The sequence below is a fragment of the Hakea prostrata genome, chromosome 10 (assembly GCF_041222555.1).
Source record: "Hakea prostrata isolate BN-2017 chromosome 10, UWA_Hpros_2, whole genome shotgun sequence".
NCBI classification, from domain to species: domain Eukaryota; kingdom Viridiplantae; phylum Streptophyta; class Magnoliopsida; order Proteales; family Proteaceae; genus Hakea; species Hakea prostrata.
In genome coordinates, this window is record NC_142609.1 from 33,509,882 (window position 1) to 33,580,353 (window position 70,472).

Here is a 70,472-nt window from a genome sequence, read left to right on the forward strand (position 1 = left end):
GAGACAGACGTCCGTTGAATCCTCAAGCACACTGTGGAGGGGACGAATCTGTTTTAAGGAAAGCGTCTGACGCGCCTCGACGGTTTTCCTTTATTCTTCTTTTTCGGTTCAAGTTCTGTCTTTCCGGATCTTCTCTTAATTCTTTGTTCCCCTTATTATATTATCAATTTTGGCTAACAATCTTAAAACAGATTATTTAAGGTATAAGACATGGGTTCTTGTTCCAAGCGTCAAAGAATAGAAGAAGTCCAATCTCTGGATGGGAAGATGGAAACCTTTGATGGGCTAGTTCTTGATAATCTTTTGAGTTTCTGGAAAGATAAATTACTTACTGCAGATGGTGGTGTAAATGAGTGGACAGTAGCTGTGGTTGAAATACTTAGTGATTGATGCAAGCATGGTGAAAGTCATCTTGATTTTATTGTTGAGAGGTTATCCTCTTCAATTGATTTATTAGACATCATGGTAAGGACAAAGAGTTTCTTAGACTCTTTAGCTGTTAAGAAACTCCATGAACTACTATCTAAATTGCTTGATGCTCCTTTCCTAAAGACCTAATGAAAGGGGATCATATGATATTTCCACCAAATTTATGATGTTTGAAACATCAGTTCAAGACTCGTTATATGTTTGCTTGTTTATGTAATTCTAATGAAAATCCTCATTGAGATATTACATAGTGGTTGTTGCTTTGGTATGAAAACCTTCCTTAAATTCTGAGAATGAATTTACAAGGATGACAACTATGGGTTTTCATCTATTTATTTGGTTGTTTAAAATGTTAATCTATCATTATAGGTTATAATGTTATTTACTTTACTTTCTCAATATATTTAATGTAAGGAGAAATAAAGTTGAAAGGAAGAGAAGATGATGATGTGTACGGATATATGATTTTTCATCTCCCTGTGCTAAATATGGGTAAGTAAAAGGTTTTTCCAAAGTATTGCTTACTCAAGCTAAGGGCACCATTACATTGGTTCTTATTAGTTTCAAATACTAGGTGTTTTGAAATTATTATTTCAATTAGTTCATCTAGTACGTATTGAATTGTGGCGGCTAAAAAATCCCTTAAGAAGTATGGGAAGAAAATAAGATTTTAAGTTCATCTTGTGAATATTATTCTTCCAGTGAGATACTTTGTTCAAGGTATTTACCCAACTTTATCATGTTTTATTTAATATGATTTGCTTTTGTTGAAACTCTAAATGATCAAACTTGTTAGCCTTGAGTTATTGTTTCATAACAAAGTTAAAGGCATGATTCTTTTGAAACTACAACAATTCATTGGGTTTACAATTTTCATGAGAAAATGTGTTTACTTGGTTCATGTGATTGTTATATCAATCTATCTTGGTATTTCCAAAGAGAATATTTTGGAGTTTCTGGATCCACAATTGCATTATGGGATGGATGAATTGCACAAATATATGGGCTAGATAATATTCTAGTGTGATCAATATGTGTAACTCCAATACTTTGGTATGGGATTATTGAATCATATGCATATTGCAATTTCCTATACTCATAGAGTATCTTGGCTTAAAATAGCAAAAAGAGTATGGTCTTGAAATTGGATATTGACCAAAATTAGAATTGCTATCTATTGGAATCTAATTTATGTATTCTTTCATGTAATTGAAAATAGATGGAAAAGTTTGAAGGGTTGAACCTTAAACTTGGATAGAAAAGATGTTGTTTTGTTTAACAAAACTATATCTAGTATGATTCTTAAAAGCTAATCTTCCTAGCTGTTCAAATTTTGTTCAGGTTGAAATATGGGAGATAACACGAGTGTGAAGGCTCCTGCGGCCACGACTCAATCGGTCTTGATTCCAAGAATCACCATGAGAAGCCCGAAAAGTTTGGAGGACTAAACTTCAAAACTTGGCAACAAAAGATGTTGTTTTATTTAACAACTTTGAATGTTGCGAGATTCTTAAAAGAGGATCCTCCTATTGATGGGAAGGATGGTTCAAATGCTCAAACGATTGAATCATGGAAACAATTTGATTTCCTATGCCGGAACTATGTTCTGAACGGCTTGACTGATGCACTGTATAGTGTGTATAGTCCTAAGGGTTCTGCTAAGGAACTTTGGGAATCCTTAGACCATAAGTATAGATATGAGGATGCTGGTGTTAAAAAGTTTCTTGTGAGCCAGTTCTTGAATTTCAAGATGATAGACTCAAAGACTGTGATGAGTCAAGTTCAAGAACTCCAAACGATCATTCTTGAAATTCATGCTGAGGGAATGACCATGAGTGAGTCTTTCCAAGTAGTTGCAATAATTAAAAAGCTGCAATCTTTGTAGAAAGACTTCAAGAAATATTGGAAGCACAAAAATAAAGAGATGATTTTATTCTCTATTGATATATGTGCAAATATATTTACTTGTATGTTGCACTATGTATATATGGCAACCCAGGGTTGTGTTGGAAATTTTTCTTATTGATTACATTTTGTTGTAATCATATGAGGTTGCATGTTGCAAATTCATCAAGTGGATTTAGAGTATGTGGATTATGAAAATCCATAGTTTGCCATGAAAATGGTCGTAAGAGATGAAGGATGTAGCATAATTCATGCAATCCAATTCATTAGTGTTGTGTGCATGGTGCTTATGACTTACATATGGAGCACATACCAAATATATAAGGTTATAAAACTTTATATATATTAAACCCGAATTGTGGGGGTTATGTGAATTTTCATGGAAAATGAAAAGATTTGAGATCACGGTAGTCATGTGATAGATGACTTCTTTATCAGTTTATGACTGAAAGTAGTGGATCTCATAGAAATCCTTCAAACCAGAAGGTGGTAACCAAATTCATGATAGAATTTGAGTTTGTAGCCTTGGATAAATATATGGCAAAGAAGCCAAACAGGAATGGAACTTCTAAGAAGATATTCCTGAGTTGGGTATATATGAGGTTATCTTTAAGGCATTCTAGTGGTTAATATTTGGTCCATTGAATTGTCATGGACTTATTTTATGGATGATCATCCGGTTTAAACCACTACGATTCTCAACTTGACCACACCCATCCGTATGTATTAGTTGCTTAATAATACATTATTGACTATGATGGATTTGAGAGGTGCAAGTTAAAGTTGTTTATACTATAAGAGATGTGAGGCATAGTCTCTTAATGGTTAGTGCACTTAAAATCTGTGGAGTCCATCCATGGACAGAATATGTTGATGCTCCATTAGTAGTAACTTGACAATTATGAAAGTGTATGCGCATACCTACAGACTGCCTCTATTTATAAGTTTTATCGGCAATGTGGTTTTGCAAAATTTCTTTATCTATAGTAAAACTTATCTATTTTCATCTCGGATTTTTGCAAAACCAGTCTTGTTTTGTTATGGCAGTTCTGTATTTTGAGTTTCCTAATTAGTTTGGAACTTTTGGTAATTGTCAAGGCAAGCTAGACAGAAAGCTACAAGGCTTGCTAGAAGGCAAGTTAGAAAGCAAGCTAGATGGCGAGCATCTCGTGTAGGAATGGACTGTATAGCTGATCAGCTTCATACTAGAGATTTATATATCTCGAAAGTTACACGAGCAAATGAAATTTGTTTTGGTTTCTAGCATCTCTTATGCCTGCTATATGTATAGTTAAGCATCTATTGAGAGAATGCAGAATGTGATATATAACAGTGAGTCAAGACTCATATGTCGTTGACATAATATTGTTGGCTAATTGATCTCGAATAAAGTCATGACATATGACTGTGTAAGGTCAAAAGAAAAGGATTGCAGATCCACTGACCAAAGGTTGAATTGAGATCAAGTTAATCAAACATCAAGAGGAATGGGACTCGAGCCTATGATGAATAGGTTGATTACAGTGGACACCTAACCTAGTTGACTGGAGATCCCAAGATCTAGGTTCAATAGGACAACTAAACTGTAATAACCGAGTGAGATCACTGTGAGGGTTCATCCTCTACCCATTCCTAAGATGAAAACAGTGATACCCGTAAGGAATAGGTTAAGCTTATGCTTTTAATGATTCTTACGCATTGGACAAACGTTGGATCCGAGCAGAGTAATGGGGATTACTCTTAAGTAAGAAATCACCTATGTGAGAGAGAAGAGGGGCCGCTTCAAAGGAGAATTGTGAAGGCTCAATTCTCTAGAAACTCTCGCAGAACCAGGACGATGTCCACGGCCAAAATGGACATAACCATGAGAACTGTAATTGTGTCAGGGGAATGTTTGTGTGGAGTATATCATCATTTATACAAATGGCAGAACAGTTCAAGGACATCGCGTCTACTGATCAACTAGTAAAGTAAGTATACTTTCACAAGGGAAGGTTCAAAGGCAAAACCTACCTATCCTATGCAGTCTTTCACCGTAGAATTCTATCACCTTGTCGGTCGTTGTTTATTTTGTTTTCCGTCGTCATTTTCATTCATGTGGGGGATTGTTGGAATATGCTCTTTGAGCATGTGTGAATGTGAATGAAAAACCATTCATATGGAGAGTTTGTGGAAATACATGCATTTGTGGAAATAAATGTATGGAATAAATATGGACTTTTGGGTGTTTCATCTCCCAAGGTGAGTTCATGAATGGAGGTTATGGGACCTTCTATTTCCTAACAACAAACTTCTCATTTCCCTAAGATAATTATGGAGGGTTTTGGGGACTCTTGATTTCCAAGAAACTTCTCATTTCTAGCTTGATTATTAATAAAGCTTTTCATTTCCATAACTTAATTCATTAAGTTTGGGGAATAATGACTATGGCTTTTCGTCTTTTAAGCTAGTTAAAGAGACATAGAATTCCTCTATAAATAGGGATCCCCCCCTTGGTGAAGATGGTGGTTGTGGTGTGTTTTCAAAGAAGAATGTTAAGTGTGATTTAAGAGTCTTCTTAAAACGTTTGTGAGTTTTGTTTTGAGTTTGGTTTTCGAGTTTGGTTTCGTGTTTGAATAGTGTGGTGATAGAAGGAAGGCACATGTCAAGTTCGTCGTTGCGATATATTTTGTGCTAAGTACATCGTTGTTCGTCGTTGTATCCTGGGAGACAGATGTCCGTTGAATCCTCAAGCACACTGTGGAGGGGACGAATCTGTTTTAAGGAAAGCGTCTGACGCGCCTCGACGATTTTCCTTTGTTCTTCTTTTTCGGTTCAAGTTCTGTCTTTCGGGATCTTCTCTTAATTCTTTGTTCCCCTTATTATATTATCAATTTTGGCTAACATTTTCAACACTTGGTTTAAGGTTAAAGTTTGGTTCATTTTGGGTTGGGTGATTTTTTGGTGAAACATCAGTTCCTGGGTTGGTTGCTTTGAAGAATCTATAGTATTTGAAATGTTGGCTATGGACAGATGAGAGGATTAAGGCTGGTGTCTTTCTAATGGGGAATTAACTAAGCTAACTTTTGCCAAGTAACGAATTAGGTTTTGAATAGTTTGTGACAGTTAAGGTTGTTGGAGTAATTGTGAAGCCAACGTTTGCACCCTAGAACAGTGACCTCCAGCAGCAACATCTTCTTGCATGCGAGAGACTTCTATGCCAGCCTTTATTCTCAGCTCTATTATGAAAGAAAGCGGCAGCTATAGCAAATCTAAAGCAATGCCTTTTGCTTCTTATTCTTAGCCAACCAACCACTTGGTACCATGGTTAGCTGTTGCACTTACAAAGTAGAAGAGTGGTCTCTTAGAACTGGTAGTGTAAGAAGCACGCTATCCTCTGTCTTGAAAGAAAGTAAGGAAGCACATACATTAGCTAATAAGCTAGCGTGGGCTATTTGTGGATGAAGATTGGAGAAGGTGGGTTAGTTGGGCGAAGTCTAAATTTGGGTCATTATTGGGTTGCATGGTAAAGTGGCAAGTTACACTGAACTGGTGTAAGGAAGCGTAATGGGAATGATAGTTAGTGGGTTGGGAATAGTATTAGTTGAGTTGGCATACTGGAAGAAATGGGTGTACCGGATAATAATGGTCTTTCACAACTGCAGGGCAAAACAAGAAAATCACAGGCAACCCTAGCCGAATGTAGGGTTTCCCTAACCACCACTACTCCATACGTGCAAGGCTTCAAGAACTCCACTCAAACTAAACTACCTCCACGCGTGCAAGACTTCAAGAACCAGACTTAAACTCAACTACTCAAGAGACTCCAGCAGATTACATCTTATCCACAAGTGGATCAGACTCAGAGTTGCACTCAAACACACAAGAGACACAATTCATACCAAACACAAATGGATAACTTAAGTAATTCAAACTATAGATTTAGAGTCCAAGATTAATGTTGAGCAGGACTCTAGTCAATCTCAAGGAAGCAAATCACATTCCCATGGACATAGGTTGCAAAGATCAACCGAACCACGTAAAACAAAGTCTCTTTCTCTCCATCACTCAAAAACGTGTCTCTCTAACCCTAACTCATGGCTTTTAAAATGGCATTAGAGCTCTAGGTTCCCACCCATTCGTTTCCCTCCCTCAATGGCTTCCTCTCAACAAACCTTAAGGAGACAAATTATTTGTTATGGAGATCTTAGATAGTTCCTTTCTGAAGACATATAAACTATTTGAGATTGTTGATGGCTCTTCTCTTTGCCCACCCGCTGCCATTCTCGATAAATATGATGTTGTGATATTTTAACCAAATCCTAACTATCAAAAGTGGAATCATCAAGATCAATTATTGATGTGCTGGATCATTGCTTCCCTTACTGAACCAGTTCATGTGCAAGTTATTGGTTGCTCACCTCTAGAGAAGTCTGATCCAAGCTTGAACAGATCTACTCAACTTGCTCTTCCGCTCACATAATGCGACTTCACCTTCAGATCCAAACGAAGAAGTAACAATAGCATTCGTTACCTTCTTCACATCAAAAATATTTTTGATCAATTGGCCACTGTGTGACAGCCTATGAATGATGAAGAAATTTGTCTTCATATCTTGAATGGTTAGGGAGTTGAATACTCTCCTTTTGTGACTGCCATTATCACTTGCAATTCTCCCATCACTTATGATGAATTACAAGGTATGTTATTGACTAAAGAAATTCGGTTAAGAGATGAACTAACGACTGTTGACACTTCTTCCCCTATGGCAAACATGGCCACTAGCCAACCCACCCCTATTAGGCCTCCATAACAGCCTTACAAAGGGAGTTTTTCTCCAAGAGGCAAATTAGGTCGCGGTCGTTTTTCTCCTCATCATGGCTCTCATACACATCAGCCAACTCATTAAACTGGCAATTGTCTTATCTGCCAAATTTTTTATCGTCCTAGACATAGAGCAAAGGACTATTACCAGTATTTCAATCATGTCATTCAAGGTACCTTAATGCAACTCAATCTGTGAATATTTATGAACTTTCTAGTGCATCTCTTTCAAATGAAAATTGAAACCTTGACTCTGGCGCTACACATCACATCACCAATGCTCTTAAGAATTTCCATATTGTGCAACCCTAACATGGTTCAGATCGGGTTCAAGTTGGTAATGGTGTTGATCTTCCTATCAATAATATTGGTAACATGAATATTGGTACATCTTCTTATTCTTCTTCAATCTATTTGAAAGTTGTTCTTCAGGTGCCCTCTATTTGCAAGAATTTATTATCGATTTCCCAATTCACTAAGGATCATAATGCTTTATATGAATTTCATCCTGATATCTGTTATGTGAAGGATCGTATGACGGGGAGATGTCTTCTTCAGGGGAGCATTAAGGATGGATTGTACCAAATTTGATTGGGCTCCAATCACTCTTCCAAAGCATTTGTTGGAGAAAAGATTTATTTTTGGAATTGGCATTCACGTTTGGGGCATTCCACCTCCAAAGTTGTTAAAATTTTAATTTCTAATTTTGAGTTGACAGTTAGTTCAGATGATTTTCTTTATGTTTGTGATGCTTGTCAGAAAAGGAAAAGTCACAAACTCCCTTTTTGCCCATCAAAATCAGATTCTGACGGACCTTTGGACTTTATATTTTCTGATGTTTGGGGCACCTCTCCTGTAGAGTCTCTTGAGGGGTTCCGATTTAATATAATTTTTGTAGATGATTTTATCAAATTTATTTGGTTTTATCCTATGACTGCTATATTTGAGGTACTTGGTACTTTAAGATATTTAAGTTGCTTGTTGAAAATCTCTTTTCTCAAAGAATCAAGCATTTTCATAGTGATTAAGGAGGCGAAAATAGAATTTTCTCCACTTTCCTTCAAGACCATGGTATTGAACACAAGCTCTCTTGTTCTCGTACTTATGAGCAAAATGGTGTTGTTAAGCGCTATCATCAGCACATCATGGAAATTGGATTGACTTTATTAGCTCATGCTTCTTATCCTAAAAAGTTTTGGATGCATGCCTTTGAAATTGCAACTTTTCTAGTTAATTGTTTGCCTACTCCAGTGCTAAAAAATTCCCCTCTACATTTCAAATTGTTTCAAATTCACCCTGATTATGACTCTTTGAGGATTTTTGGTTGTGTATATTATCCATGTTTGAGACCGTATAGCAAACATACGCTGGAATTTCAATCTAAACTACATGTCTTCTTGGGATACAATTCTCGCCATAGAGGATACAATTGTTCTAATCCTATTATTGGAAAACACCTTATTTCTTGACATGTTATATTTGATGAAAGAATATTTCATTTCCTTGCCTACCCCCACCACTTCTTTTCATTTTAGGGCTTCCACCTTTAGTGGAAAACCCTAACCCCATCCCCTCAATTTTAGGAGTCCCACCTCATCTGAACTCTCCTAGAGAATTCTTCACCCCAACTTCTCCCATTGGGTCCCACACCTCCTCGACTATGGCCTTTTTCTCTTAGTCCCCACGTTTCTAGGGTTTCCCGCACCCCCTTAGCTTAATCCTCTCCTTCCTCACCTCCCTTGGCCGAGTCTCTCTCTCTCTCTCTCTCTCTCTCTCTCTCTCTCTCTCTCTCTCTCTCTCTCTCTCTCTCTCTCTCTCTCTCTCTCTCTCTCTCTCTCTCTCTCTCTCTCTCTCTCTCTCTCCCCGTTCATCTAGTTGTTGACCACCCTTTGACCCCAGGCTACTCTACCACCCATCACTTCCCATATGAAAATAATATGAGAATGTATAAGATTAATAATGTTGAATGTAATAATCTTTCTTCTCCTATTTTACTAATTAAGATTGGGGGTTCTCCCATTACTAGGGGTGTCAAAACCTAACCCGAACAGTTAAAACCGAACCGGCCCGAACCTAAGCTTAATGGGTTGTGTTTGGGCTAAACAACCTTAGCCCACAATGGTTCGGGCTGGGCCGAGCCAGCCCGTGTGTGGCCCGCTAGCCCAAACCTGAACTAGCCCATTAAATTCATTATAAAGAAATAAAATAACTTAAATTTAAATGTAAAAGATAAGAAAACCCCCAAATATCCATTTGTTTTCTTTAATTATTTTTCTTTGGAATATGCAAACAACAAGCTTGTCAAAGCCTTTGCCATTTGGAAGATGGGCTTAGTAAATATTTAGCAAGTGTATTATCATTTGAAAATTTTTTAATGCTTTATTTTGATTCATTTTTACAAGTGTCAAGAAGGGGGAGGAAAATAAGCAGAGACAACCCCTTAAAATTCATCAGGATGCCAGCTTTCTTTTGTATATTAGTTCTATAAATTTTATTTCTTTGGAAAAAAAAGGTTTTTGGTTTTGAACACCCAACACAAAAGACTTGGAGATAACTTAATATTTATATGTGTTCACATACTCTTGATAAATTTCACATATCAACAAGGTACTAAAAACACACCGTTAGTAAACCGAATTCTAAACCGTTAGCTCGAACCCAAACCATTGACACCCTAGTGACCTTATGCAATTACATTTAGATCAAACCACATGAATAATATATGTCTAAAAGTGTTAGGCTAGAAATCCTTATGAGTAATACAACCCTTCCAATAGGGATAATCATGATGGAAAAATGTGAACATTTTTAGTACCTTGGCAATATGAAAAAATAAAATAAAATAAAATTTATACTAGAATTGGTGAGGTGTGCCAGGCCCATGCAGAAGTGCAAAGCATGGGCGACGCTCGAAGACCCCGGCAGCAAGCTACCGTTGTGGGCCTTCCCTCAAGAAAAATAAATTTAATATCATGTGGGTCGATGACCCACGTATCAGATATTAAACTGATAAGAACAGATACTACACTTGATCTTAGCCAAAAGGCCGAGAAAGGTATGCTTTGGAATGTGTTTCTCTTTTTATTTTATAAGCTTTCCCTCACATCCCTCTTCCCTCCATGGCCAATGTGGGATTTTGCAACTATTCACTTCCCCTGCTTTAGGCATTACCTCAAGCCCAAGCCCACGCCCAAAACCCCATTGTTGACTAAAACTAGAAAAAGAACAATACATGATTTCAATAGAAGGGTAGATGCAAACCAAACAGTAATTAGGGTAGATGCAAGCCAAACAGTGGTTAGTTACCTTATAAATTATAGATATTTCATTCACAATATTAAGTCACATTAAAATAGTAATAATAAATTATTTTTTTTATAAAATCAAACAAAAAAGAGAATTTTTGAAAAAGAGAAAGAATACCTTAGACGACTTAGGAGTAAATTCTAATGTTTAGTTTTTCTAGAATTTCCTAAGGTGTGTGAAGTATGTGGAAAGAAGAGAGAATTTCCTAATGTATGTGGGATTTAACCCTTTCTTCCTTAAAAATAAAGTTTTAATTGTACTTGTTAAAAATAGGGTTTTAATTGTACTAACTTTAAAAATTCATTTTTTTATTTTTTTGAAAAGGGGATAAGATATTTTATTTGTGAAAAGAGAAAAAAATGGAAAAACAGAGAAAATAACCAGATTTTTCAAAAAAATAGGAGGCAGTGCGTGGGCCGCGTGGCCCCTGGTGGCATCAATACATGGCTGAGATGCATGAAGATACAAAATGCAAACAACATCCCTAGCCATTTATGGAGGAATTGGAATTTTGTTAAATTGGTTTAACAATCAAGAAATAGTTAATGTTTTGAAGATGGTAGGGGCCGCGCGAACGCGTACCCCCTCTGCCACAAATTATGACGTACACTCTCCCACTTGGGGAGATGTTAGGCAGGCACCCCTCCCAAGTGCAATGGAGGTTACCAACCTAGGCCATGGCCCTTCTTGATCAGCCATTGACCCCGTCCAGGTAAGTATGTTTCTCTGAGTTATTTCGCTTTCTTTTATAACTTCTCTCCCTCGTCTCTTGCTATAGCTGACCGATGTGGGATTTTAACAGTCACCTCACTCGGTGAGTCAGTGGTCTCTCTTCTTTGATTCTTTTTGTTAACCGGAATAACTGGAGTTCATCATATGATTTCTTTTTTAAAAGAAAATGTGACCCACCAAATTGTGAAAGAAACATGGAGAATGAATTACTGAAGCCAGAATAATAATTTATAGTTTTTGTTTCGATTTATGATTATTTGTTTCTCTACTTATTGTGAACGAATCACGATCGATGTCTGAAAGCTTTCAAGCGAAGGCGAAGGTGAAGGCATAGACAGACAAAAGCAAAGATAAGGCGAGGATTGAGAATGAAGAAGAAGAGAAAGAGAAAGACAAAGAAGAGCTCCTGGTCTGGCATGAGTTGAAGGGTGATGTTAATAGTAGCTTGGAAAAATGCTCTCGAAGTTTTGGGTTGCCATAGTCTATGGATAGTGGTGGGTTATGATATTGCATGAATTTTGAAATAAATTGGTATACAAATACAATGTCATGAAATTCCTCATGTGTAAGATGTCAGATGATGCAGTTTAATTTGATCGTATCATGTGCCTCCAGTTTGGTTCATACTATACAAGGTAGGAATTAAAACCACAGCGGATAAGAATTCAAATCAGATGCCTAATATGTGAGGTGTGATTTTAGTGGTTATGTTAGGTTTTTGTTAAGCTTGTTAATAAAGGTTTTATATACTCTTGAGTCTTTTAATTTTATTACTCATTTCCTGTAATGGGATTTTTTTTTTTAAGTCGATTGAGGTGATACGATCATGTTCAGAAAATGTCTTTAGATGTCTTTTTGTGAAGAAGCAATTCAATTTAGATTGAAAGAATTCATAGAACTAATTAAAATAATTTCAGAGAAATGGTGATAACAAACAATATGCATAGCTTACCCTTGTATCTAGTATGGCTTCAACTTGAGCTAATTAGAAGCAATTCAATCCATATTGAAAGAATTCATAAAACTTAGTATAGAACTAGGATAATCTTCAAAGAAGTGGTGATAATTAAAAAATACTGTGCATAGCTTACCCCATATATCCTCTATGTCCTCAACTAGAGCTGATTAAAGGCAATAATCACATGTAACCAGTGACATCTCATGAGCTTAGTATAGAACTAGGATAATCTTCAAAGAAGTGGTGATAATTAAAAAATACTGTGCATAGCTTACCCCATATATCCTCTATGTCCTCAACTAGAGCTGATTAAAGGCAATAATCACATGTAACCAAATTTTTCAAAAAAAATAGAGGGGGTGGGGCATGGGCCACGTGGCCCTTGGTCACATTAATACATGCCTGAGATGCATGAAGATACAAAATGCAAACAACATCCCTAGCCAACTATGGAGGAAAAAGGAATTTTGTTAAATTGGTTTGACAATCAAAAAATAGTTAATGTTTTGAAGATGGTAGGGGCCGCGCGAACGCGTACCCCCTCTGCCACAAATTATGACGTACACTCTCCCACTTGGGGAGATGTTAGGCGGGCACCCCTCCCAAGTGCAATGGAAGTCACCAACCTAGGCCATGGCCCTTCTTGATCAGTCATTGACCCCGTCCAGGTAAGTATGTTTTTTAGAATTACTTTCTTTTCTTTTATAAGTTCTCTGCCTCATCTCTAACTACAGCTGATCGATGTGGGATTTTAAAATGGCACACTAACATGTCACCTCGCTCATTGGTCTATCTTCATTCTGGTAACTAAAGATCAAAGAAGAAGAAGATCCCAAATTGCATGGAAACAAATTTACGTTAGTGGGTTTGTGGGGCTAGTATATATCCCCATGCTCCAACCTGCGCTCCCTATTCGTTCATGAGATATCCTTGCACAGAGAAACATCGGATGATTAGTATTTTAGTTTTTGCTTTCCTGTCATACTGTTTTCTTGAAGTTTTTTTTTTTTTTGTGCCCTTGGGGTTGTCTTTGGCTACCATTAATACACTATTTGAGTGTTTTATTTTTATTTTTCCCCATTTTTTTGCTAAAGATCAAATCTACATTGATTAAACTGAAATATATAAAGAATGATTAGTGAAAATTAAATTCACCTTCTTCAACTAGAAATAGGTAAACAATCGTGAATGATAAAATTAGATTAATCTGATTCTGATAGATTTCATAATCAAACAAAGAATAATTATAAGAAATAAGAATAATTATAGGAAATCTGGTGAAAAGATATCGATGACACTGGTTGTGGTTAGGAATCATAATTAAATACTAATATAAGCAAGATAATTAGATAAACTTTTGAAAAAGACAAGAATAACTTTAAACGAAAAATCTTATGCTTGCTTCTTTATCTTTCATTAACATATGTAAATCCTCACAAAACTTGAGAAAGGTTCATAAATAATGTATTTAAAACTTAGAATGTAGAGATAATATTTGATAAAAAAAATAATTATAAACTAACTAGGAAAACTTAGCAATAATATTTCATTATTGCTGTTTTTTTTATTAAATTAATTATTTTTATTTGTGGTTGATTTGAATTTATTAAGTTTATTATGTATTAAATAATATTATGCCATTATTGTAAAAAAAAAAAAAAAAATTACAGTTTTAGGCATAAATTAATTATATACACTTCTTAGTGATATTGGTTAATTTTGGAATACAATGAAATTTTTAGAAAAACTTGAGAGACCAATAGCTATAGGAGAGGAAAGTAAAAAAATTCAAAGAGATTTGAATTTTTCTTTTTCTTTTTTTAATATTAGATCAATGAATTTTCTTTATGTTTATTTATTTCGTGGTTGATTATTATTTAACTTTTTAAATTTAACAATTAATCAAATCAAATGGATATAGGAGAACGAGCTACTTCTACGGCTTCCTTGGGAGTGAATCGAGTGGTGCAGTCGTCAAAAGTAGAAGGATTTGTTTAACCATGGGAAAGAAGTCTACCATTGATTCTTTCTTCAAAAGAAAAGGCGTTGAGAATGACATGGTTGATTCATCATTTGCCTACCTCTATTCCTGAGACCTCAACTCGTGAAAAACGTCATAAAGAGTCTCCAATACCTGAAATCGAGCAAAATAATGATTTTGAGCGTGATCCAGGGTTGAGAAAACAAATTTCGGATTATCCAGTTGATCAACATGATGAAATTAGGCGTCGTTACCTTAAAGCTGGACCATATCAGCCTATTCTTCAAGAGTATCCAAAATCTGGGCCATCAAGTCATCCTCGACGTTTTCAATCTTCATGGTTTAAGGTTCATCCTTTTTTGTTAGAGTATTCTCCTTTTAAAGATGCAGTATTTTGTTTGCCATGTTTTCTTTTCAATAAGCCTGGAGCGAACTCTGGACAAGGGTCATCCACCATTGATGGATTTAAAAATTGGAAGAAAGTGGGTGGAAAAGAGTGTGGTTTAATAAATCATGTGAGAAGGCAAATCAACTCATGCCACGAAATTGCTCAAAAGGATTGTGTAAACTTAATGAAACAAGATCAACATATTGATTTGATGATTGGAAATTATACATCTCAAGAGATTGAAAACAATCGACTGCGTTTGAAAGCCTCAATTGATGTGATCAGATTGCTTGTGTCACAAGGTTGTGCTCTTAGAGGTCATGATGAGAGCAAATATTCGTCCAATAGGGGAAATTTTATTGAATTCTTAAAGTTGATAGCTTCCTACAATGATAAAGTTGCAGCAGTTGTGTTGGATAATGCTCCTCAAAATGCATCGTACACATCACCTAGGATACAAAAGGAGATTTTACATATTATAGCAAATAGAGTGAAGAAGGAAATTTGTAAAGAGATTGGTGATGCAAAGTTTTGCTTAATAGTGGATGAATCTCGCGATGAATCTAAAAGAGAGCAAATGGCTATCGTTTTAAGGTTTGTTGACAAAGCAGGATTTGTACAAGAGCGTTTTTTTTATCTTGTTCATGTTTTAGATACAAAGGCCTTGACTTTAAAGACCGCTATCTTTTCTACCATTTCTCATCATGGGCTTAACATTCACAATATTCGAGGCCAAGGATATGATGGAGCAAGTAACATGCAAGGTGAGTGGAATGGGTTACAAGCCTTAGTAGTTACCGACTGTCCACATGCCTATTATATCCACTGTTTTGCTCATCGGTTGCAATTGGCATTAGTTACAACTTCTAGAAGTGTTGATCCAATTGAGAAATTTTTCTCCAAATTGGTGTCTATTATCAATCTTGCTAGTGCCTCCAGTAAGCGAAATGATGAGTTAAAAGTTGCTCATGCTTCTAAAATTGCATACTTGATCTCCATTGATGAACTTGAAACTGGAAGTGGGCTGAATCAGATTGGAACTTTACAACGTCCTGGGGATACTCATTGGGGTTCTCATTTGAGATCTATTTCAAGTTTGATAAGTATGTATGGTGCTACATGTGAGGTCTTTATCGCCATCAATGTTAATGGGACTACTTCATCGCAGAGAGTTGAAGCAGATTCGGCATACGATACATTGGCCTCCTTTGATTTTGTTATGATTTTGCATCTAATGCAAAAAATTATGAACATCACCGATTTACTTTGTCAAGCTTTGCAACGGAAGTCTGAAGACATTTTAAATGCTATTCAACTTGTGTCCACTACAAAAAAACTTATTCAAGAAATGAGAGATGTTGGATGGGAAGAGCTTTTGACTAATGTGATATCTTTTTGTGAAAATCGTAATATTGATGTCCCTAACATGAGTGTTCAGTTTGTTGGAAGGAAGGGTCGAGCTCGCCAGCAACATGATGATTTTACAGTTGAACAACATTATCGAGCAAATATTTTTTGTGCTACAATTGATAGCCAATTGAATGAGCTAAATAGTAGATTCAATGAGCACGTTATAGAGTTGCTTACTCTTAGTTCTTCTTTGAATCCTAGAAGCGGATGCGAGAATTTTAGAATTGATGATATTTACAAACTTGTGGCTAAATATTATCCTCAAGATTTTACTGAGCATGAGAGAGATCACTTGAAAGTACAACTACGACACTATGAGATTGATGTAGTCAAAGGTCCAGATTATCCGAACATGTCAACCATTAGCAGTTTCACATCGGGTGGTTGGTGAGGTCAACAAAATCTGACATCTACCCACTTATTCATCGGTTAATCAAACTATTGATTACTCTTCCCATTTCTACTGCAACTTCAGAACGAGCATTTTCTGTCATGAAGATTATTAAGACTGATTTGCGGAACAGGATGGAGGATGATTTTCTCACAGATTCTATGATGTTATATATTGAAAGGAGAAATTGCAGAGAGAATTAGTACAGAATCAATTATTGAGGATTTTCGCGATCTCAAAGATCGTCGAGTTCCATTATGAGATACTTGTTTTGTGGCTTTTCACTTATTATTGTATTTTTAAGAATTTAATATAGATTTTGAAGGATTATCAGTACGCTTTCGTTTCTGAATACTAGTACTAAAAATTTCGTAATTATTGTTCGCCCCCCCCCCCCGATATTGAATCCTGGGTCCGCCCCTGGGCTCCATAGAAAGACTTTAAACTTGGGATGAATTGAAACTTTCCATAGGTATTTCCACCACTTCAAGAACTCATTCCTCATCCTCAAAGATTTTTGCCTCTCTAAGGCGCAAGCTGCTAATTTTGTAGTGAAGCTGCCCTTTGAAGAAAGTAGAGAGGACCAAGTGTCAGATTGATTAGAGATTGAGATGGGAATAGAAATGAGAGCAATAGAGCTTTCAGATGTATTGGATAACTCCTTGTTAAGCTATTGAAGATCCTCTACCACGCGAGCCACCGTCGTATTTCTTGGCCAAATGGAGAAGTCTTGTTGTTGAGATATACTTCTTTGCAAAGAAATGTTCCATGAGTCAAACTAGAATGAGGTCATTTGTCCATCTCCTATTTTTTGAACCACCATATTCCTTAAAGTGGGTAAAATCCTGGCAATGTTGTTTCAAATCAATAAATCTCTTTTACACATGACTTTCGGATGAAAAGGAGATGTCCCATTAAAGTAATGGGCCCGCAGTACCTTTACCCACAGAGCTTCTGGGTTCGTTAGCATTCTCCACCCTTGCTTAGTAGTAATGCAATGTTGTGATCTTCCATCTTCTTAAACCCTAGCCCTCCCAATTCCTTTGGTGAACAACATTTGTCCCATGATATCAGGGTGATTGATTTGATCTTTTCTATACCACCATTCCAAAGTCTACAACATAGTGAATCCATCTTCCTACATATGCCCTTGGGAAATTTAAAGCATTGCATCTGATAAAGGGCCATAGATTGAAGTACTAATTGCATCAATATCTCCCCCCCCTTCTTACATATGATAGATTCGATGCTATTCATGTAGCCAACTTCCCTGTCATTCCCTCCAGAATGAATTTGAAATTTTGTGATTTATTTTGCCCGTAGAACAAATTGGAACCCAAGTAAGTGGCATCTTTCTTTTATTTTGGGGACACCAAACATGTCCTTGATTTGATGTGTCTTTTATTGCTGGACATTTCGGCTAAAGAAGATCCCCTTTTTATTGAAATTGATTTCCTATCTTGTTAGGTTCGAGAACAGTTCCAATACTACCTTCACTGCCAGTATGTCCTCTATTTCAGCTCTACAGAAAACAAAGGTATTATCTGCAAAGATGAGGTGAGAAATTTTCAAGGATTCTTTGCCAAAGTTTGATTCCCTGAAGGAGGTTAAGAGCCATGTACTCATTTAAGAGTCTTAGTAAAACTTCCATTACTAATAGAGAGGGATAAGGGCTCAATGGACACCCCTATCGTAATCCCCTAGATCCAGAGAATCACAAAAAAGGGGCACCGTTGATTTTGATAGAGAACGAAGCCGCATAAATGAGGGATTGGATAAGATGGCACCAATGATTATCAAATCCTAAAAACTAAATGAGTTTTACAATAATTCCCACTTCTTTCACCTTTATATTACGATTTTTCTACATTTTATTGCGTCATTCTTTGTCTTTGATCTTATCTCTTTGATAAATTTTCTTTCTACTTGATTTTTTTCTTAATTTATAGTAATTAGTTACCCTACAATATTAAATCAAATAAACATAATAAACATAATAAACATAATAAACATAATAATAATAATAATAATAATAATAATAATAATAATAATAATAAATCTCTCTCATATGAAAAGATCACAAAAAAAAAATCTGGAAAGAGAAAGATAATACATGATTGTGGAGAACATTTAGGAATAAATTATAACATTTAGTTTTTCAAAACTTTCCTAAGGTACGTGTGACATTTTTGGAACAAGAGAGAACAAAAAGGAAATAGGCACCGAAAGAAAAGAAAATAGGACTGGATAGAGGAAATGCCTGTCCTGCATCAATACATGGCTTGCCTACCCCACATCAATGAAGCAAAGTGGTGCAAACAATAGTGGAATGAGGTAGATCATATGCTTAGGCAAAAAGTTAATATTTCGATGATGGTAGGGGCCGCGCGAACGCGTACCCCCTCTGCCACAAATTATGACGTACACTCTCCCACTTGGGGAGATGTTAGGCGAGCACCCCTCCCAAGTGCAATGGAGGTCACCAACCTAGGCCATGGCCCTTCTTGATCAGCCATTGACCCCGTCCAGGTAAGTATGTTTCTTTGAGTTATTTCGCTTTCTTTTATAACTTCTCTCCCTCCTCTCTTGTTATAGGTAACCGATGTGGGATTTTGTAATAGCACAATAACATGATACTTCACTTTATTACTCGTCTCTCTTTTAGCTTTCTGTTATCCAGAATAACTGAATATCATATTTTTATGGATCAAACCACCGGATTTCAGATTTGAGAGGCCAGTTATGATGTTTTTGGGATCTCATTCTAATCTGATTTGGATCTAAGGATGTCAACCCAAATGGTTGTAGATATATCATGGCAGCAATATCTGGTTTTCGTTCCAGTGGGTCAATCCTAGAAGAATCTAACGCATTAAATGCATTGAAAGGTAGGTTCCATTCCTGTTTATTAATCAAGCGCAGGATGGTCTGATTTTCGATCATTAATGGTTGAAATCAAATACATTCAAAATTCCTTGTATTTTCAACATAAGTTTGAAATGTTTTTTGAGTAGAACGGTTAAATACTATCCAGTAAACCCAATCTAGGTTCGGTATGTGCTATTTTGGTTTGGGCTTCATAGCACCAAATCAAAACATGGATCATTAGCAAAATTTCAGTTGCAATTCAGTTTTGGGTTAGTGCGGTTTGAGTTAATTTGGGTTAGATTTGATTTGAATTACGGTTTGAATTCGAGTTGAATCGATTTTGAAACCATTACCAGCTGTGTTCAAAATGAATACAAGATTTTAACGTGGTTCGATCTTCAATGTGAAGTCTACGTCCACGGTGAAATCCCCAATCAACTGTGTTCTGGGGAGAGCTTTCATTATCTTTAAATAGAGATGGTAGTGTACATGATGTGGTATTTTACAATGAATAGAGTTCTACAAGTAAAGGAACTTTACAATGAGTGGGACTATTAGTCTTTATGTTACACTGAAAGACTAATATCCGATAACACTCCCCTTCAAGTTGGATCGAAGATAACATCTGAGGTCAACTTGGACAATAGTTTTTGGAATGTTCCCTTGGATAAAGCTTTTGTGAAAATATCTACAAGTTGCTCTTCACTTCTTATGAATGGAGTTTCAATAATTCCATCTTGGACTTTCTCACGAATAAAATGACAATCAATCTCAATGTGTTTGGTTCTTTCATGAAATACTGGGTTGGAAGCAATGTGAGTAGCTGCTTGATTATCACAGAAGAGCTTCATAGGTTGACTAAAACTGTCAAATCCTAATTCTTGAAGAAGAGATCTGATCCATACCAATTCACTAGTTGCAGATGCCATTGCTCTATACTCAGCTTCAGCACTAGAACGTGCAACCACACTTTGTTTTTTACTTTTCCAAGTGACTAGATTTCCTCCAACAAATACGCAAAAGCCAGTAGTTGATTTTCGATCAATAGAATTACCCGCCCAATCAGCATCAGAGAATCCTTCAATAATAGTGTTCCCATTTTTCTTCATCCATATACCTCGTCCTGGAAATGACTTCAAGTAACATAGAATACGGTCTACCAACTCCATATGTCCTTTGGTAGGAGCATGCATGAATTGGATCACATAACTCACTGAATATGCAATATCAGGTCTAGTAATAGTAAGATAAATTAGCCGTCCTACTAATCGTTGGAAACAACCAATATCTTAAAGAGGAGTAGAATCATTGACCACTTTGCTATTATAGTCCATGGGAGAATTAGCTGGTTTCACACCCATTTTTCTAGTTTCTTTTAGAAGATCAAGAGTATACTTTCTTTGGCAAATGAACAATCCCTTACTAGAGCTTACAACTTCAATACCAACAAAATATCGAAGTTTTCCCAGATCCTTGATGTCAAAAGTTTTATCCAAATATTGCTTGAGAGTAGTAATTTCCTGATGATTATCTCCAGTGATAACTATGTCATCAACGTAAACTAAGACGACAACTGTATCGCTAGTAGTTTTCTTGATAAACATTGAAGAGTCTGATCCACTTCTTTTGAATCCAAAAACTATAAAGGTTGTACTTAACTTCTCATACCACGCTCGTGGTGATTGCTTAAGACCGTATATTGCCTTTTTCAATCTACATGCAATACCATCTTGATTTTTTAATGGATGACCTGGAGGAACTTCCATGTATACTTTTTCTAGCAAATCTCCTTGTAAGAATGCATTCTTAACATCCATTTGAAAGAGAGGCCATTCACAATTGACGGCTATTGACATTAACACTCTTACAGTGTTCATCTTCACTACTGGTGCAAAAGTTTCTTTATAGTCAACCCCATATGTTTGGGTATATCCTTTGGCAACAAGTCTAGCCTTGTATCTTTCAATTGTACCATCACTGTTGTATTTGGTTTTATAGACCCATCGACAACCAACTGGGTGTACACCATTTGGAAGTGGAACAATATCCCAAATATGATTCTTATCAAGAGCCTTTAGTTCGTCTTCCATAGCCTTCATCCATACTGATGAATTCTTGGCTTCAAGGTAATTAATTGGTTCCTTATGATCATCAATAACAGTTAAAAATGTAAGTAATTGAGGAGAAATACGATCATAACAAATATGAGATTGAATGGGGTATTTTATTGCATGATATGTTGAAAAGTCATGCAATCTGATGGAAGGTTTAGAGACTCGAGTTGACCTTTGAACTTGTATAGATGATGTCTGCTCGTTCTCAGGTGGAACCAATATTTATGGTTCTTCTTGAGTATCAAGATTTTGTTGCTCAATGTCGATTGATGAGCTATCTGGCATACTTGGTAATGGGGTAGGAGCAAATTCCTGCACAACAAGTTCATTATAATTATCCATATTCTCCCCCTGAATTTGACTCCTGCCAGGATAAAACATGTGAGTTTCATTAAAGGAAACATCACGAGAAATAAAAACTTTCTTGGTGGAAGGATTATAACATTTATAGCCCTTTTGTGATGTTGAATACCCCAAAAATACACACTTATGAGAGCGAGGATCAAGTTTGCTACCATGTTGCGAGTGAACATAAGCAACACAACCAAAGACTCTAAGATGAGTCATTGTAATTAGACGATCATAGAGAACTTCCAGTGGAATCTTGAATTGTAACACACTACTTGGAAGACGATTAATCAAATAACAACTTGTAAGAACAGCATCAGACCAATAAATTTTAGGAAGATGTCCATGAAAAAGTAAAGAACGGGTCACCTCCGAGAAATGCCTATTCTTACGTTCAGAACTCCATTTTGTTGAGGTGTGCCAACACAGAATGTTTGATGCAAGATTCCCATATTTCTAAGATAGGACTGGAAAGGAGTATTTGTATACTTTGTGCCATTATCTGTCCGCAAGATTTCAATACTCGTCTGAAATTGAGTGTGAACCATTTTGCAAAAATCTTGAAATATCTCTGAAACTTCATTCTTGGATCGCAATAAATATAACCACGTGGCTCGTGATTTATCATCAATAAAACTAATGAATAATTTAAAACCATCTCTAGAATCCACAGGAAAGTGCCAAACATCAGAATGCACAATCTCAAAAAACGTACCGGAAACATGAGTACTATTCGGAAAAGGCAACCTATGTTGTTTAGCAAAATGACAAGCATCACAACAATTGGAATCAAAAGAGAAAGATGAATTCAAAACATTTAAAATCCTATCAAAAGGATGGCCCATACGCCAATGCCAAAGTTGGGATTTCTCAGGTTTTCTCAAAGAAACCAAAGCATTGTTTGGAAAGTCCAACACATAGAGACCATCTTGCAGGCGACCTTCACCAATCGTCATTCCAGTTCTGCTGTCCTGAAATATTACTTTGTCCTTGGAAAATATCACATGACAATTCAAACTTTCAGTGATCTTGCTAACTGATAGTAAATTCATAGACAAAGATGGCACAAACAATGCATCTGCTTCAGTTGAAAATAAATTCAATTTCCCATGTCCTTGAATAGGAGCAGTGGTGCCATTAGCAACCGTAATAGGAGAGAAGGAATCCACTTTCTCAGTACTCAAATCAGATAAATAATATGAAGAACGACACATATTGTCAGTTGCACCAGAATCCACTATAAAATAATTCTGAGATAAACTGGAAAGGGCAAGGGGAGTACCAATGGTGTGAGCAACATTGCTTGATTCAGCTACTGAGCGAACAGAACTATTTGACTGAAGGAACTGTTGTAGTTGAGATGCAATATGTTCAAGAGAACCCCGAAAAATCTGAAGAGCACTGCTTCGCAACAATTTTTGGATCCGATGTTTTAGTGGGGGTCTGATCTTTAGAAGGACGCAAGTGAGGGTGCAACTGCCAGCATCGTTCTTTAGAATGACCATCACGATTACAATGATCACAATGATAAGTAGGTCGAGTTCCACGACCTTTCCCACGATGACGACCATAAGAGACTTGATTTCCGAGCGGAATTAGGAAAAATATTTGTTTTTGCAACATGGGCAGTAGTCTCACTTTGATCAGTCCCTGTTTTAGATTCAGAATGCATAACACGTCTTCTAGTCTCTTCTCTCTAAATAGTGGCACAAACAGTAGTGAATGTGGGAATTTCTGAATTCATAAGTATCTGTCTTTTTAAGTCTTCATATTCAGGTCAAATCCTGGCTAACGGTTGAAAGACACGGTCATGCTCATCTCTCTTCATATATTCATCAATAGTTTGGGCTGGGGGCGATCTCGACGAGTTCGTCCCATTTCTTTTTAAGGTTTCCAAGATGGTCAGAAAAAGACTGAGAAGATCATTGCTCAACATGAGCAATCTCTTGTTGCAGTTCATAGATTCTAGAGGAATTATCAGCTTGTCCATACATAACACTTAAGGCATCCCACAGAGATTTAGCCGTTTCAGAGTAAGCAAAAATCTCATATATCTGAGGTTCCACGGAGTTAAAAAGCCAAGTCATAACTTGGTTATCATTGGCAAACCATTCACCATATTTGGGGTCAGCAATATCAGGAGCTTTGGTCTATTCATTAACATGACCAATTTTAGAACGCCCACCTAAGGCAACAGTTATTGCACGAGACCAAGTCAAAAAATTTCTCTCATTGAGTAAGGTGGAGGTGAGACGACCAGTAGATTCGTATGAAACCTTTGGATCAGTCATGATGAATACTTCTACCCGTGCAACAACTAATCAACAACCAAGCAACGGGTTTAAAGAGATGCTTTGCCTTTCCTTTCTCCCTTTTTTTATTTGGAGAAACAAAATCAGAATGGCAAAGAGTTTACACGTTAAACCCAAAGCAGAAAGGCAAAAAAAAAATTAAAAATAAAAAAGGTTTACACGGATACCCAATTTGGTCTCCACGTGAAACACAAAAAGTGCTTTTGCTTCTTTCTTTTTTTTTTTGGTAACCAAAACAAAGAAACAAGGAAAAGGCTGAGTACTTAGCTGGATTTTAGGTATAAGCCGTGCAAGAACGACTCGAGATTTTTAATTCCTTGCAGGTACCCCAAAAACTGAATCTTGGGGAGAAAGATGGCCAGACGATCCCTAGATCCAGAAACGAAGTCGAAATCAAAGATTAAAAATCCGTGCAAGAAAGACTCGCAGATGCCAATGCTTCAAGAACGAGTGCACACCAAACAAATCCAGGTGAGCTCTGATACCATGTTCAAAATGAATACAAGATTTTAACGTGGTTCGATCTTCAATGTGAAGTCTACATCCACGGTGAAATCCCCAATCAACTGTGTTCTGGGGAGAGCTTTCATTATCTTTAAATAGAGATGGTAGTGTACATGATGTGGTATTTTACAATGAATAGAGTTCTACAAGTAAAGGAACTTTACAATGAGTGGGACTATTAGTCTTTATGTTACACTGAAAGACTAATATCCGATAACAAGCTGTTTATAAATTGTATCATCCTGTCTAAGTTAAAAATTATAATTAGGCTAAGGGTTTTAATCGGTACGGTTTCGATAATTCGGTACGGTTTCAATGCGGTACCAACTTTGAATACCTAAAACCAAAACCGTACCGTACCGAATTTAAATGGTACAATACGATTTCGATATTTACAAAAACGGTTCGGTACGGTTTCGATATTAAATTGGTACGGAAAAATGGTTTAAACACGGTATCTAGTGCGGTACAATTTTGGTACAAATGAACTTATGCTACTTTTGTTATTAATTCATTAAGATTCTAATGAAATTGTGATCAACCAATCGATATAATATGAAATTAACATAGATAAAGTAAATAAATCTAATTAATAGAGACAAAACAAGTAAATCTAAGAAAAGAAGTGAATGATGAAACGAAAAATTGAAATAAGGAATTAGAGATAGGGAAAAGGTTAAGTGTTTTAATTGTAAAATTACAATTTAAATCTCTTAATTTTGTACGGTACCAATTAGTTCGGTATCGGTACGTACCGACGGTATGAGTACCTACAACCGGAATCGAACCGAAGAAATTCGGTTTCGGTACATACCATACCGAATTTTGAACTGTACAATAAGGTGCGGTTTTAGACGGCGCGGTTCGGTACGGTTAAACGGTTTCGGTACGCAATTGACACCCTTAACTTAGGCCTTGGATCTAAGGCTCAAACAAGCTGATCCTTTTAACCAGTTTTGTTACATGAACCTAGAGATTTGAAATCTCTGGATTCACAAATAAAAGATTTATACATGTTTGATTGTGTGATAGATTCATGAAATCTAGAGATTCACCTTTTTATACTAAAAACGTGAATCTATAGATTTATGGGTATGACGTGAAATCCAGAGAGTGTTAAACATTTGAACCATAACTCCATAAATGTTTTTTCAGAATGAATCTACAGATTTCATTCCAAAGATTCAGGCTAACCAAACAGTTAATTTTATGAATCATGACTCCATAGATTTAAAATTTATAGATTCGACATCTCTAGATTTTTGAGATCTCTGGACTCAAGTAACCAAACAGGCCCTTAAATAGTAACATAAATCAAGTACTAGAAGAAAAACACCTTATATGTCACATGTAGAAGCTAAAAAAACTATACATAACGGGTTGGGTTTTTAATGGTCCAGCTTGGTTAGCGTTTTTAGTACATTAGGTTTGGACTAATGAGCCACTAATAGGTTAGAAAAAGCTAGGCTCGAAACCAGTAGACAATTAATACCCAGATCATACCCCATCCAGCTAACCTTGGCTGGTCTAGTTTGAGTCTTATATGGGCTGATCTGCAGGTTTCTTTCTACTGTTCCATCCCAAAATAACACCCCCAATCAAGAGGTAACACAAATTAACATGGAAATAATCTTTGGAGACAAGCTGGTGCACATTTGAATTTGAAAATTGATTTTAACGGAAAATGAGAGAGAATCTCTACAAGAACATTATCGTTGGTACAATGTTCAAACAATAAGACATCACTGACTTTACTACGATGCAGACATCTCCCTCTCCTTCCTCTCCTTCCTCTCCTTCCTCTCCTTCCTCTTCCTTTGAGAATCAAGAATCAATCCCAAGGTGAGAAACTAAACGATATGAAAAAAGAATCAGAGATAGCTAGCTAAAGATCTATCCAAAACGTCCTTGAATTCTCAATGCAGTATCAAGAAGGACTGAGAATTTACTGATAGACATGCCTGCGTCTTTTGATCATTTCTAAACTTTCTACCATGACTCCAATGGTGGAAGAATGTGCGGAGATGTTCCTCAGAGTGTTGTATAAACGAACCACCAACAAATTACAAGTTTATAATTTTTTGGTAAGAATATTGGAAAGAATAGGTCATTACGAAAAATCAAAAGCAAACAAAGAAACATGATAACTATTTTGTTAGGTTTTTTATTAAAATCTATATTATCTATATATTAAGTTTCAAAATTAGTGTTTTTTGCATTTCTTTTATTTAATTGTTGTTAGTGTGTGGGACCCATGAGGTAAGGGTGGTAATGAGGCACCATGAGTAAAGGAGGCCCTTCATGACCTTGGTTATGAGGCACTTCATAACATTGGTCATGGGTCTTAATGGTCTTGATCATGGTGGTGTGGTGGGGTTACTTGAAGGGTGGAATTTACTTCAATTATAACTCTTGACCATCAATTCTCATTTCAACTTCATGACCATTCATGGCCATTACCATGAGTGGGGTTGAGGTTATTGAATGGATTAAATCCAATTCATTGCCTTAAGAATCCTAAGGGGTGTAAGGTGAGGTTTGGGCCTATATAATCCCAACTCTTCCTTGCATGTGGTGTGCAATTGAGACACTCCTCACTCTCACATTATTTGTGTTTACAAAAGTAATTTCTTTCTTTGAATTTGTCTAAGTGTTGTGCTCTACCTTTTGGCTCCTTGAAGGGACTAGAAGAACTACCTCATCTTCTAGTTGGAGGTTGCTTTATCTTGGAGGTGGTGGTGCGAAAAACCCTTGGTAGTAGGGTACGTCAATTACCTTAAAGACAGCACTCAAGGTGTGACTCAACCTCATCGATCGGTGGTTCGTTCGATTGCAACTTCAAGCTCTCCGGATTTGCTAAAGATCTTCATCTCTCAATTATATTGCAATTTCATTTTTGTGTGTTTGAAGAATTTGTAATACAATTACCCCAACATGTTTCGAACATAAAAGCCCTAAATGTTAAATCTAGTAACAATCAGGAGACATAGCAACGAGCAACCTTCTTGAAGGATAAAAGAAACTCTAAATGGAAATGGAACAACTTACATTCAAAAGCTGAAAAATCCACAAATTAGATCGAAGACTGAAGTATAATTCTTTCTGAGGAATGAGAACAAATGATGCCACATGAACTATGCACCCCAATCATAGAAAACCAAATTGCCAAAATTCGACCGAAATTTGGCGAATTTCGGTCTTTTCGGCATTTGGCAATTTATTTTTTGAATCGAAACTGAAACAGTCCATATATCATTGACACTTCAGTTTTATTTCCCCTTTTTTGCTATATTTCACCGAAATTGACGATATATTCACGAAATATCGTGTTTTTTTTTAAATTTAAATGCACTTCATATGTCACTATTGCTGTCAGTTTCAATTTTCAATTTTAATTATTAATATTTTTTGAAAACCCAACCTAGCTTTTCACCTTCTTTCAGTTCGAAACTCCATTATTATTGGCCCTTATACTTTGGTTTTATTACTACTCAAACCTCATTTTTTATGAAATTACTATTACCTCCCTCGCCTCTAACGGCGTTAAGTGGTTGTTAACATTGAATATGTAATGTCTACATTGCCCTTCAATAAAATTAGGTAGTCAAAAAGATGACATTACCCTCATTTATAGAAATTATATTGAATGCCAATTATATCCTTAAAATCTTATACTTCAGAATTAATTTTGAATTCGAAAGTGTACTAGTCATCTCTATTTAAAATTTGATGAAGACTCAGACTAAGAAAGTTCGTGAATGAACTCTTGATATGTTGCTTCTTTATCCCTAATTCCATCAAAATGCGCATCATGGTGAAAATAAATTGTTTCACGGTATAATTTTAGTTCAAATAGTAGGAGCAGGGATTTGAAAAAAAAGAAATGAATCTCTATGTGTGTATTGTAATTCTTGGAATTTAGGCAAAAGAACAAAACGGTAATGATTTTGGCTGCAACGTGATACTTACTAATGAGGGTCTTACTATTGCATTAAAAAATATAATCACATAGATTTCCAGATAAGGTTCATCTTCAATGGAAGTGTTGTCTTGAAATTGTTTTTGTTTTTGTTTTCTTCTAATAATTTAATTTAGGGCCTGTTTGGTTACGTGAATCCAGAGATTTGAAATCTCTAGATTCACAAATGGGAGATTTTTACCTGTTTGGTTGTGTGAATTCCTAGATTCATGAAATCTAGAGATTCACATTTTTACACTAAAAACGTGAATCTATAGATTTATGGGTATGAGGTGAAATCCAGAGATTTCACCCATACTATCAAAGCGTTAAACATTTAAACCATAATTCAATAAATAATTTTTTAGGATAAATCTAGAAATTTCATCCCAAAAATTCAAACTAACCAAACAGTTAATTTTATGAACCATGACTCTAGAGATTTGAAGTCTGTAGATTTGAAATCTCTAAATTTTTGAAATCTACAGACTCAAGTAACCAAACAGGCCCTTAGAAAGTGGTTATGAAGAAGAAGAAGAAAAAAAGGTGCTTTAGAAAGCTCCATATCAGAAAGACTCCATGACCTTGGAAAACAACTCAATGGACTCTGTTGGAGTTTCAGAGGGAGGGGGGCACAACACATGTCTAGGAGCCATCTTGTTGGGCCATCTTCATCCGTCTTCTCAGCCTTGCTTGATTGACACTTGAGTTTATAAGAGCTTCAATTGTAGAAGATTCAAAATGGCAAGATAGCAGCACCCTCACCAACAATTTATAGACAGTTTTCAATTGGTATCTACAGGTAAAGTAAATTGTCCCTATAATTTCCATAAGAAAGAGAACATGAGGTTTCTCTACATTGAGAAGACTTTTAAGGGAAAGAATTTTCAAGGATCTCCCCACTCTTTGGCATTCAGTTGATCTCCCCCAGCCACCACAAGCCATATGATAAAAAACAATCTTCCATGTTGTCATCTTCTGCATCTTAAAACTCCTTCCCTTATATACAACTATCCCCCTCATGCCATGGTTCTAAGCCTCTTAGAACAAGTTGAGGTCTTAATTATCTGGGACAAATTCTGAAGGTCTATTTTCTGTTGGAATATGCTCTTTGAGCATGTGTGAATGTGAATGAAAAACCATTCATATGGAGAGTTTGTGGAAAGACATTCATTTGTGGAAATAAATGTATGGAATAAATATGGACTTTTGGGTGTTTCATCTCCCAAGGTGAGTTCATGAATGGAGGTTATGGGACCTTCTATTTCCTAACAACAAACTTCTCATTTCCCTAAGATAATTATGGAGGGTTTTGGGGACTCTTGATTTCCAAGAAACTTCTCATTTCTAGCTTGATTATTAATAAAGCTTTTCATTTCCATAACTTAATTCATTAAGTTTGGGGAATAATGACTATGGCTTTTCGTCTTTTAAGCTAGTTAAAGAGACATAGAATTCCTCTATAAATAGGGATCCCCCCCTTGGTGAAGATGGTGGTTGTGGTGTGTTTTCAAAGAAGAATGTTAAGTGTGATTTAAAAGTCTTCTTAAAACGTTTGTGAGTTTTGTTTTGAGTTTGGTTTTCGAGTTTGGTTTTGTGTTTGAATCGTGTGGTGATAGAAGGAAGGCACATGTCAAGTTCGTTGTTGCGATATACTTTGTGCTAAGTACATCGTTGTTCGTCGTTGTATCCTGGGAGACAGACGTCCGTTGAATCCTCAAGCACACTGTGGAGGGGACGAATCTGTTTTAAGGAAAGCGTCTGACGCGCCTCGACGGTTTTCCTTTATTCTTCTTTTTCGGTTCAAGTTCTGTCTTTCCGGATCTTCTCTTAATTCTTTGTTCCCCTTATTATATTATCAATTTTGGCTAACAATCTTAAAACAGATTATTTAAGGTATAAGACATGGGTTCTTGTTCCAAGCGTCAAAGAATAGAAGAAGTCCAATCTCTGGATGGGAAGATGGAAACCTTTGATGGGCTAGTTCTTGATAATCTTTTGAGTTTCTGGAAAGATAAATTACTTACTGCAGATGGTGGTGTAAATGAGTGGACAGTAGCTGTGGTTGAAATACTTAGTGATTGGTGCAAGCATGGTGAAAGTCATCTTGATTTTATTGTTGAGAGGTTATCCTCTTCAATTGATTTATTAGACATCATGGTAAGGACAAAGAGTTTCTTAGACTCTTTAGCTGTTAAGAAACTCCATGAACTACTATCTAAATTGCTTGATGCTCCTTTCCTAAAGACCTAATGAAAGGGGATCATATGATATTTCCACCAAATTTATGATGTTTGAAACATCAGTTCAAGACTGTTATATGTTTGCTTGTTTATGTAATTCTAATGAAAATCCTCATTGAGATATTACATAGTGGTTGTTGCTTTAGTATGAAAACCTTCCTTAAATTCTGAGAATGAATTTACAAGGATGACAACTATGGGTTTTCATCTATTTATTTGGTTGTTTAAAATGTTAATCTATCATTATAGGTTATAATGTTATTTACTTTACTTTCTCAATATATTTAATGTAAGGAGAAATAAAGTTGAAAGGAAGAGAAGATGATGATGTGTACGGATATATGATTTTTCATCTCCCTGTGCTAAATATGGGTAAGTAAAAGGTTTTTCCAAAGTATTGCTTACTCAAGCTAAGGGCACCATTACATTGGTTCTTATTAGTTTCAAATACTAGGTGTTTTGAAATTATTATTTCAATTAGTTCATCTAGTACGTATTGAATTGTGGCGGCTAAAAAATCCGTTAAGAAGTATGGGAAGAAAATAAGATTTTAAGTTCATCTTGTGAATATTATTCTTCTGTGAGATACTTTGTTCAAGGTATTTACCCAACTTTATCATGTTTTATTTAATATGATTTGCTTTTGTTGAAACTCTAAATGATCAAACTTGTTAGCCTTGAGTTATTGTTTCATAACAAAGTTAAAGGCATGATTCTTTTGAAACTACAACAATTCATTGGGTTTACAATTTTCATGAGAAAATGTGTTTACTTGGTTCATGTGATTGTTATATCAATCTATCTTGGTATTTCCAAAGAGAATATTTTGGAGTTTATGGATCCACAATTGCATTATGGGATGGATGAATTGCACAAATATATGGGCTAGATAATATTCTAGTGTGATCAATATGTGTAACTCCAATACTTTGGTATGGGATTATTGAATCATATGCATATTGCAATTTCCTATACTCATAGAGTATCTTGGCTTAAAATAGCAAAAAGAGTATGGTCTTGAAATTGGATATTGACCAAAATTAGAATTGCTATCTATTGGAATCTAATTTATGTATTCTTTCATGTAATTGAAAATAGATGGAAAAGTTTGAAGGGTTGAACCTTAAACTTGGATAGAAAAGATGTTGTTTTGTTTAACAAAACTATATCTAGTATGATTCTTAAAAGCTAATCTTCCTAGCTGTTCAAATTTTGTTCAGGTTGAAATATGGGAGATAACACGAGTGTGAAGGCTCCTGCGGCCACGACTCAATCGGTCTTGATTCCAGTAAATCACCATGAGAAGCCTGAAAAGTTTGGAGGACTAAACTTCAAAACTTGGCAACAAAAGATGTTGTTTTATTTAACAACTTTGAATGTTGCGAGATTCTTAAAAGAGGATCCTCCTATTGATGGGAAGGATGGTTCAAATGCTCAAACGATTGAATCATGGAAACAATTTGATTTCCTATGCCGGAACTATGTTCTGAACGGCTTGACTGATGCACTGTATAGTGTGTATAGTCCTAAGGGTTCTGCTAAGGAACTTTGGGAATCCTTAGACCATAAGTATAGATATGAGGATGCTGGTGTTAAAAAGTTTCTTGTGAGCCAGTTCTTGAATTTCAAGATGATAGACTCAAAGACTGTGATGAGTCAAGTTCAAGAACTCCAAACGATCATTCTTGAAATTCATGCTGAGGGAATGACCATGAGTGAGTCTTTCCAAGTAGTTGCAATAATTAAGAAGCTGCAATCTTTGTAGAAAGACTTCAAGAAATATTGGAAGCACAAAAATAAAGAGATGATTTTATTCTCTATTGATATATGTGCAAATATATTTACTTGTATGTTGCACTATGTATATATGGCAACCCAGGGTTGTGTTGGAAATTTTTCTTATTGATTACATTTTGTTGTAATCATATGAGGTTGCATGTTGCAAATTCATCAAGTGGATTTAGAGTATGTGGATTATGAAAATCCATAGTTTGCCATGAAAAGGGTCGTAAGAGATGAAGGATGTAGCATAATTCATGCAATCCAATTCATTAGTGTTGTGTGCATGGTGCTTATGACTTACATATGGAGCACATACCAAATATATAAGGTTATAAAACTTTATATATATTAAACCCGAATTGTGGGGGTTATGTGAATTTTCATGGAAAATGAAAAGATTTGAGATCACGGTAGTCATGTGATAGATGACTTCTTTATCAGTTTATGACTGAATGTAGTGGATCTCATAGAAATCCTTCAAACCAGAAGGTGGTAACCAAATTCATGATAGAATTTGAGTTTGTAGCCTTGGATAAATATATGGCAAAGAAGCCAAACAGGAATGGAACTTCTAAGAAGATATTCCTGAGTTGGGTATATATGAGGTTATCTTTAAGGCATTCTAGTGGTTAATATTTGGTCCATTGAATTGTCATGGACTTATTTTATGGATGATCATCCGGTTTAAACCACTACGATATTCTCAACTTGACCACACCCATCCGTATGTATTAGTTGCTTAATAATACATTATTGACTATGATGGATTTGAGAGGTGCAAGTTAAAGTTGTTTATACTATAAGAGATGTGAGGCATAGTCTCTTAATGGTTAGTGCACTTAAAATCTGTGGAGTCCATCCATGGACAGAATATGTTGATGCTCCATTAGTAGTAACTTGACAATTATGAAAGTGTATGCGCATACCTACAGACTGCCTCTATTTATAAGTTTTATCGGCAATGTGGTTTTGCAAAATTGTTTTATCTATAGTAAAACTTATCTATTTTCATCTCGGATTTTTGCAAAACCAGTCTTGTTTTGTTATGGCAGTTCTGTATTTTGAGTTTCCTAATTAGTTTGGAACTTTTGGTAATTGTCAAGGCAAGCTACAAGGCTTGCTAGAAGGCAAGTTAGAAAGCAAGCTAGATGGCGAGCATCTCGTGTAGGAATGGACTGTATAGCTGATCAGCTTCATACTAGAGATTTATATATCTCGAAAGTTACACGAGCAAATGAAATTTGTTTTGGTTTCTAGCATCTCTTATGCCTGCTATATGTATAGTTAAGCATCTATTGAGAGAATGCAGAATGTGATATATAACAGTGAGTCAAGACTCATATGTCGTTGACATAATATTGTTGGCTAATTGATCTCGAATAAAGTCATGACATATGACTGTGTAAGGTCAAAAGAAAAGGATTGCAGATCCACTGACCAAAGGTTGAATTGAGATCAAGTTAATCAAACATCAAGAGGAATGGGACTCGAGCCTATGATGAATAGGTTGATTACAATGGACACCTAACCTAGTTGACTGGAGATCCCAAGATCTAGGTTCAATAGGACAACTAAACTGTAATAACCGAGTGAGATCACTGTGAGGGTTCATCCTCTACCCATTCCTAAGATGAAAACAGTGATACCCGTAAGGAATAGGTTAAGCTTATGCTTTTAATGATTCTTACGCATTGGACAAACGTTGGATCCGAGCAGAGTAATGGGGATTACTCTTAAGTAAGAAATCACCTATGTGAGAGAGAAGAGGGGCCGCTTCAAAGGAGAATTGTGAAGGCTCAATTCTCTAGAAACTCTAGCAAAACCAGGACGATGTCCACGGCCAAAATGGACATAACCATGAGAACTGTAATTGTGTCAGGGGAATGTCTGTGTGGAGTATATCATCATTTATACAAATGGCAGAATAGTTCAAGGACATCGCGTCTACTGATCAACTAGTAAAGTAAGTATACTTTCACAAGGGAAGGTTCAAAGGCAAAACCTACCTATCCTATGCAGTCTTTCACCGTAGAATTCTATCACCTTGTCGGTCGTTGTTTATTTTGTTTTCCGTCGTCATTTTCATTCATGTGGGGGATTGTTGGAATATGCTCTTTGAGCATGTGTGAATGTGAATGAAAAACCATTCATATGGAGAGTTTGTGGAAATACATGCATTTGTGGAAATAAATGTATGGAATAAATATGGACTTTTGGGTGTTTCATCTCCCAAGGTGAGTTCATGAATGGAGGTTATGGGACCTTCTATTTCCTAACAACAAACTTCTCATTTCCCTAAGATAATTATGGAGGGTTTTGGGGACTCTTGATTTCCAAGAAACTTCTCATTTCTAGCTTGATTATTAATAAAGCTTTTCATTTCCATAACTTAATTCATTAAGTTTGGGGAATAATGACTATGGCTTTTCGTCTTTTAAGCTAGTTAAAGAGACATAGAATTCCTCTATAAATAGGGATCCCCCCCTTGGTGAAGATGGTGGTTGTGGTGTGTTTTCAAAGAAGAATGTTAAGTGTGATTTAAGAGTCTTCTTAAAACGTTTGTGAGTTTTGTTTTGAATTTGGTTTTCGAGTTTGGTTTCGTGTTTGAATAGTGTGGTGATAGAAGGAAGGCACATGTCAAGTTCGTCGTTGCGATATATTTTGTGCTAAGTACATCGTTGTTCGTCGTTGTATCCTGGGAGACAGATGTCCGTTGAATCCTCAAGCACAATGTGGAGGGGACGAATCTGTTTTAAGGAAAGCGTCTGACGCGCCTCGACGATTTTCCTTTGTTCTTCTTTTTCGGTTCAAGTTCTGTCTTTCCGAGATCTTCTCTTAATTCTTTGTTCCCCTTATTATATTATCAATTTTGGCTAACATTTTCAACACTTGGTTTAAGGTTAAAGTTTGGTTCATTTTGGGTTGGGTGATTTTTTGGTGAAACATCTGTTCCTGGGTTGGTTGCTTTGAAGAATCTATAGTATTTGAAATGTTGGCTATGGACAGATGAGAGGATTAAGGCTGGTGTCTTTCTAATGGGGAATTAACTAAGCTAACTTTTGCCAAGTAACGAATTAGGTTTTGAATAGTTTGTGACAGTTAAGGTTGTTGGAGTAATTGTGAAGCCAACGTTTGCACCCTAGAACAGTGACCTCCAGCAGCAACATCTTCTTGCATGCGAGAGACTTCTATGCCAGCCTTTATTCTCAGCTCTATTATGAAAGAAAGCGGCAGCTATAGCAAATCTAAAGCAATGCCTTTTGCTTCTTATTCTTAGCCAACCAACCACTTGGTACCATGGTTAGCTGTTGCACTTACAAAGTAGAAGAGTGGTCTCTTAGAACTGGTAGTGTAAGAAGCACGCTATCCTCTGTCTTGAAAGAAAGTAAGGAAGCACATACATTAGCTAATAAGCTAGCGTGGGCTATTTGTGGATGAAGATTGGAGAAGGTGGGTTAGTTGGGCGAAGTCTAAATTTGGGTCATTATTGGGTTGCATGGTAAAGTGGCAAGTTACACTGAACTGGTGTAAGGAAGCGTAATGGGAATGATAGTTAGTGGGTTGGGAATAGTATTAGTTGAGTTGGCATACTGGAAGAAATGGGTGTACCTGGATAATAATGGTCTTTCACAGTCTGCGGGCAAAACAAGAAAATCACAGGCAACCCTAGCCGAATGTAGGGTTTCCCTAACCACCACTACTCCATACGTGCAAGGCTTCAAGAACTCCACTCAAACTAAACTACCTCCACGCGTGCAAGACTTCAAGAACCAGACTCAAACTCAACTACTCAAGAGACTCCAGCAGATTACATCTTATCCACAAGTGGATCAGACTCAGAGTTGCACTCAAACACACAAGAGACACAATTCATACCAAACACAAATGGATAACTTAAGTAATTCAAACTATAGATTTAGAGTCCAAGATTAATGTTGAGCAGGACTCTAGTCAATCTCAAGGAAGCAAATCACATTCCCATGGACATAGGTTGCAAAGATCAACCGAACCACGTAAAACAAAGTCTCTTTCTCTCCATCACTCAAAAACGTGTCTCTCTAACCCTAACTCATGGCTTTTAAAATGGCATTAGAGCTCTAGGTTCCCACCCATTCGTTTCCCTCCCTCAATGGCTTCCTCTCAACAAACCTTAAGGAGACAAATTATTTGTTATGGAGATCTTAGATAGTTCCTTTCTGAAGACATACAAACTATTTGAGATTGTTGATGGCTCTTCTCTTTGCCCACCCGCTGCCATTCTCGATAAATATGATGTTGTGATATTTTAACCAAATCCTAACTATCAAAAGTGGAATCATCAAGATCAATTATTGATGTGCTGGATCATTGCTTCCCTTACTGAACCAGTTCATGTGCAAGTTATTGGTTGCTCACCTCTAGAGAAGTCTGATCCAAGCTTGAACAGATCTACTCAACTTGCTCTTCCGCTCACATAATGCGACTTCGCCTTCAGATCCAAACGAAGAAGTAACAATAGCATTCGTTACCTTCTTCACATCAAAAATATTTTTGATCAATTGGCCACTGTGTGACAGCCTATGAATGATGAAGAAATTTGTCTTCATATCTTGAATGGTTAGGGAGTTGAATACTCTCCTTTTGTGACTGCCATTATCACTTGCAATTCTCCCATCACTTATGATGAATTACAAGGTATGTTATTGACTAAAGAAATTCGGTTAAGAGATGAACTAACGACTGTTGACACTTCTTCCCCTATGGCAAACATGGCCACTAGCCAACCCACCCCTATTAGGCCTCCATAACAGCCTTACAAAGGGAGTTTTTCTCCAAGAGGCAAATTAGGTCGCGGTCGTTTTTCTCCTCATCATGGCTCTCATACACATCAGCCAACTCATTAAACTGGCAATTGTCTTATCTGCCAAATTTTTTATCGTCCTAGACATAGAGCAAAGGACTATTACCAATATTTCAATCATGTCATTCAAGGTACCTTAATGCAACTCAATCTGTGAATATTTATGAACTTTCTAGTGCATCTCTTTCAAATGAAAATTGAAACCTTGACTCGGCGCTACACATCACATCACCAATGCTCTTAAGAATTTCCATATTGTGCAACCCTAACATGGTTCAGATCGGGTTCAAGTTGGTAATGGTGTTGATCTTCCTATCAATAATATTGGTAACATGAATATTGGTACATCTTCTTATTCTTCTTCAATCTATTTGAAAGTTGTTCTTCAGGTGCCCTCTATTTGCAAGAATTTATTATCGATTTCCCAATTCACTAAGGATCATAATGCTTTATATGAATTTCATCCTGATATCTGTTATGTGAAGGATCGTACGACGGGGAGATGTCTTCTTCAGGGGAGCATTAAGGATGGATTGTACCAAATTTGATTGGGCTCCAATCACTCTTCCAAAGCATTTGTTGGAGAAAAGATTTATTTTTGGAATTGGCATTCACGTTTGGGGCATTCCACCTCCAAAGTTGTTAAAATTTTAATTTCTAATTTTGAGTTGACAATTAGTTCAGATGATTTTCTTTATGTTTGTGATGCTTGTCAGAAAAGGAAAAGTCACAAACTCCCTTTTTGCCCATCAAAATCAGATTCTGACGGACCTTTGGACTTTATATTTTCTGATGTTTGGGGCACCTCTCCTGTAGAGTCTCTTGAGGGGTTCCGATTTAATATGATTTTTGTAGATGATTTTATCAAATTTATTTGGTTTTATCCTATGACTGCTATATTTGAGGTACTTGGTATTTTAAGATATTTAAGTTGCTTGTTGAAAATCTCTTTTCTCAAAGAATCAAGCATTTTCATAGTGATTGAGGAGGCGAAGATAGAATTTTCTCCACTTTCCTTCAAGACCATGGTATTGAACACAAGCTCTCTTGTTCTCGTACTTATGAGCAAAATGGTGTTGTTAAGCGCTATCATCAGCACATCATGGAAATTGGATTGACTTTATTAGCTCATGCTTCTTACCCTAAAAAGTTTTGGATGCATGCCTTTGAAATTGCAACTTTTCTAGTTAATTGTTTGCCTACTCCAGTGCTGAAAAATTCCCCTCTACATTTCAAATTGTTTCAAATTCACCCTGATTATGACTCTTTGAGGATTTTTGGTTGTGTATATTATCCATGTTTGAGACCGTATAGCAAACATACGCTGGAATTTCAATCTAAACTACATGTCTTCTTGGGATACAATTCTCGCCATAGAGGATACAATTGTTTTAATCCTATTATTGGAAAACACCTTATTTCTTGACATGTTATATTTGATGAAAGAATATTTCATTTCCTTGCCTACCCCCACCACTTCTTTTCATTTTAGGGCTTCCACCTTTAGTGGAAAACCCTAACCCCATCCCCTCAATTTTAGGAGTCCCACCTCATCTGAACTCTCCTAGAGAATTCTTCACCCCAACTTCTCCCATTGGGTCCCACACCTCCTCGACTATGGCCTTTTTCTCTTAGTCCCCACGTTTCTAGGGTTTCCCGCACCCCCTTAGCTTAATCCTCTCCCTCCTCACCTCCCTTGGCCAAGTCTCTCTCTCTCTCTCTCTCTCTCTCTCTCTCTCTCTCTCTCTCTCTCTCTCTCTCTCTCTCTCTCTCTCTCTCTCTCTCTCTCTCTCTCTCTCTCTCTCTCTCTCTCTCTCTCTCTCTCTCTCCTGTTCATCTAGTTGTTGACCACCCTTTGACCCCAGGCTACTCTACCACCCATCACTTCCCATATGAAAATAATATGAGAATGTATAAGATTAATAATGTTGAATGTAATAATCTTTCTTCTCCTATTTTACTAATTAAGATTGGGGGTTCTCCCATTACTAGGGGTGTCAAAACCTAACCCGAACAGTTAAAACCGAACCGGCCCGAACCTAAGCTTAATGGGTTGTGTTTGGGCTAAACAACCTTAGCCCACAATGGTTCGGGTTGGGCCGAGCCAGCCCGTGTGTGGCCCGCTAGCCCAAACCTGAACTAGCCCATTAAATTCATTATAAAGAAATAAAATAACTTAAATTTAAATGTAAAAGACAAGAAAACCCCCAAATATCCATTTGTTTTCTTTAATTATTTTTCTTTGGAATATGCAAACAACAAGCTTGTCAAAGCCTTTGCCATTTGGAAGATGGGCTTAGTAAATATTTAGCAAGTGTATTATCATTTGAAAATTTTTTAATGCTTTATTTTGATTCATTTTTACAAGTGTCAAGAAGGGGGAGGAAAATAAGCAGAGACAACCCCTTAAAATTCATCAGGATGCCAGCTTTCTTTTGTATATTAGTTCTATAAATTTTATTTCTTTGGAAAAAAAAGGTTTTTGATTTTGAACACCCAACACAAAAGACTTGGAGATAACTTAATATTTATATGTGTTCACATACTCTTGATAAATTTCACATATCAACAAGGTACTAAAAACACACCGTTAGTAAACCGAATTCTAAACCGTTAGCCCGAACCCAAACCATTGACACCCTAGTGACCTTATGCAATTACATTTAGATCAAACCACATGAATGAAATATGTCTAAAAGTGTTAGGCTAGAAATCCTTATGAGTAATACAACCCTTCCAATAGGGATAATCATGATGGAAAAATGTGAACATTTTTAGTACCTTGGCAATATGAAAAAATAAAATAAAATAAAATTTATACTAGAATTGGTGAGGTGTGCCAGGCCCATGCAGAAGTGCAAAGCATGGGCGACGCTCGAAGACCCCGGCAGCAAGCTACCGTTGTGGGCCTTCCCTCAAGAAAAATAAATTTAATATCATGTGGGTCGATGACCCACGTATCAGATATTAAACTGATAAGAACAGATACTACACTTGATCTTAGCCAAAAGGCCGAGAAAGGTATGCTTTGGAATGTGTTTCTCTTTTTATTTTATAAGCTTTCCCTCACATCCCTCTTCCCTCCATGGCCAATGTGGGATTTTGCAACTATTCACTTCCCCTGCTTTAGGCATTACCTCAAGCCCAAGCCCACGCCCAAAACCCCATTGTTGACTAAAACTAGAAAAAGAACAATACATGATTTCAATAGAAGGGTAGATGCAAACCAAACAGTAATTAGGGTAGATGCAAGCCAAACAGTGGTTAGTTACCTTATAAATTATAGATATTTCATTCACAATATTAAGTCACATTAAAATAGTAATAATAAATTATTTTTTTTATAAAATCAAACAAAAAGAGAATTTTTGAAAAAGAGAAAGAATACCTTAGACGACTTGGGAGTAAATTCTAATGTTTAGTTTTTCTAGAATTTCCTAAGGTGTGTGAAGTATGTGGAAAGAAGAGAGAATTTCCTAATGTATGTGGGATTTAACCCTTTCTTCCTTAAAAATAAAGTTTTAATTGTACTTGTTAAAAATAGGGTTTTAATTGTACTTTTTTAAAAAAAAAAAAAAAAAAATTTTGTTTAAAAAAAAAAGGGGGTTTTGTGTTTTCGCTAACTTTAAAAATTCATTTTTTTATTTTTTTGGAAAGGGGATAAGATATTTTATTTGTGAAAAGAGAAAAAAATGGAAAAACAGAGAAAATAACCAGATTTTTCAAAAAAATAGGAGGCAGTGCGTGGGCCGCGTGGCCCCTGGTGGCATCAATACATGGCTGAGATGCATGAAGATACAAAATGCAAACAACATCCCTAGCCATTTATGGAGGAATTGGAATTTTGTTAAATTGGTTTAACAATCAAGAAATAGTTAATGTTTTGAAGATGGTAGGGGCCGCGCGAACGCGTACCCCCTCTGCCACAAATTATGACGTACACTCTCCCACTTGGGGAGATGTTAGGCAGGCACCCCTCCCAAGTGCAATGGAGGTTACCAACCTAGGCCATGGCCCTTCTTGATCAGCCATTGACCCCGTCCAGGTAAGTATGTTTTTCTGAGTTATTTAGCTTTCTTTTATAACTTCTCTCCCTCGTCTCTTGCTATAGCTGACCAATGTGGGATTTTAACAGTCACCTCACTCGGTGAGTCAGTGGTCTCTCTTCTTTGATTCTTTTTGTTAACCGGAATAACTGGAGTTCATCATATGATTTCTTTTTTAAAAGAAAATGTGACCCACCAAATTGTGAAAGAAACATGGAGAATGAATTACTGAAGCCAGAATAATAATTTATAGTTTTTGTTTCGATTTATGATTATTTGTTTCTCTACTTATTGTGAACGAATCACGATCGATGTCTGAAAGCTTTCAAGCGAAGGCGAAGGTGAAGGCATAGACAGACAAAAGCAAAGATAAGGCGAGGATTGAGAATGAAGAAGAAGAGAAAGAGAAAGACAAAGAAGAGCTCCTGGTCTGGCATGAGTTGAAGGGTGATGTTAATAGTAGCTTGGAAAAATGCTCTCGAAGTTTTGGGTTGCCATAGTCTATGGATAGTGGTGGGTTATGATATTGCATGAATTTTGAAATAAATTGGTATACAAATACAATGTCATGAAATTCCTCATGTGTAAGATGTCAGATGATGCAGTTTAATTTGATCGTATCATGTGCCTCCAGTTTGGTTCATACTATACAAGGTAGGAATTAAAACCACAGCGGATAAGAATTCAAATCAGATGCCTAATATGTGAGGTGTGATTTTAGTGGTTATGTTAGGTTTTTGTTAAGCTTGTTAATAAAGGTTTTATATACTCTTGAGTCTTTTAATTTTATTACTCATTTCCTGTAATGGGAATTTTTTTTTTAAGTCGATTGAGGTGATACGATCATGTTCAGAAAATGTCTTTAGATGTCTTTTTGTGAAGAAGTGATTCAATTTAGATTGAAAGAATTCATAGAACTAATTAAAATAATTTCAGAGAAATGGTGATAACAAACAATATGCATAGCTTACCCTTGTATCTAGTATGGCTTCAACTTGAGCTGATTAGAAGCAATTCAATCCATATTGAAAGAATTCATAAAACTTAGTATAGAACTAGGATAATCTTCAAAGAAGTGGTGATAATTAAAAAATACTGTGCATAGCTTACCCCATATATCCTCTATGTCCTCAACTAGAGCTGATTAAAGGCAATAATCACATGTAACCAGTGACATCTCATGAGCTTATGGAGTCACTACATCCTCATGGATGTTCCTTCAGAATATATCTGCATTAAATCATGGTATCTCCATTTAAACAGTTGCACTCATTAAAATGCTCACCATGTGGCAATGGTTATACCATTATATTATCTACTACAATCGTTAATGCTGCTCAATATCTTCTAGTTCTTTTTTTTTTTTTTTTTTTTTTTTTTTGACCAAATTGGTAGTTTTATATTATCGGGTGGGGACTATTACACATACTACAAAGAGCATTGAATTGGCGAACTCTCCACTAAGAGGTGCCGGACATTATTGACTAAGCAACCCTTCAATAGTAACGCTCCTAAATACCAATGGTTGGATGCATTCAACTTAATTAGTTTTTCAGCATCTCCTACTAAGTTATCATGCTTTCATCCACCTAACTATCACTTTTGGACAAAAGAGAGGGGGGGGTCATCAATCCCCCTATAAGTAATGGGTGTTTATGTTTTTGTTACACCGGTGAAGCTCTGTTGTATTTAAAATATATATAAATATTATCATGAGAATAGAATTTAAGTGTGTGTTAATACAATCTAAAGGGGTGAATAGATTGCAACTGGTGAGTTTTTTAATTTTTCAATTTGATTGCAATTACAAGATTAAGTATGTAAATTCAAATATAATTGAGCAAAACAAATTAAACTTAAACAAATTTTTAAACAAAATTTACAATACAAAGATTTTATAGTGGTTTCATTTTACAAGTCAATGTTCACTTCTCTCTTAGCCACAAACGAGATTTCGACTAATGATTCTTTTTCAACACAATGGTAGATAATCAAACCTTTACAATTTTTGTTACGGGGCAAGAGCGTCCTTTCAACAATCTTTCCTCATAGATAAGAGCACCCTCAACAATCTTTGTTCATGTGTAAGAGCACCCTCAATAATCTTTGTTCACGGGTAGAAGCACCATAAGCCAATTTTAGTCTATATAGACTGAGAATTGAAAATAGCCAAATACAATATAGTATGGTTAGAACTGATCTAACAAGGGGTGTGTCACTTTACTCTTTGTGTGAGTGTGATACAGTAAGAGTTATATACCCAAATAAAATTGATATGCACCTCAATAGCTTTCAATAGCTTTCTATCACCTCAATCTCAGCTTCAACAAGCTTGCTTAAATGCCATGGTATGTTCTTCAAGGGCAGAGTAAGGGTGAAAGGTAAATATAATTGAATTATTGTAATTTGAAAGCTTGAGAGTATTTGGGGAGTAGATGATTAATTGACAAGGTTCTTGCTCTCATGGGGTGAGTTTATATGAATTGCCTTCAACTATCTTAGTCCAATCCCCAATGAATAAAAATAAGAGTGAAATTTTAATCTAGATGGATTACGATAAAAATAGTTATTGGAGCTAAAACAGATCATCTTCTGATCAAGTGAGCTTCGATAGATCTCCACCGTCTGTCCATTTGCTTTAAAGGGGAACGAAAGAATTTTAAAGTAGAATTGGTTGGGGTGCGCCAAGCCCGTGCTGTAGTGCATCGCACGGGCGACGCTTGAAGACCCCGGCAGCAAGCTACCGTGATGGGCCTTCCCCCTAGAAAAATTAATTTAATATCATGTGGGTCGATGACCCACGTATCAGATATTAAACTGATAAGAACAGATACTACACTTGATCTTAGCCAAAAGGCCGAGAAAGGTATGCTTTGGAATATATTTCTCTTTTTACTTTATAAGCTCTCTCTTAACATACCTCTCCCTCCATGGCCAATGTGGGATTTTGCTAGTATTCACTTTCCCTGCGTTAAGCATTATCTTAAGCCCAAGCCCAAGCCCAAAACCCCATTGTTGACTAAAAAAAGAAAAATACGTGATTTCAAGATAAGGGTAGAGCAAACCAAACAATTTATTGTAGTTAGTTACCCTATAAAGTACAAATATTTCATTCACAGTATTAAGTCAAATTAAAATAATAAAAAGAAAATTTATATAAAATCAAATAAAAAAGAGAAAAATTTTGAAAAAGAGAAAGAAATACCTTAGACAACTTAAGAGTAAATTCTAATGTTTAGTTTTTCTAGAATATCCTAAGGTGTGTGTGAAGTATGTGGAAACAAGAAAGAATTTCCTAATGTATGTGGGATTTAACCCTTTCTTCTTTAAAAATAGGATTTTAATTGTACTTGTTGAACAATAATTATGAAGTGACATTTATATCTGTTTTTTAATAATTATTTAATTTTAATAAAATATTTTATCTGTGAAAAGAGAAAAAAATGGAAAAACAAAGAAAATAACCAAATTTTTCAAAAGAAATAGAGGGGGTGGGGCATGGGCCACGTGGCCCTTGGTCACATTAATACATGCCTGAGATGCATGAAGATACAAAATGCAAACAACATCCCTAGCCAACTATGGAGGAAAAAGTAATTTTGTTAAATTGGTTTGACAATCAAAAAATAGTGAATGTTTTAAAGATGGTAGGGGCCGCGCGAACGCGTACCCCCTCTGCCACAAATTATGACGTACACTCTCCCACTTGGGGAGATGTTAGGCGGGCACCCCTCCCAAGTGCAATGGAGATCACCAACCTAGGCCATAGCCCTTCTTGATCAGCCATTGACCCCGTCCAGGTAAGTATGTTTCTCTGAGTTATTTCGCTTTCTTTTATAACTTCTCTCCCTCCTCTCTTGTTATAGGTAACCGATGTGGGATTTTGTAATAGCACAATAACATGATACTTCACTTTAGTACTCGTCTCTCTTTTAGCTTTCTGTTATCCAGAATAACTGAATATCATATTTTTATGGATCAAACCACCGGATTCCAGATTTGAGAGGCCAGTTATGATGTTTTTGGGATCTCATTCTAATTTGATTTGGATCTAAGGATGTCAACCCAAATGGTTGTAGATGTATGGATATCATGGCAGCAATATCTGGTTTTCGTTCCAATGGGTCAATCCTAGAAGAATCTAACGTATTAAATGCATTGAAAGGTAGGTAGGTTCCATTACTGTTTATTAATCATGCGCTGGATGGTCTGATTTTGGATCATTAATGGTTGAAATCAAATATATTCAAAATTCCTTGTATTTTCAACATAAGTTTGAAATGTTTTTTTCAGTAGAATGGTTAAATACTATCTAGTAAACCCAATCTAGGTTCAGTATGTGCTATTTTGGTTTGGGCTTCATAGCACCAAATCAAAACATGGATCATTAGCAAAATTTCAGTTGCAATTCAGTTTTGGGTTAGTGCGGTTCGAGTTAATTTGGGTTAGGTTAGATTTGATTTGAATTACGGTTTGAGTTCGAGTTGAATCGATTTTGAAACCATTACCAGCTGTTTATAAATTGTTTCATCCTGTCTTAAGTTAAAATTTATACTTAGGCCTTGGATCTAAGGCTCAAACAAGCTGATCCTTTTAACCAGTTTTGTTACATGAACCTAGAGATTTGAAATCTCTGGATTCACAAATAAAAGATTTATACCTGTTTGGTTGTGTGAATTCCTAGATTCACCTTTTTATACTAAAAACGTGAGTCTATCGATTTATAGGTAAGACATGAAATCCAGAGTGTTAAACGTTTGAACCATGACTCCATAAATGTTTTTTCAGAATGAATCTACAGATTTCATTCCAAAGATTCAGACTAATCAAACAGTTAATTTTATGAATCATGACTCCATAGATTTGAAATTTATAGATTAGAAATCTCTAGATTTTTGAGATCTCAGGACTCAAATAACCAAACAGGCCCTTAAATAATAACATAAATCAAGTACTAGAAGAAAAACACCTTATATGTCACATGTAGAAGCTAAAAAAGCTACATATAACGGGTTGGGTTTTTAATGGTCCAGCTTGGTTAGCGTTTTAGTACATTAGGTTTGGACTAATGAGCCACTAATAGGTTAGAAAAAGCTAAGCTCGAAACCAGTAGACAATTAATACCCAGATCATACCCCATCCAGCTAACCTTGGTTGGTCTAGTTTGAGTCTTATATGGGATGATCTGCAGGTTTCTTTCTACTGTTCCATCCCAAAATAACACCCCCAATCAAGAGGTAACACAAATTAACATGGAAATAATCTTTGGAGACAAGCTGGTGCACATTTGAATTTGAAAATTGATTTTAACGGAAAATGAGAGAGAATCTCTACAAGAACATTATCGTTGGTACAATGTTCAAACAATAAGACATCACTGACTTTACTACGATGCAGACATCTCCCTCTCCTTCCTTTCCTTCCTCTCCTTCCTCTCCTTCCTCTTCCTTTGAGAATCAAGAATCAATCCCAAGGTGAGAAACTAAACGATATGAAAAAAGAATCGAGATAGCTAGTTAAAGATCTATCCAAAACGTCCTTGAATTCTCAATGCAGTATCAAGAAGGACTGAGAATTTACTGATAGACATGCCTGGGTCTTTTGATCATTTCTAAACTTTCTACCATGACTCCAATGGTGGAAGAATGTGCGGAGATGTTCCTCAGAGTGTTGTATAAACGAACCACCAACAAATTACAAGTTTATAATTTTTTGGTAAGAATATTGGAAAGAATAGGTCATTACGGAAAATCTAAAGCAAACGAAGAAATATGACAACTGTTTCGAATATAAAAAACCCTAAATGCTAAATCTAGTAACAATCAGGAGACATAGCAACGAGCAACCTTCTTGAGGCTAAAAAGAAACTCTAAATGGAAATGGAACAACTTACATTCTATGCTGAAAAATCCACGAATCAAATCGAAGACTGAAGTATAATTCTTTCTGATGAATGAGAACGAATGATGTGACATGAATGAACTACACACCCCAATCATAGAAAAATAAATCGCCAAAATTTGACCGAAATTTGGCGAATTTCGGTGGTTTTGGCATTTTTTTTGAATCGAAACTAAAACAGTCTATATATCATTGACACATTGGTTTTATTTTCCCTTTTTTGCGATATTTCACCGAAATTGACGATATATTTACGAAATATCGTGTTCTTTTTTAAAATTTAAATGCACTTCATATGTCACTGTTGCTGTAAGTTTCAATTTTCAATTTTAATTATTAATAATTTTTGAAAACCCAACCTAGCTTTTCACCTTCTTTCAGTTCGAAACTCCATTATCATTGGCCCTTATACTTTGGTTTTATTACTACTCAAACCTCATTTTTTATGAAATTACTATTACCTCCCTCGCCTCTAACGGCGTTAAGTGGTTGTTAACATTGAATATGTAATGTCTACTTTGCCCTTCATTAAAATTAGGTAGTCAAAAAGATGACATCACCCTCATTTATAGAAACTATATTGAATGCCAATTATATCCTTAAAATCTTATACTTCAGAATTAATTTTGAATTTGAAAGTGTATCAGTCATCATCTCCATTTAAAATTTGATGAAGACTCAAATTAAGAAAGTTCGTGAATGAACTCTTGAGATCTTGCTTCTTTATCCCTAATTCCATCAAAATGAGCATCATGGTGAAAATAAATTGTTTCACGGTATAACTTTTAGTTCAAATTGTTAAGATGATTTTGTGTAGGAGTAATTTTGTATTACATCTTCATATGTATATATAATACAATCAAGTAAATAATAAAATAAATGTAGCATGCTATACATAAGGAAAGAAATTATTTGCAACGGTCATATTATCCAAGATCTCCAACGGTCATATTCTCCAAAGATCCCCAACAGTCATATTATCTCCAACGGTCATATTTTCCAAAGATCTCCAGCGGTCATATTATGGCTAATACTCCCCCCCAAGTTGGAGAGTGAATATCAAGAACTCCCAACTTGTCCTTGAGGAATAGAAAATAATCTTTGCCAAGGGATTTGGTGAAAATGTCAGCAATTTGGGTAGAACTAGAAGTGTGAACGGTGCGGATGAGGCCAGAGCGTATCTTATCACGGATGACATGACAATCAATTTCAATATGTTTGGTGTGCTCGTGAAACACAGGATTGGCGGCAATGTGAATGGCCGCTTGATTGTCACAAAAAAGAGGGATTGGCTACTTCAAATGAACATCAAAATCTTGAAGGAGCGAAGTTAACCAAATTAGCTCGCAAGTGGCCATTATCATGGCTCGATATTCCGCCTCGGCAGAGGATCGAGAAACTGTATGTTGTTTCTTAGTCTTCCAAGAGATAGGGCTAAAACCAAGAAAAACACAATAACCGGTGGTGGAGCAGCGAGTCATGGGACAACTGGCCCAATCAGAGTCGCAAAAAGCACGAAGTGATAAGATGTTATTAGTTGGAAGTAAAATACCCTGGCCAGGTGAGTTGTGATGGTATCGGAGAAGGCGAGTTGCAGCGTCCATATGTGGTTTGCGAGGTTGGTGCATAAACTGGCTAAGAATGTTGACAGTGTGCACAATATCTAGACGAGTGATGGTGAGATAAATCAACCGTCCAATCAAACGACGATAAGATGCAGGTTCAGGAAGGATATCACCATCGGAATCCGTAAGCTTGAGATTTTGTTCCATTGGAAATGAAGTTGGGTGAGCACCGGTGAGGCCGACATCCGATAATATATCCAAAGTGTATTTTCGTTGATTGAGGAAAATACATTTTTGTGAGCAAGCCAGTTCAAGACCAAGAAAATATTTCATGGGTCCAAGATCTTTGATACGAAATTGTTGGTGAAGGAAACTCTTTAAGGTGGAAGTCTCCAAAGTGTCAAAACCAGCAATAAGGATGTCATCCACATATACTATTACAAAGATGGTTGAATTCCCGTAGCCCTTAGAAAAGAGGGAATAATCTGCAGTCGATTGAATGTAGCCCACACTCAGTAAGGCAATAGAAAATTTGGCGAACCAATTATGAGAAGCCTGCTTTAAACCATAGAGAGATTTGTGGAGGCGGCAAACAACATTCTCCCCCTTACGATGATAACCAGGAGGTAGAGTCATATATACTTCTTCGTCAAGATCGCCATGTAAGAAGGCGTTATTAACGTCAAGTTGATGAAGTGACCAATTTTTAATTGAGGCAAGAGCAAGCAAGACGCGTACTGTAACGAGTTTGGCCACGGCAGCAAAAGTCTCATGAAAATCAACACCTTCAGTTTGAGTGTACCCCTTGGCCACCAAACGTGCTTTGTACCATTCAATAGAACCATCAGAGTGTCGTTTAATTTTGTAGACCCATTTACAACCAATGGCCTTCTTTTGAGGCGGCAAAGAAACAAGTGACCAAGTGTTATTGGTTTCAAGAGCCTCAGTCTCTAACTGCATGGCACCTTTCCAGTCAGGTGACAACATTGCTTTGGCAAAGCTAGTGGGTTCTTCAGAAGAGGAAAGAGACCTGATAAACTTAAGATGATAAGGTGAGACCTTTTTATAAGATATAGAAGAATCAAGAGGAAAGAGTTTACCGGCATCCGAAGAAGATGATGTGGCATGAGTAGCCGAGCATATGTAGTCCTTCAAATGGGAGGGGACATTATGCGACCGAGCGGAGCGACGTGGCAACAACACAACTGGAGGTGGGGAAAGGTTGTGTGGTGGGGTTGGCGGGTCCAATGGTGGAGATGGGAAAACTGGGTTGGTTGGGATGGAGGAGGATTCAAAATCAGGAATTGGAACAAGGAGGGTAGGGTTAATAGATGAAGGGGAAGTCTTTAGGTGGTAAAGAAAAATATGTTCAATGAAAACAACGTCTCTACTTGTGTAAACCTTGTGAGAAGTGAGATCAAAAATTTTATAACCTTTTTGAGCAAAAGGGTACCCAATGAAAATTCCTGGAGAAGCACGGGGGTCAAATTTGTGTTTGAAGGTGGAATGGTTGTCCATAGCACAAACAACCAAAAGTACGAAGATGAACATATGTGGGGGTTTTATTAAAAAGAAGTTCAAAAGGAGTTTTCTCTTTTAAAAGTTTGGTAGGCAACCTATTAATAATGTGTGTGGCCATAAGAATGCAATCACCCCAAAAATCTTGTGGAAGATTGGCTTGAAATAAAAGGGCCCGACCAACATTGAGTAGGTGCCGGTGTTTGTGTTCAACAACACCATTTTGTTGTGGGATGTCAACACAACTATGTTCATGGATAACTCCATGGTTTGAAAAAAATGAGGTAGTGGAGTGATTAAAAAATTCACGAGCATTACCAGTGCGAATTTTTTTTATTTGAAAATTGAATTGAGTTTTAACCATTGCAAAAAAAATCATGCAAATAAGACCAAGTGTCAAATTTGAAATTCATTAGAAAAACCCAAGTATAACAAGAATATTCATCCACAATAGTCAAAAAATATTTAGCACCACATATAGAAGGAATATAATAAGGACCCCAAACATCGCAATGTATTAAATCAAAAGAAGATGAAGTGGATATGGAGCTAGATGGGAAAGGTAGCCGGATTTGTTTTGCCAAAGGGAAAATAGTGCAAACACATTAATGAGAAACTGAAATGCAAGAATTAAAGCGTGATAAAGAATTAATAATGTTGCGAGATGGGTGGCCTAAGCGCCAATGCAACACATCAAAGGAGTGGGAATGAGTGGATGAGGTTGCAATAATGGAGGGAAGCAACTCCAAATAATATAAGCCATTATGCTCTTTACCCAATCCAATCATCTTCTTCGTTGGTAAGTCCTGAAAGACACAATGATGAGGAAAAATTGTTACTGAACAATTCAGAGCTTTAGTGATTTGACTAACGGATAATAAATTAAAACGGAATGAAGGAACGTATAAGACATTATTAAGAGAGATGGAAGGGGTGGGGGGTGCAAGTCCCTAAATGGGACACAGGGGTTGTTTCACCATTGGATAATGTAATCGGAGATGTATAAGGAACCATCGTATCAGTGTTAAAGAATTCTAACTTAGAAGCCATATGAAAATTTGCCCCAGAATCAATAACCCATGGGGAAGGGGAATTACCTACAGCATTTGCTAAAGGAGTGGGATTACCCGATTCGATCAATGCCAACAATTGATGATACTGCGCCGAAGTAAAGGAGGGGGCAGAATTTGTTCCTGGGTTGATGGCGGCAAAGAATCTAGCAGAGAGTTCAGGTGATGTTGATTTAATGTGTGTATTGTTGCTCTTGGGAGGATAACCGTGTTTCTTAAAACAACGGGAATCTGAATGGCCGTCCATGCCACAAAAATCACAGTGATACATAGGCTTCTTATCATTTTTAGAATGTGTACGAAGAGCAGTGGCTGCAAGGGCAGATTGATGCAATGATGGATTCGGTAACTCATGGAGGGAGCGATGACGCTCCTCTTGCAATAGAAGAGAATAAGTACGATTGATGTTAGGCAAGGGTTCCATCAAAAGGAGTTGACTCCGAATAGAAGAATAAGAATCATTAAGGCCCATTAAAAATTCAAGTAAGCGATCTTGTCGTTGAAGATCAGTGTGTTTTGACAAAAGACCACAAGTGCAGGGTGGGAACGAGTTGTATGAGTCGACTTCATCCCAAAAACCCTTAAGAATAGTATAATAAGATGCCAAAGAAGAGGTTCCTTGACGATGATTAGAAATGCTACGTCGGATCTCAAAAATTCGAGGAGCATATTTTTGAGAAAAACGATCACGAAGATCATCCCAAACCTCGTGGGCAGTAGAGATGTAAAGAATGCTATTAGAAATATCAGGTGAGAGAGCATTTAGCAACCAAGAAATGACCATGCTGTTGCATCGTGTCCATGCGTGAAGTTCCAAAGAATCAGCGGCGGGTTTAGGCAAGGAGCCATCGATAAATGCAAGCTTATGTTTGGCCTCAAGAGCCATCCGCATTGTACGATTCCAAGTGGAATAATTATCGCCGCGTAAAAGCTGTGTGACGAGTATAGCACCAGGATTATCCGAATGATGTAGAAAATATGGAGAAGAACCATCAAAGTTGATGGAAACAACATTATTGGAAGCAACAGCAGCTGTAGCAAGAGCATTGATAGATGGATCCGTCATTGTAAGAACAGCGGAAAGAAAACAACAACGTAGGGATCGTTGACTGCTCTTGAAAAAAAAATAGCGTCACTTGAAAAGGTTTGGATCGTCCTAAACTAATACCATGTTAAGATGATTTTGTGTAGGAGTAATTTTGTATTACACCTTCATATGTATATATAATACAATCAAGTAAATAATAAAATAAATGTAGCATACTATACATAAGGAAATAATTTATTTGCGACGGTCATATTATCCAAGATCTCCAACGGTCACATTATCTCCAACAGTCATATTCTCCAAAGATCTCTAACGGTCATATTATCTCCAACGGTCATATTATGGCTAATACAAATAGTAGGAGCAGGGATTTGGAAAAAAAAAGAAATGATTCTCTATGTGTGTATTGTAATTCTTGCAATTTAGGCAAAAGAACAAAACGGTAATGATTTTGGCTGCAATGTGATACTTGCTAATGAGGGTATTGCATTAAAAAATATAATCACATAGATTTCCAGATAAGGTTCATCTTCAATGGAAGCGTTGTGTTGAAATTATTTTTGTTTTTGTTTTCTTCTAATAATTTAATTTAGGGTTGGTGGGACTACACGCTTATGGTTGTTGAAACTTTCAAGCTTGATTTAAATTTTCCACAATCACAATGACTAAAGTTTTACAAACAAATTAGCATATGAGATGTTAATAGATAGGAAATTTAGTAACATGCACAATGGTTTGCATATATTAGGTGATTTTCAATTTTCGACTTTGAATTAAGTTTGATATTTCCTTATATTTAGTTTCTATTTTGAGTTTTATTCAATCACATCTTTTCTTTATTTGATAGTTTCTTTTTAGAGAAGAAAATGGATTTAAGGTTAATTTTTCTCCATAATTAATTAACGGTAATATTAAAACTTGACAAAATTATAAATAAGTTAAGTGATAACTCCAGGATTATTTTTAGGATTCTAGGAAAATATATAAATGTTCACATCATCAGTAAACTAATGGAACTTAACAATAGGGGGCATTAGTAATTGTGGACAAAGCTAAGTTTGATTAGTAATTTTAAAAAAGTAAATGAAATAAAGTAGTAATAAAATCAAAGTACAATAGGGCAACAGTAATTATCCCTATATGTGTGTGTGTGTGTGTGTGTTTGTGTGTGATATATAAAGGTGTTGTCTAATCAATTCTTTTTAAAATACTTATACGCATGTTTTGGATTGGAAAGAAAAATGTGAAAGACTATTTTTTATATAGAGTTTTTTATGTGTGGGTAAAGGTGTTGTCTAATCAATTCCTTTTAAAATACTTATACACATGTTTTGGATTGGAAAGGAAAATGTGAAAGACTATTTTTTATATAGAGTTTTTTATGTGTGGGTCCCATTCGTAGACCACAAACTAATGTTGGGTCCCTCTAGTACAATATATTACGTGTGGATTCAAATTTCAAACGTAGAAGGACCAAAGTGCCCCTTAGGTTATTTAATACATTGTATTATTATTATTATTATTTTTTTTTTTTTCCTTTCTTCGGATATATATGTTTTTTTAACTATATAATTTTAAAGCTTAATAAACAGTTATCTCTTTTTAAAACAATATATTAATACAATGTATTAAATAACCCAAGAGGCACTTTGGTCTCTTCACGTTTGAAATTTGAATATATTTAACGGGGGCTAATGGTGTTAGTTTGGTTGGGACCCACACATAATATATTGTACTAAAAGGATCCAACATTAATTTATGGTCCACTAAAGGGACCCACGCATAAAAAACTCTTTTATATAATATATATAAGTAGTGTTGTTTAATCAACTCCTAGCAGTGTTCTCTAATCAACGCCTTGTAAAATACTTATATGCAAACAGCTTATATTATTGCATCAGGTTTTTGTTTTCAAGTTTGTTGACACTGTTGGAAAGTTATCTTTTCGATTGCAAAATGTTGATTCCCATCCACTTTCTTTCTTCCTCTCGAGTTGTTCAATCTGTTCCCCCTTTTTTGTCTTCTATCATTTGTTTCTGCAAGTAATTTACACCTGGGGGAAGGATGTCGGTGACCTTGCATTTAACCTAAGAAGGAGAGTGTAGTGGATTCTCTTTGGATGGCCCATATTGTGATACGTGGGTTTCCTTGAGGTTTAGATGTTTAGTCTCTATTTTCCATTTATAGCCCAACAACTTCACTTCCCCCTTCATTTATTGTGTTTTTTTACTTTCCAACTACCCCGTGTTTATCATTCCTAACTTTCCCGTTTTCTCATGTATTTTTCTTGCTCTCTATTTATTCTCTTTGGTTTCTACTTTTGAACTCTGTCACTAATGTTTTGTCTTTGTTTTTTTGCGAACCCTGTTAGTTGCAAGTGTTTTTTCTCTTTTCGTCTCTATTTATGTGAAAATCTCTCTTCTTTGGCTTTCTTTATGCAAGGAAGACGCATTTCCTCCCCTCCTCAATCTCCAACAAAATGGGTTCCTAATCAAGCTCAGCCCCTGTTGGGTTTAGAATAGGCCTGCCAAATCATACTGGAGAAAGAGATCAGATTCCATCTTGGCGTGTTATCCGTCAATCCTCTGTTCCACCTCCTGAGGAATCTTCTGAATGCTCTATTTTCGGGTATGGCTTGGGTTTTCCTCCCATCACACAAGCTATGCTCCTGGGAAGTGTTACTGAACTATGGAAGGATCTTGGTATTTTGTCTATGACTGGTGTGGGACAATGTAAAGGTGGTATTCTACTATAGGGAAATGCATAGTAAGGTGATGTCATTGTCACCCTGGTGGGTAGGGAAATATTTGATGCACCTCTTAGTTGATCCCTTCCGTGGAAACAAGAAAAAAGCTAAACTTCCTCCCATCGTTTTATGTATCTAAATCCACAATATACCCCCTGACTGCTTTGTTGTTGGCCATATCTTCAACACTACTTCTGATGTTGGCTGTGTTTTGGATATCCAACTTAACTATGCCAATCTTGGCCTTCCTCTAAACACTGTTAAGAGTCAAAATCTTGTTTGATATTAACTACCCGTAAGCTATCTGTTATCATCAAGAACCTATATGGGATATTCTTCAACCTTGGTGTCCTTTACGAATATCTCCTCATCTGATCCAATTGCGGGACGATTACTCATGAGGTAGAGTATTGCTCCCTCCATGCGGAAAATGCCAAACCATTTTCTCGAGAGCTTGAGGTAGCTACTGCAAAGGAAAACCAAGTTGTGAAGTATGCTACTGAAAAAGGAAAGATGGTGTTGATCATGGAGGATGGTGACACAAGTTTCAATGATTCACATTTACAAACGACTTCGAATGTTCCCTCGACGCCTACTGCTGCTGCACATGCAAAGGTTAACATGTCGAATGAAATACCGCAGAGTTCGTCTAATGAACCATTGGCTAGCAAGTTGATGAACAAGAACTCTGAACCAGCCCTGAAGCCACTGTTAGGCCTCTTGATTGGAAAATTTTCTGCTAATCGTCGAGGTCCTCACACAGTCAATATTTAAAATGTCTTCATTAACACTTTCCCGAGCCCAAATATTGGTATGCAAAATGACTCTCACTCGAATAATGTTAAGCTGAGCCCAGAAGGCGGATCCAAACTAGAGGGGGGGGGGGGGGATGAAAGCGCCATCCTAAGCCGTAAGCATCATTGTGTGGGTCCCATTGATGATGTTCCTCTGCCTCTTGACTGCTTCCACCTTGCTCTCAATACTCTGCTGGTGGCCTCTCCTGAACCAATCTCCCAGTTCCACACCTTCTTGGAGGAGATGAAAGCACGTTACATCACTATGTTTGGCTATCCTATGATTGATCCACTATTTACTCCTACGACTCAGGTGAACGATGCAACATCGGCATCCAATGCCCCCCAGGTTTTCCCCTATCATCACTGTAAGGATTTTTTTTTTTTTTTATCTTTGCATAGCTTGCCTTGTTTCTGTTTGGATCATTATTTTTTGCCGATTTAAAAATTCTTGTTCAAAGCCTAAGAACACCTCCAAAAACAGGTTGTTTGCGTAGGTGTTTCCTTGTTTTGCTGGCTTGTTGTCGTGTTGCTTGTTTGTAGTTTTATCTTTTGCTCTATCCATGATTGTTTGTTTTGTGTTTTATTATTTTTTTTTTTTTTTATCTTGCTTACGTTACATTGTACTCGCTTCTTTTTTATCATTGTACTATCTCTATATTTATAGTTGCTTTTCTTCCCATATTATTTTTCTACCTTCTTCATGAAAGTGGATGTGGTAAAACGATGAAGCTGCTATCCTAGAATATCAGAGGACTAAATGGGAAATTTTTCCAACAAATTCCGCAAAAATTAGTTAATAAACATAAGCCTAACTTGGTGTTTCTGTGTGAAACAAAAATATAGGATCATTCTCTCCTTTGCCATTCACAAAGACAAACTCTTCATGGATATAAATTTGTTGGGTTTTGCAATAGTTCTAGAGCCCAAGGACTCAAGAGGGGGACTTTGGTTGCTTGCTTTTTCTAGTGAAAACCCATCCTCACTGACTAACAATAATCATTTTATTGCTCTTCGTTTTGAAGAACCTTCTCCCTAGCTTGCTATTTGCATCTATACGACTATACCCTTCTCTGTGCTTCAGATAGACTCTCCTTTTGGGCAATACTTGAAACTTTTCTCTCAAATGTGTACTTCCCTTTTCTCATCATAGGAGATTATAACGAAATGTTCTCTACTGAAGAAAAATTTTGGAGGTAGATTTAAACCTTCCATATCACTCCCTGCTTTCCAATAGATTATTCTCTTTTGATATGTTGAAAATTTCTGATATGCACAAGTTGGCAGTTGCTATATACTTTTTATTTTGGTAATCCACGAGTAGCCATATACGAGGATACAGAAATATATCGGACATAAGAGGAGAGTAATATATATGATATGGTAATTAATTAATTTTCAGATTTATGTACAAAATTACTAATAGATCTCATTATATTCTGACATTCTGTCCATGAAGTTTGAGCATTTGATAAAACTTGTCAAAATTAGGTTCGGTCAACTCTCAACCTGATAAATACATCCCAAGTACAGTAATTATTAGTTATAAGGTTGTTAGATGTATTACGAATGCAAATAGTATTTCACCCTTACTATAAAAGCACTAAGCATTTGCGCATTAACCAAAATCACGTCGACTTAACAAAAATTCACATATTTCATTCCACAGATTCAGATTAACCAAATAGTTAATTTTATGAATTATTACTCCATAAATTTGAAATCTCTAGATATTTGAAATCTCTAGACTTGTGTAACCAAACAGGCCCTAAGTGAACAAAAATAAATGTTTATGATTGTGATGTTGATTAAAAATACTAATCACGTGAAGGGTTTTAAGAGCACTTCATTTATTTTTTTATTTTTTCCTACTAATTTAGAACTACTTTATTCATATATTATGCATGATTTTTTCTTGGAAAATTTTCAATGACACTCCATGATAATTGACAAAATGCATAGATACCACAAAACTATGCCAAAATTGGCAATCATCCCCTTCTTTTCATTAAAAACATTAATTAATTAAAAGGAAATGATGAATATACCCTTAATTGTATTCTTATATATCTTATAATACATAGAGAAAGTTTTCGGAACATTTCAAAATATATAACAAAAATCACAGACACCCCAAAAATGTATCAAATTGGCAGAGACCCCCAAAATATCTTTTAAAATGGCACAATGTAATGGTGTATTCCCTTAGCTAATCCTGTTAAATCATAGTTAAATAAATTCTAATTTCTAAATTATTATCTTGTAACTTCATAGTATTACCTTAAACAATCGTCTCTAATTTTTCTTTATAATATTATAACGTTGCCCTTACTTGAATTTTAATCCAAGTTTAGTAAATCCTAATTAATAGCATCTTCTTCCTTAAAAAGAAAAAAAAAATCATTTATCTCCCATCAAGGATGAGGATATGCATCAAAAGGTTGCCGATTTCAAAACTGCAAAATTAGTATATATTTTTGGGTGCTTCTATCAATTTTATATATTTTTTGGGTGTCTAACTTTTGTTATAGATTTTGGGGTGTCGTTGAAATTTTTCCTAATATAAAGTGACAGATTGAGGAAGGATGAATTCATGGAGGAATAAATAAGATGAAATTTAGGATTCATTTTTCTAGAAGCAACATTATAAACTCACAAGAGACTAATGGTAATATAGGAATTATTAAATTATCTAACCATGACTTAACGGAATTTGCTAATGAGAGTATACTATTGTGAAATTTTAAGAAACATTTTGGAGTGTCTTTGCAAAGTTGATATATTTTTGGAGGTGTCTATGCCTTTTGCCAAATGTCTTAAGGCATCTTTGAAATTTTTTCATTTGTTTTTTAAGGGAAATGCATTATGTATGATTGAGGATAATAAATAATCATACAAATCCGCATTAATAATTGAAATGTTCATGGCTATTATCTCTGGTTATTCTTTAAAGGAAATACATTATGTATGATTGAGGATAATAAATAATCATCAAATCCACATTGATAATTGAAATGTTCAGGGTTATTATCTCTTGTTATTCTATATATTTAATTATTTTATACAATGATTTTCTTTTTAATAATACAGAGATTTTCAATTTTTTTTTTTTTAAATAAGTTTGATATACTGGAGGCAATTGAAATACTACTGACCTATAAAAAGAAAATCTCAGGTAAATTTTTATTTCTAATTTCTCTAAATATGATCAAAATTAGACTATTTATTTTTAATAAGTTAGAATGACTAAACCAACACCTTCAATTACAAAATTTTATGTTTTTCTTTATCATATTAGGTGATTATTGATGTCTTTTTACTACGAATGATAATTTTGAATATTATCATATTAGAATTGTTGTAGTATTAGGTTAATTTGAGAAGAGGACCTTTTAGTGTTTACTGATATTCTCATTTTGATTAAAAAAATATATTTACTTTTTATCTTCCATAGTAACGTCCTTGCAACTTATCTTATGATTCTTATCTCCTATAATTGAGAGGAGATGAGTGAATAACTAATTAACTAAATTAAACACTTAATAAGGAATGAAAAAAAAAAAAAAAAACATTTTGGTATTGCATAAATCAGTTAACATTAAAGAAAGAAAATGATTATCAAGTAATTATGTATTATTGAACATGAATCGCTCAATATTGATTATTATTAGAATTTTTTATGTGTGGGTCTCCTTAGTGCATATATATTACGTGTGGGTCTTAATCAAACTAACACCATTAATTGTCGTTAAGTATATTCAAATTTCAAATGTAGAAGAACTAAAATGTCCCTCAGGTTATTTAGTACATTGTGCTATTATATTTTTTTTTAACCATATAATTAATACTTAATGACTAATTATTATTATTTTTAAAACCATATATTAACACAATATATGAAATAACCTAATGGCACTTTGGTTCCTTTATGTATGAAATTTGAATATGTTAGCCTGCTTGGAACCCACACGTAATATATTGCATTAAAGGGATCGAACATTAGTTTATGGTCCACTAAAGGGACCCACATGTAAAAAATTCTTATTATTATTACATTGTGGGAAAAAAAAATTACAATTTTGGATATTATTTATCATTTTATAAAAAATCAAATTATTAAGGACTTTTAAGAAAATAGAAATGTATCTTTTTGAGTTCATGCTTTTATAATTGTAATATAATTTTAATGATTTTTCCCCCTCAATTGATGAGACATTTTTTGGGAAAATGAGAGAAAAGCCAAAATGTTAAAAAGGCAAAAAGGTTGTGGAGACTTTGAAAGACAAAAAATGGACGATTGAAAACAATTTCTTGAGGTGGGATCCAAATGATCCTGAGAGGGAGAAGTAATTTTGTTCTTTCTCTTTTTATTTTGTTCATCTCTTTTTATTTCAAAGTCGAAAAGGCGATTGGAAACCGTCTCTTCAGCTAAACAGTTTCTTAAGAAAATAAGGGAGAGGAAGAAGTTTATACGTTGGGAAGGTGAGTAGTTACGTGAGAAATTAAAGAGAAAATGAGAAGTTTGAAGAGGGAGAAGAGAGAGTTTAACAGATTCATTGATATAAGAAATTATTAGAGTTAGATATATAAAAGGGAGAGGAAGAACTTTTTACATTGGTAAGGTGAGTAGTTACATGAGAAATAACAAAAACAAATGAGAAAAAAGAGAAAAGAGAAATAAATTGAGAAAGAGAAAGAGTACCTAATTGTGGAGAAGATTGTTTTCCAAATTTTTCTTAGTTCACGTTTATAGAAAGGATGAGAATAAATAGAAAGAAAAGAGGAGAGAAGAGAGAATAAATAGGGATTAAAGAGTTAGTTTCCAATTAGGAATAACATTTTGAATATCTAATAAGATTTTTTTTTCAAAAATTTCCTTAACTCACGTTTATAGAAAGAAAAAAAGTAAATAAATAAGAAGAAAAGATGAGAGAGAAGACAGGAGAGAATAAAAGGGGATTGAGGAGTTAGTTTTTAATTAGGGATTGGGAGTCCGTTTTTAATTAGAAATGACATTTATACCAATTATTTTACCTTTAAAAATTGTTATCATTATTGAGGGGGGCACATAGTGATATTTCACACATGGGAATACATAAAAAAACGTTGAGGTACAAGCATAGAATTAAAGAGATTTATCAAAATTTTCAAAAACGGGAGGGGGCCAATCCCGATGCAGGTCTACCTCTGATCTTTTCATTACTAGTATATATCAATATCTTGACTTCTGGAGTGGTGGGTGTTGACATAGTGTTGTGGAAGAGGGGGGGGGGGGGGAGAGAGAGAGAGAGAAGCATTCATATATATGTGGAGGTATGCTTTAACTTTTGTTTCATGAGATATTTTTCATTTCTTTAAAATTAATTATATTAATTTGAAATTATATTTTTTTAATATTTCTTCTTATTTTTTTCAAGTGATCTTCTTTCTAAGCTACCAATTAATCTGACCGTCCGTTTGAGGATGATAAGAGGAACTCATAGACAATGTGGTGCCTTGCAGCCTATTTAACTCCTTCCAGAAAGAACTGAGAAACAGCGGATCACGGTCACTGACTATAGAACGTGGTAATCCATGAAGCCGAAGGATCTCATGGGCAAACACTTCTGCCACTTTGTTACTCGTATAACCTGGTGGAAAAGGGCATAAATGACCATATTTGGTCAAACGATCCACAACAACCATAATGGCAGAGATATCTTCCCGGACCTGACTTGGTATCGGTAGAGGCTGCAACAAACCGGCTCGACGGGCAGTAATTGGTTTCGTCTGTTGGCAAATATGAAATTGGGAAACGCTTGTAAGTGCATAGATGTCCAGCATTGCCACCCAAAGGAGAAGAATGAAATTCTTGTAAAAAAATAGTCTTAAGCTTTGAATCAATGCCCAAAAAAATTCTGTTATGGTAATAGAGAAGACCATCCCTATATGCATACCCTGGACACCCCTCTGAATTAGAGTGCAATTCCTCCCGTAATTGTCGAAGCTCCGGTAACGCTTGGACCTCTTTTCGAACATCATCCAAGATTGTAAAGGAGGTAGTGGTGAGAACATAGAACTCAAAAGCAGCAACCCTAGACAAAGAATTAGCTGCTGTATTTTCCCGACCTGGTTTGTATCGGATTTCAAAAGAGAATCCCAATAACTTCGTCAACCATCTTTGCTGCAAAGGTTTGAATAACCTATTTCGTTAACTCTTTCAAACTCTTTTGGTCAATAAGAATTACAAACCGGCTGCCAAGCAAATACTGCCGCCATTTTGCAATAGCTTGAGTAACAGAGAACATCTCGCGAGCATATGTTGATGCAGCCTGCATAGTTGGAGACAATTTCTTATTATAAAATGCTATGGGATGCCCAGCTTGAGAGAGAACAGCCCCAATACCAATTTCTAAAGCATCGGTTTCAACAGTAAATGGCTGAGAAAAATCAGGCAGTGTAAGTACCGGTGCATGCGTTACCACCTGTTTTAGAGCATCAAAAGATTCTTGTGTCGTCGCCGACCACTCATATGCACCCTGTTGCAAATGGTCAAGGTGATCGGCCCATGTTTTACTGTAGATCAATAGGTCATCAAAGAATATCAGAACAAACCGTCGAAGGAATGGCCTGAAAACAGAGTTCATCATCGCCTGAAACGAAGAATGAGCATTCGTCAAGCCAAAGGGCATCACAAGGAACTCATAGTGTCCTTCGTGAGTCCGAAAAGCTGTTTTACAAACATCCTCTTCCTTCACCCTTATCTGATGATAACTTGAACGAAGATCTAATTTGGAAAAGAAGCTTGCACCATGGAGTTCATCAAATAACTCATCCACAGTTGGAATTGGAAAACGATCTGGAATGGTAATTGCATTCAAAACTCTATAATCAACACAGAAATACCAAGTTCCATCATGCTTCTTAACCAAGAGGACCGGGGAAGAGAAGGGACTGGTACTGCTCCGAATAATCCCATTCGACAACATCTCTGTAACTTGTCTTTCAATTTCTATTTTCTGAAAATGGGGATACCTATACGGACGCACATTCACAGGCTAAGCTCCTTCCTGTAAGTAAATGTGATGATCTTGTTCACGGCGAGGGGGTAATCCACTGGGTTCCTCAAAAATTGAAAAGAACCAATCCAATAATTCAGCCAAATCTGGATTTTCAGTTTCAATTCTCACCTTTGATTCCTGTGTCTCCTCCATTTCTAGGCGATATTGTAAAATCCGGCCTTATCCTGACCCTGCCCGGATTTTATACTGTTGTAGGTCCGAAGACCCGAAGTGGTGGTAGAAGAGACCTGTGGGCCCTCTTAGTTGATGATTCGATGCTTGATACGGAACCTATGGACATTGACAATGATGCCCCTTACTTGAGCACATTGTCAGTGTTGAGTAAAAATCTACGCATCAATGAAGATTGAATTAGTTGACGCACTTCTTGGAACCCCGTGATCAATCCGAAGGTATTTTCTGAAACTAGACTTGTTGATTGACTTGTAGGAGAAAACCCCGCTCAATTTGACCCCGTATAGCCTCCCGAATCCACTTCTGAAGTTGCTGTCATGTCTTGGTCGACTGACAGTCAACCAGCCTGTCGACCAGCAGTAATGGAATTCAAATCTTCACTAAATCACTTCCCATTTTGCCCCTACCTTTTTGGAACTCATGAATGAGGACCTAAACTAATCATTAGCACTCCAGAGCTCGAGGTTGGACACACTCTTGGGCTTTTCCTTGATGTTTGGGAAGATCTTTGACTCCAATCATTAGTGTTATACATTAATCATCAACTCAAGGTATGATTCCTTCTATTCTTCTTCTAATCTATTCATTTTCTATCAATTGATGATCTTGAGACCATGGTTGAAGTGCTGCAACCTTGCAAACACTTAACCATGAGTTTCCCCCTTTCAATTCCTTGATCCTCCCCCACTCATGCTATGTTATGATTCCATTAAGATTACTTGCACTTCATTACTTTGATTCTTTTCAATTTAACCTATTCTTGATTCAAAACTGATATGTAGATGCATGTTAAGCTTAGTGATTATGAAATTAATATTCTAACTTGATTCTTAACATTCACTTAATTGATTCCCATCATCCTTTACAATTTCAATCAATTCCAATTTGATTATTGATAATTAACATATAGAACTTAAGATTTCGAATTGGGCATTTCTGATTGGACCGTTGGATCATCATGAAAATTAGTGTATAGTATCCTCTTACTATTATAAACATGCCCTCCAAATTTCGTGTCGATTGGAGCACCGGAAGGTCAGTTTCGGATCAAGTTTCCATTTCTGTACTGTGGTTAACAAGTCTTGGTCGACTGACAGTCGACCAAGCCAATCAACCAAGATATGAGATCACCCTTGTACTCAGCCGAATTGATTCGTTTGACCTCCGATTCGACTGTTTTCTTCTCTGATGTTACTTATATGTTGTCTAGGGTACCAGCACTAATTTTTGGACCATTCTTGGTGATCATTGAATTTATTTACAACTCGATTAAGGTAAGGACGGTCGTTAACTCAAGTATGTTAATTATATCAACATGCTTATATTTTGAGAACTTAATGGTTATGTGCCCATGTGTATTCCTTTACCATACATGACTATTATATGTCTTCTTATCAGTATTAGAATGTTACATATCATTTAGAATATCATGTTCAATTGTACTCTTTGATTTTATATATGATCAATCATGTTATGATATGCTTTGTTATATGATGAATCATTGATTTAGTATGATATGATGAGATTGAGCTTGGGATTGACTACGTATGACTTGGGATTGGGAGGGAGTAGTATAGGATATTCTCTGAAGGTGTCCATTGACGCTTTCCCGGGTTATTGGATGACATACATAGGATTGTCTAGGTGTATGGTTAGGATATTTCCTTGTCGTATCAGACCCGAATCGGAAGGGTATTGAGACCGAACGACCCGTGGTAGAGTATGGTTGATGGGCGCTCAAGATCGGTATCCACTCCGTGAGAGGACTTAAACCATACTGCGGATACCAGAAAGGGGCCATTTATTGGTAGGGTTGCAAATGGATAGACTTTGGCTCACGGGCGCTCAAGACCGGTAACCAACCCGTGAGAGGACGTGAGAGCTTCCCGTTTACCATTTGTGGATGACCAATAAGGTTGATGAGTCCGTAGTCCGAGTTGGTCGGTGCCATAGGATACGCTGACTCTAGTGTGAAGGATACGGAACCTAGTTGGTCGGTGCCATAGGGAAAGTATCAGGATCTGACATGATACGACTGAGTAGATGACTTGCATTGGGCTAGGCTTCGCCGCAACATGCGTCAATACTTATACCAATGGTGATGTGAGAGAGTGGTGACTAAATCCCCAACCATGGCTTGATGAGGACCTTACCCAATTACCACGGCAGACCCAAGATATCTTATGATTGAGGGGGAGTGACAAACGACCCAAAAAAGTATGGTGCTATGGCTTAAAGCATGTCTACCTTAGAGACTAGCATACTTAAGAGTAGAATCATATTTTTCATCATTGTCTCATATCATATTGCATCATATTGTGACTTGTATCGAATGGACTGTGTATTATGAAACGACTTGCCTTGATGAGTTCTTTTGAACTCATTACTTTTGTGCAATTTGTTAGATTATCCTGCAGGTATAGAAGACTTTGATGGCGCATCCTACGACCCGAGCTATGATCCCGCACACTACCCTTCGGGTGATGGCTACGCTGAGAGTTAGGATTGCTGTGCCGAGGAGGATTATAGTTCGTACCAGGGTTAGCCCCACCTTAGTGAGGGACCGGCCACGTTGGGTTCACTTCATCCACACTTATGAAGAAGTAATTATTAGGATAGAAGAAACCTATGTGTAGGCCCCATTTCCCTGGATGACTGTAATCATTTGGATATTTCCCCCTTAACTCTTATGGATTTACTCTTGTATACTGTTTATATTTAAGTTGGATTAACCATTGTTCCGCTATGATCGAAGGAGTGACTTCTGATCACTCTTTCCCCCTTGAGATCATTTTTATGAGAAGTTAACACTTGATATTTCTGCACTCTGATTAAGTATCTTTTCTTATTCATTTGATCTATTTATTGCTTACTTTATACATTGACTATATTGTTCATGATTATGTTATCGTGTATGTTGGAGGCATGGCCGCTCGATCTGGATCTTTGGGCTGTGGATCACATCCCGGGTATGCCAAATAGGATACCGGCTGGGTGGATGTGACAGATATAGTTCTAAACAAGACCGATGAGAAAGAAGCCGTCGAAGTGCATGATAATGTAATTCTGAAGGAACCTGTGGACTTGATGATTTTCCCTATGAAATTGTAATGTCAATCTCTGATAATCAAAAAGCACTGGCCCCAAACCAAATAACCACTGCACTCCCAATATGATATTTGCCCCCTTGATTGGCAGAGAATATGCATCCACAACAAATTCATGATGTTGAATTTTAATCTGTAGATGTCGAACAAGACCTTCACACACAATTTTTCTCCATTTCCAACTAACACCATAACATCAGGTATCGTTTCAACCGGCAATTGCAAATACCTTGCCACTCTGCTTTGTACAAAATTATGTGTACTTCCGGTGTCCACTAGCACTTGAAGAAGCCTACCATTAATCTCACCAGTTAACCGCAAAGTTGTAGGAGAACAAGTACCTGCTAAAGAATGGAAAGACAATTCCGGAACCACATTTTTTGATTCCATCTCCAATTCTTCACCACCCATAGTTTCTGCAGTGACAGTATCTCCACCTTCATCATACTCCAACAAAAACAATTGTCTACTTTTACACCTGTGTCCGACGACAAATTTTTCATCACAGTTATAGCAAAGTCCTTTCTCCCTACGAGATTGCATTTATGTCGGTGTTAAATGTTTGATTGGTATAGCTGCAGGAGGTGGAGCAGGTAGTGCTAGAGCTCTCGGTGGAGTTGGCAAAAGAGGTGGTATACTGGAAATCGGAATCGCTTGAAAAGAACCTCGCCTAGTCTCCTGGAATTTGGCTTCTTGCAAACGTGCCATTCCCACTGCTTGCATCATCTCCGTTGGACAATAAGCCATTACTTCATGTCACAAATCTGGTCGGAGACCGGAGATAAAACAACTTACCAAGAAGGAAATCGGCAATCCTTGGATCCGATTTGCGAGAGCCTCAAAACGACTTTGATATTCATCCACTATTGTAATCTGTGTGAGTTTAGCTAGAGCAGCTTGAGGATCATCAAATCGTGTAGGACCAAACCTGGTTTCTAGAGCTCAAGCAAGAACAGTCCAAGATTTGAACGGATTTGCCCTATGCATCCATTGGAACCACTGCAAAGCGGAACCATCCATGTGAAATGAAGATACAAGAATCCTTTGATCATCTAGTGTTGCATGATACTCAAAGAATCGCTCAGCTTTGAACACCCAACCGACTAGATCTATTCCATCAAAATGTGGAAAATCGAGTTTAATCGTTCGCATATGGATTCCACCAGATGTTGTCGTCGTCTGCGTCGGACGCGATGTTGGAGATCCGGAATGCGAATCAACTTGTGGATTCAACCGGAGAGCCTGCTCAACTCGTCCGTCCATTGCCATGAACTTGACAATCAATTCCGACATCATCTCTCTCAGAGTTGTGATTGCAGCTCCCTGTTCCGATGTGGTTTTTCCTAATTGTTCGACCATTTCACTCAAATGCCTTGTACGCGTTGCTTCCGCCATCGTATCCAGCAGGTCGGACCAAAACTGTTGTGATTCTTGATGAAATAGACCTATAAACAGAATTTTAGACAAAGACGAGAAGAAGAACAAAAACAGAGAGAAGCAGAGCTTAGAGAAGAGTCAAGAAATTTGGGAAAGTGTTCTTATATGAGTCTCCACCCCGTAGAGGTTTATGTAAGAATATTTCTATCCAAGATCGCATAGATCGACTAAAAACACCTTAGTATGATAATGACACAAGATGATGATGAGCATACCTTTCTATGGTTCTATTTGAGACGAAGCGCAGCGGAATATCTTCTTTATGTCTCCCACTAGGAACAAACTTGAGGTGGAAGTTGATTCTATGATCAACTTGATGTTGGATCTTCTCCTCTAGGCTCCTCCCTATTCACTGGCTTGATGGTATATCCTTTCTGACTAAGCAGATGTGATTGTGATTATGATTAGGGTTTAGAGGAGGGACCTAGCATCCTTTATATAGGCAAATCCGTTAGATCGTCCATCAAGATCTAACGGTTCCTATTAGCCCACACTAGCCAGTCCATATAAGAGTTCTAGTAACCGTATATTACCCATATCAGACCAATAAGAAACCAAATCAAAGTGTAACACAATCAATGAAGCCCACCTTATGCGGAATATTCAATTAATATTCTAACAGTTTAAGCCTTTTTATACAAACAACTCCAACTGTCAAGGTTATCAACTACTACTCATCTCTACAAAAATAACCCTCTCATTTCACATAATCCCTTAAGGATCGATACAGGAGCTGCTTTCCTGAACCTAGTAGACTGACGTGGTTTCTTCTAAATATTGATCGATCTGGTCTTGGTCTTCCATTGCCACCACATCATCTCCTTGACCCACAACAACAAGGACTAACCCAAAAACAAAGTCACATCTATTATAATAATTGATTCAGTACTGTAGAGTTCTCGGCAATGTCATCCATATCACTAATTTTAATCAAAGTGGAATAAACATTTTCTAACAAGTTGTGACTTGATTTTTTATCTTTCCTAATATTTGTTCAAGGGCATATTTTGCTATAGCTTGAACAGCCAACGTTAAGCACCCAAAACAAGAGTGCATGAATATGAATATATCTACAAATAATTACATTAATAAGTAATTAAAGAAAGTAAGCTACATACATACAAGAGGTAAACGATAGATTAAGACGTACGGGAATACAGATTAGCGAAATGTAAACTTAAAGGATAAATTGAAGAGAAACTAATAGGTTAAGGGTGTGAGATAAAGAAAGTGATTGATGGTTGAAGGTAAGGAAATGATATGATTCCATAGACAAAGAAGAAAGACAGAATTAAATTGCAGAGTTAACAACATTACAAATCAATCTTCAACAATAAGTTTGGTACAAGAGGTAGAAGAACAAAAATGAAACAACTGGGAGAGTACTTTTTGGCACTAGGCATTTTCCTTCCGTGGTGAGGAAGAACTTTAGGTACTACTTAAGATTATAGGATTCATTAATGTATTTAGAGATAAAAACAAAGAGCGTGATAGGTGGAGATTTTAGGATTTATGAATGTATTAAGTAAGGGTCTGTTTGGTTACATGAATTTGGAGATTTCAAATCTATAGAGTCATAATCATGAAATTAACTGTCTGGTTAACCTGAATTTGTGAAAATTTCATTATGAAAAATAGTTTGGTCGACGTGACTTTTGTGAATGTGTAAATATTTAGTGCTTTTAAAGTAGGGGTGAATCTTTGGATTTTACTACCCATAAATCTACTGATTCACGTTTTTAGTGTAAAAGATGAATCTCTAAATTTCATGAATCCAGGGATTTTCACAACCAAATGAATATAAATCTTGCATTCATGAATGTAGAGATTTGAGAATCCAGAAACTTCAAATCTCTGGATTCATGTAACCAAACACGCCAGACTCCCATATTGTCCTCGCATTGCTGCATATCAGGCAGGTAACTACTGGCTTATGAAAGGTGTACCACTAAAGTGAGATATTTACGTGAACTTGAAATTACTGTTAGGAACCTCAACAATTACCACCCTATGTAAGGGTACGTACAAAATCCATTATGGGCATGTAATTTGTAGTATTCCACTTTATTTGAAGTTTTGGGTAATTCAAATTATCAATCCATATATTAGCAAACTTCTTTGTTTGATTATGTTATTGGAAGGGGAATCCTGCTGTTATTGTATACATATATCAGTTTGAACTGTAGATTTTACATTTCATTTGTTTATGAATTTCTTATTTGCTTGTAAATCTTCATATTTTAATTCTTTATTAAGACATGATCGATGTTCTTCAATATATTTATCTTCATAATAAAATGTTAAAATTGCTTGTATAGAACTTTGTTTTGCAGTTATTGAGACAGGATGAAGTATCATATGCATGGTATGCTTATTAAACCCAAATGCCCTCGAGCAGTTGTGCTGTGACCTACAAGGCTATAAGGGAATTGTGTGAACAAATGCTTATACATTTTGCAGAAGACATATTGAATGTTTCTAATAATTATCCAGTTGTTGAAATCAAAATTATAAAAGATATAATTAATGAATTGAAACATTTTTTTTGGGCCAGTTTTTTTTTTTTTTTTTGTTTTTTTTTTTTTTTTTTTTTTTTTTTTTAAAAAAAAAAAAAAAGGATTTTTTTTTTTTTTAATATTATTTTTATTTTTTTTATTTTTTTATTTTTAGAAATTTTTTTTTTTTTTTTGTTAATAAAAAAAATTTTTAGAAAAGAAAATATTTTTTTTTCCC

At 36.1% G+C, this 70,472-nt stretch overlaps 3 protein-coding genes and 8 non-coding genes across 11 annotated transcripts; 2 read left to right on the top strand and 9 right to left on the bottom strand.

Annotated features, from left to right (window-relative positions):
- Window positions 1-10,000: 10,000 nt before the first annotated feature.
- On the bottom strand, window positions 10,001-10,196 carry LOC149002566 (U2 spliceosomal RNA). Its single transcript, XR_016170488.1, has one exon. It is a non-coding gene; the product is annotated as a U2 spliceosomal RNA (small nuclear RNA).
- An 807-nt stretch (window positions 10,197-11,003) lies between these two features.
- Window positions 11,004-11,163, bottom strand: LOC149002567 (U1 spliceosomal RNA). Its single transcript, XR_016170596.1, has one exon. It is a non-coding gene; the product is annotated as a U1 spliceosomal RNA (small nuclear RNA).
- Window positions 11,164-12,649: 1,486 nt separating this feature from the next.
- On the bottom strand, window positions 12,650-12,809 carry LOC149002568 (U1 spliceosomal RNA). The gene has a single exon (XR_016170592.1). It is a non-coding gene; the product is annotated as a U1 spliceosomal RNA (small nuclear RNA).
- A 1,376-nt stretch (window positions 12,810-14,185) lies between these two features.
- LOC149002569 (uncharacterized) lies at window positions 14,186-16,564 on the top strand. Its single transcript, XM_089138738.1, is given in 3 exon segments — window positions 14,186-16,210; window positions 16,282-16,485; window positions 16,487-16,564. Coding segments are annotated over 3 exon segments (2,307 nt in total).
- A 2,116-nt stretch (window positions 16,565-18,680) lies between these two features.
- Window positions 18,681-18,840, bottom strand: LOC149002570 (U1 spliceosomal RNA). The gene has a single exon (XR_016170470.1). It is a non-coding gene; the product is annotated as a U1 spliceosomal RNA (small nuclear RNA).
- Window positions 18,841-20,460: 1,620 nt separating this feature from the next.
- LOC149002571 (uncharacterized) lies at window positions 20,461-23,138 on the bottom strand. The gene is made up of 3 exons (XM_089138739.1): window positions 22,320-23,138; window positions 22,026-22,160; window positions 20,461-21,312 (listed from the first exon to the last, which is right to left on the bottom strand). The coding sequence occupies exons 1-3, from the start codon at window positions 23,136-23,138 to the stop codon at window positions 20,461-20,463; spliced, it is 1,806 nt and encodes a 601-aa protein (XP_088994865.1).
- Window positions 23,139-31,878: 8,740 nt separating this feature from the next.
- On the top strand, window positions 31,879-32,415 carry LOC149002572 (uncharacterized). Its single transcript, XM_089138740.1, has one exon. It carries the CDS (start codon window positions 31,879-31,881, stop codon window positions 32,413-32,415), a length of 537 nt encoding a protein of 178 aa, XP_088994866.1.
- A 7,686-nt stretch (window positions 32,416-40,101) lies between these two features.
- LOC149002573 (U2 spliceosomal RNA) lies at window positions 40,102-40,297 on the bottom strand. The gene has a single exon (XR_016170489.1). It is a non-coding gene; the product is annotated as a U2 spliceosomal RNA (small nuclear RNA).
- An 868-nt stretch (window positions 40,298-41,165) lies between these two features.
- On the bottom strand, window positions 41,166-41,325 carry LOC149002574 (U1 spliceosomal RNA). The gene has a single exon (XR_016170606.1). It is a non-coding gene; the product is annotated as a U1 spliceosomal RNA (small nuclear RNA).
- Window positions 41,326-43,992: 2,667 nt separating this feature from the next.
- LOC149002575 (U2 spliceosomal RNA) lies at window positions 43,993-44,188 on the bottom strand. Its single transcript, XR_016170471.1, has one exon. It is a non-coding gene; the product is annotated as a U2 spliceosomal RNA (small nuclear RNA).
- A 778-nt stretch (window positions 44,189-44,966) lies between these two features.
- Window positions 44,967-45,126, bottom strand: LOC149002576 (U1 spliceosomal RNA). Its single transcript, XR_016170556.1, has one exon. It is a non-coding gene; the product is annotated as a U1 spliceosomal RNA (small nuclear RNA).
- Between the last annotated feature and the right edge of the window lie 25,346 nt (window positions 45,127-70,472).

Excerpts from the sequence above, each read along its gene's own strand:
- LOC149002572 (XM_089138740.1), top strand. The coding sequence starts at position 31,879 with ATGGGAGATAACACGAGTGTGAAGGCTCCTGCGGCCACGACTCAATCG.
- LOC149002571 (XM_089138739.1), bottom strand. The coding sequence starts at position 23,138 with ATGGTCATTCTAAAGAACGATGCTGGCAGTTGCACCCTCACTTGCGTC. Across the intron at positions 22,161-22,319 it reads TTGAGATTGTGCATTCTGAT|ACGAGTATTGAAATCTTGCG; the intron begins GTTTGGCACTTT and ends ACTCAATTTCAG. Across the intron at positions 21,313-22,025 it reads AACAAAATGGAGTTCTGAAC|GAACCAATTAATTACCTTGA; the intron begins GTAAGAATAGGC and ends GATGATCATAAG.